General features: G+C 43.1%; 2 protein-coding genes and 1 long non-coding RNA gene across 3 annotated transcripts; all 3 read left to right on the forward strand.

Moving 5' to 3' along the window:
- Positions 1-21,763: 21,763 nt before the first annotated feature.
- LOC147983022 (uncharacterized) lies at positions 21,764-26,389 on the forward strand. Its single transcript, XM_087540623.1, has 7 exons — positions 21,764-22,087; positions 22,216-22,650; positions 23,108-23,233; positions 23,465-24,133; positions 24,770-25,265; positions 25,586-25,671; positions 25,796-26,389. Exons 1-7 carry the CDS (start codon positions 21,764-21,766, stop codon positions 25,841-25,843), a joined length of 2,184 nt encoding a protein of 727 aa, XP_087396749.1. The 3' UTR covers positions 25,844-26,389.
- A 7,347-nt stretch (positions 26,390-33,736) lies between these two features.
- On the forward strand, positions 33,737-35,160 carry LOC147983023 (uncharacterized). The gene is made up of 3 exons (XR_015615562.1): positions 33,737-34,340; positions 34,422-34,616; positions 34,717-35,160. It is a non-coding gene; the product is annotated as an uncharacterized LOC147983023 (long non-coding RNA).
- Positions 35,161-38,610: 3,450 nt separating this feature from the next.
- Positions 38,611-39,271, forward strand: LOC125530879 (calvin cycle protein CP12-2, chloroplastic). The gene has a single exon (XM_048695301.2). The coding sequence runs from the start codon at positions 38,687-38,689 to the stop codon at positions 39,065-39,067; it is 381 nt and encodes a 126-aa protein (XP_048551258.1). The 5' UTR covers positions 38,611-38,686; the 3' UTR covers positions 39,068-39,271.
- The last annotated feature ends 32,818 nt before the right edge of the window (positions 39,272-72,089 follow it).

A 72,089-nucleotide genomic window follows, 5' to 3' on the forward strand; every position in this document is an offset into this window, starting at 1 on the left:
GAACCGTTGGGAAGACTTGGGGAAAGTCTTGTTGAACTTGCTGTAAAAAACAGAAACTTTAGCGCTCACGAGAAATGCTGTCATTTTTATTTGGAAAGTGCTATTTAGTTAATTATTTTTGCAGATGATTAATAGATAAATTCCTCATGTCCAAAAATTTATTTTTGAATTTTTGGGGTTCCAGATCTTGCGCTAGATACAGATTACTACAGACTGTTCTGTTTTTGACAGATTCTGTTTTTCGTGTGTTGTTTGCTTATTTTGATGAATCTATGGCTAGTAAAATAGTTTATAATCCATAGAGAAGTTGGAATACAGTAGGTTTAACACCAATATAAATAAATAATGAGTTCATTACAGTACCTTGAAGTGGTCTTTTGTTTTCTTTCGCTAACGGAGCTCACGAGTTTTCTACTCTAAGTTTTGTGTTGTGAAGTTTTCAAGTTTTGGGTAAAGATTTGATGGATTATGGAACAAGGAGTGGCAAGAGCCTAAGATTGGGGATTCCCATGGCACCCCCAAGATAATCTAAGGACACCTAAAAGCCAAAGCTTGGGGATGCCCCGGAAGGCATCCCCTCTTTTTCGTCTACTTCTATTGGTAACTTTACTTGGAGCTATATTCTTATTCACCACATGATATGTGTTTTGCTTGGAGCGTCTTTTATGATTTGAGTATTTTCTTGTTAGTCTACCACAATCATACTTGCTGTACACACCTTTTGAGAGAGCCATACATGATTTGGAATTTGTTAGAATACTCTATGTGCTTCACTTATATCTTTTGAGCTTTATAGTTTTTGATCTAGTGCTTCACGTATATCTTTTAGAGCACGGTGGTGGATTTGTTTTATAGAAACTATTGATCTCTCATGCTCCACTTAGATTATTTTGAGAGTCTTATTAGCATGGTAATTTGCTTAAAATCCTAATATGCTTGGTATGCAAGATTAATAATAAAACTTTCGTATGAGTGTGTTGAATACTAAGAAAAGTTTGATGCTTGATGAATGTTTTGAGATATGGAGGTAATAATATCAAAGTCATGCTAGTTGAGTAGTTGTGAAATTGAGAAATACTTGTGTTGAAGTTTGCAAGTCCCGTAGCATGCACGTATGGTAAACGTTATGCAACAAATTTGAAACATGAGGTGTTATTTGATTGTCTTCCTTATGAGTGGCGGTCGGGGACGAGCGATGGTCTTTTCCTACCAATCTATCCCCCTAGGAGCATGCGCGTAGTACCGAGTCTTTTGATGACTTGTAGATTTTTGCAATAAGTATGTGAGTTCTTTATGACTAATGTTGAGTCCATGGATTATACGCACTCTCACCCTTCCATCCTTGCTAGCCTCTTCGGTACTGTGCATTGCCCTTTCTCACATTGAGAGTTGGCGCAAACTTCGCCGGTGCATCCAAACCCCGTGATATGATACGCTCTTTCACACATAAATTTCCTTATATCTTCCTCAAAACAGCCACCATACCTACCTATTATGGCATTTCCATAGCCATTCCGAGATATATTGCCATGCAACTTTCCATCATTCCGTTCATCATGACACATTCATCATTGTCATATTGCTTAGCATGATCATGTAGTTGACATAGTATTTGTGGCAAAGCCACCGTTCATAATTCTTTCATACATGTCACTCTTGGTTCATTGCATATCTCGGTACACCGCCGGAGGCATTCATATAGAGTCATCTTTGTTCTAGTATCGAGTTGTAATCATTGAGTTGTAAATAAATAGAAGTGTGATGATCATCATTATTAGAGCATTGTCCCAAGTGAGGAATTCAAAAAAAGGCCATAAAAAAGAGAAGGCCCCAAAAAAGAGAAAGGCCATAAAAAAAGAAAAGGCCCAAAAAAATGAGAGAAAAAGAGAGAAGGGACAATGTTACTATCCTTTTACCACACTTGTGCTTCAAAGTAGCACCATGATCTTCATAGTAGAGAGTCTCTCATATTATCACTTTCATATACTAGTGGGAATTTTTCATTATAAAACTTGGCTTGTATATTCCAACAATGGGCCTCCTCAAGTGCCCTAGGTCTTCGTGAGCAAGCAAGTTGGATGCACACCCACTAGTTTCTTTTGTTGAGCTTTCATATATTTATAGCTCTAGTGCATCCGTTGCATGGCAATCCCTACTCCTTGCATTAACATCAATCGGTGGGCATCTCCATAGCCCATTGATTAGCCTCGTTGATGTGAGACTTTCTCCTTTTTTGTCTTCTCCACATAACCCCTTCATTATATTCTATTCCACCCATAGTGCTATGTCCATGGCTCGCGCTCATATATTGCATGAAAGTTTATAGGTTTGAGATTTCTAAAGTATGAAACAATTGCTTGGCTTGTCATCGGGGTTGTGCATGATGAGAGCATTCTTGTGTGACGAAAATGAAACATGACTAAACTATATGATTTTGTAGGGATGAACTTTCTTTGGCCATGTTATTTTGAGAAGACATAATTGCTTAGTTAGTATGCTTGAAGTATTATCATTTTTATGTCAATATGAACTTTTGTCTTGAATCTTTCAGATCTGAATATTCATACCACAATTAAGAAGAATTACATTAAAGTTATGCCAAGTAGCACTCCGCATCAAAAATTCTGTTTTTATCATTTACCTACTCGAGGACGAGCAGGAATTAAGCTTGGGGATGCTTGATACGTCTCCAATGTATCTATAATTTTTGATTGCTCCATGCTATATTATCTACTATTTTGGACTATATTGGGCTTTATTTTCCACTTTTATATTATTTTTGGGACTAACCTATTAATCGGAGGCCCAGCCCAGAATTGCTGTTTTTGCCTATTTCAGTGTTTCGGAGAAACAGAATATCAAACGGAGTCCAAATGGAATGAAACCTTCGGAAACGTGATTTTCTCATCAGATAAGATCCAGGAGACTTGGACCCTCCGTCAACAAAGCCACGAGGCAGCCACGAGGGTGGAGGGCCCCCCCATAGGGCGCGCCCCCTGCCTCGTGGGCCCCTCGAAGCTCCACCGACGTACTTCTTCCTCCCATATATATCCACGTATCCCCAAACGATCAGAGGAGGAGCCAAAAACCTAATTCCACCACCGCAACTTTCTATATCCACGAGATCCCATCTCGGGGCCTGTTCCGGAGCTCCGCCGGAGGGGGCATCGATCACGGAGGGCTTCTACATCATCATTCAAGCCCCTCCGATGAAGTGTGAGTAGTTTACTTCAGACCTACGGGCACATAGTTAGTATCTAGATGGCTTCTTCTCCCTTTTTGGATCTCAATACAATGTTCTCCCCCTCTCTTGTGGAGATCTATTTGATGTAATCTTCTTTTTGCGGTGTGTTTGTTGAGATCGATGAATTGTGGGTTTATGATCCAGTCTATCTATGAATAATATTTGAATCTTCTCTGAATTCTTTTATGAATGATTGGTTATCTTTGCAAGTCTCTTCGAATTATCAGGTTGGTTTGGCCTACTAGATTGGTTTTTTCTTGCCATGGGAGAAGTGCTTAGCTTTGGGTTCGATCTTGCGGTGTCCTTTCCCAGTGACAGAAGGGGCAGCAAGGCACGTATTGTATCGTTGCCATTGAGTTGATCAAAGCATATAGTTTTATACAGACTTGCGGTGAAGCCTGTATTTACAAGAAAGTGAGTGGGAGCACTACAGCATTTCTGATAAGTATATGTGAATGACATATTGTTGATTAGAAATAATGTAGAATTATTCTGCAAAGCATAAAGGAGAGTTTGAAAGGAATTTTTCAAAGAAAGACCTCGGTAAAGCTGCTTACATATTGAGCATCAAGATCTATAGAGATAGATTAAGACGCTTGATAAGTTTTTTCAATAAATACATACCTTGACAAGATTTTGAAGTAGTTCAAAATGGAACAGACTAAGAAAGAGTTTCTTGCCTATGTTACAAGGTGTGAAATTGAGTAAGACTCAAAGCCCGACCACGGCAGAAGATAGAAAGAGAATGAATGTCATTCCCTATGCCTTGGTCATAGGTTCTATAAAGTATGCCATGCTGTGTACCAGATCTATTGTATACCCTACCACTGAGTTTGGCAAGGGAGTACAATAGTGATCTAGGAGTAGATCACTGGACAACGGTCAAAATTATCCTTAGTGGAATAAGGATATGTTTCTCGATTATGGAAGTGAAAAAAGGTTCGTCGTAAAGGGTTATGCCGATGCAAGTTTTGACACTAATCTAGATGAATCTAAATCTCAATCTAGATACATATTGAAAGTGGAAGCAATTAGCTAGAGTAGCTCCGTGTAGAGCATTGTTGACATAAATATTTGCAAAATACTTACGGATCTGAATGTGACAGACCCGTTGACTAAAATTATCTCACAAGCAAAACATTATCACACCTTACTACTCTTTGGGTGTTAATCACATAGGGATGTGAACTATATTACTGACTCTAGTAAACCCTTTGGGTGTTGATCACATATCGATGTGAACTATGGGTGTTAATCACATGGTGATGTGAACTATTGCTGTTAAATCACATGGCGATGTGAACTAGATTATTGACTCTAGTGCAAGTGGGAGACTGAAGGAAATATGCCCTAGAGGCAATAATAAAGTTATTATTTATTTCCTTATATCATGATAAATGTTTATTATTCATGCTAGAATTGTATTAACCGGAAACATAATACTTGTGTGAATACATAGACAAACAAAGTGTCACTAGTATGCCTCTACTTGACTAGCTCGTTAATCGAAGATGGTTATGTTTCCTAACCATAAACAAAAGAGTTGTTATTCGATTAACGGGATCACATCATTAGGTGAATGATGTGATTGACACGACCCATTCCATTAGCTTAGCACCCGATCGTTTAGTATGTTGCTATTGCTTTCTTCATAACTTATACATGTTCCTATGACTATGAGATTATGCAACTCCCGTTTGCCGGAGGAACACTTTGTGTGCTACCAAACGTCACAACGTAACTGGGTGATTATAAAGGAGCTCTACAGGTGTCTCCAAAGGTACATGTTGGGTTGGCGTATTTCGAGATTAGGATTTGTCACTCCGATTGTCGGAGAGGTATCTCTGGGCCCTCTCGGTAATGCACATCACTTAAGCCTTGCAAGCATTGCAACTAATGAGTTAGTTGCGAGATGATGTATTACAAAACGAGTAAAGAGACTTGCCGGTAACGAGATTGAACTAGGTATTGGATACCGACGATCAAATCTCGGGTAAGTAACATACCGATGACAAAGGGAACAACGTATGTTGTTATGCGGTCTGACCGATAAAGATCTTCGTAGAATATGTAGGAGCCAATATGGGCATCTAGGTCCCGCTATTGGTTATTGACCGGAGACGTGTCTCGGTCATGACTACATTGTTCTCGAACCCGTAGGGTCCGCACGCTTAAGGTTTCGATGACAGTTATATTATGAGTTTATGAGTTTTGATGTACCGAAGGAGTTCGGAGTCCCGGATGAAATCGGGGACATGACGAGGAGTCTCAAAATGGTCGAGACGTAAAGATTGATATATTGGACGACTATATTCGGACATCGGAAAGGTTCCGAGTGAATCGGGTATTTTTCGGAGTACCGGGTAGTTACGGGAGAAGCAATGGGCCTTGATGGGCTTTAGTGGGAAGAGGAGAAAGGGCCAAGGGGCTGCTGCACCCCCCCTCCCCTCTAGTCCGAATTAGACTAGGGAAAGGGGGGGCGGCCACCTCTCCTTATCCTCCACTTCCTTCTCCCTTCCTCCCCTCTTGGTGGACTCCTACTAGGACTTGGAGTCCTAGTAGGACTCCACATCCTGGCCGCACCAATTGCCTTGGCCGGCCTCCTCCTCCTCCATCCTTTATATACTGAGGCAAGGGGCACCCCAAAGACACAAGTTGATCCACGTGATCTTATTCTTACCCGTGTGCGGCGCCCCCTGCCACCATAGTCCTCGATAATATTGTAGCGGTGCTTAGGCGAAGCCCTGCGACAGTAGTACATCAAGATCGTCACCACGCCGTCGTGCTGACAGAACTCTTCCTCGACACTTTGCTGGATCGGAGTCCGGGGATCGTCATCGAGCTGAACGTGTGCTAGAACTTGGAGGTGTCGTAGTTTCGGTGCTTGATCGGTCGGACCGTGGAGACGTACGACTACATCAACCAAACGCTTCCGTTGTCGATCTACAAGGTACGTAGATCACACTCTCCCCTCGTTGCTATGCATCACCATGATCTTGCGTGTGCGTAGGAAAATTTTGAAATTACTACGTTCCCCAACCGTGGCATCCGAGCCTAGGTTTTATGATTTGATGTTATTTGCACGAGTAGAACACAAGTGAGTTGTGGGCGATATAAGTCATACTGCCTACCAGCATGTCATACTTTGGTTCGGCGGTATTGTTGGATGAAGCGGCCCGGACCGACATTACGCGTACGCTTACGCGAGACCGGTTCTCCCGACGTGCTTTGCACATAGGTGGCTTGCGGGTGACTGTTTCTCCAACTTTAGTTGAACTGAGTGTGGCTACGCCCGGTCCTTGCGAAGGTTAAAACGGCATCAACTTGACAAACTATCGTTGTGGTTTTGATGCGTAGGTAAGATTGGTTCTTGCTTAAGCCCGTAGCAGCCACGTAAAACTTGCAACAACAAAGTAGAGGACGTCTAACTTGTTTTTGCAGGGCATGTTGTGATGTGATATGGTCAAAACGTGATGAGATATAAGTTGTTGTATGAGATGATCATGTTTTGTTGAAGTTATCGGCAACTGGCAAAAGATGCAAGCGCCAAATAATTGCTTTACTTTATCGCTATGCGATAGCAATAGTTGCAAGAGCAATAGTTGGCGAGACGACCATGTGACGACATATTGATATAGATCATGATGATGGAGATCATGGTGTCATGCCGGTGACGATGGAAATCATGACGATGCTTTGGAGATGGAAATCAAAGGCGCAAGATGATGATGGCCATATCATGTCACATATTTTGATTGCATATGATGTTTATCTTTTATACATCTTATTTTGATTAGTTTGACGGTAGCATTTTAAGATGATCTCTCACTAATTATCAAGAAGTGTTCTCCCTGAGTATGCACCGTTGCGAAAGTTCTTCGTGCTGAGACACCACGTGATGACCGGGTGTGATAGGCTCTACGTTCAAATACAACGGGTGCAAAACAGTTGCACACGCGGAATACTCAGGTTATACTTGACGAGCCAAGCATATACAGATATGGCCTCGGAACACGGAGACCGAAAGGTCGAGCGTGAATCATATAGTAGATATGATCAACATAGTGATGTTCACCAATGAAACTGCTCCATCTCACGTGATGATCGGACATGGTTTAGTTGATTTGGATCACGTGATCACTTAGAGGATTAGAGGGATGTCTATCTAAGTGGGAGTTCTTAAGTAATATGATTAATTGAACTTAAATTTATCATGAACTTAGTCCTGGTAGTATTTTGCAAATCATGTTGTAGATCAATAGCTCGCGTTGTTGCTTCCCTGTGTTTATGTTGATATGTTCCTAGAGAAAATTGTGTTGAAAGATGTTAGTAGCAATGATGCGGATTAGATCCGTGATCTAAGGTTTATCCTCATTGCTGCACAGAAAAATTATGTCCTTGATGCACCGCTAGGTGACGGACCTATTGCAGGAGCAGATGCAGACGTTATGAACGTTTGGCTAGCTCAATATGATGACTACTTGATAGTTTAGTGCACCATGCTTAATGGCTTAGAATCGGGACTTCAAAGACGTTTTGAACGTCATGGAGCATATGAGATGTTCCAGGAGTTGAAGTTAATATTTCAAGCAAATACCCGAGTTGAGAGATATGAAGTCTCCAACAAGTTCTATAACTAAAAGATGGAGGAGAATCGCTCAACTAGTGAGCATGTGCCCAGATTGTCTGAGTACTACAATCGCTTGAATCAAGTGGGAGTTAATCTTCCAGATAAGATAGTGATTGACAGAATTCTCTAGTCACCATCACCAAGTTAGTAGAACTTCGTGATGAACTATGATATGCAAGGGATAACGGAAACGATTCCCAAGCTCTTCGTAATGCGGAAATTGACGAAGGTAGAAATCAAGAAAAACATCAAGTGTTGATGGTAGACAAGACCACTAGTTTCAAGAAAAGGGCAGAGGGAAGAAGGGGAACTTCAAGAAGAACAGCAAGCAAGTTGCTGCTCAAATGAAGAAGCCTAAGTCTGGTCCTAAGCCTGAGACTAAGTGTTTCTACTGCAAAGGGACTGGTCACTGGAAGCGGAACTACCCCAAGTGATTGGCAGATAAGAAGGATGGCAAAGTGAACATAAGTATATTTGATATACATGTTATTGATGTGCACTTTACTAGTGTTTATAGCAACCCCTCAGTATTTGATACTAGTTCAGTTGCTAAGATTAGTAACTCGAAACAGGAGTTGCAGAATAAACAGAGACTAGTTAAGGGTGAAGTGACGATGTGTGTTGGAAGTGGTTCCAAGATTGATATGATCATCATCGCACACTCCCTATACTTTCGGTATTAGTGTTGAACCTGAATAAGTGTTATTTGGTGTTTGCGTTAAGCATGAATATGATTTGATCATGTTTATTGTAATACGGTTATTCATTTAAGTAAGAGAATAAATTGTTGTTCTGTTTACATGAATAAAACCTTATATGGTTACACACCCAATGAAAATAGTTTGTTGGATCTCGATCGTAGTGATACACATAATCATAATATTGAAACCAAAAAAATGCAAAGTTAATAATGATAGTGCAACTTATTTGTGGCACTGCCGTTTAGGTCATATTGGTGTAAAGCGCATGAAGAAACTCCATGCTGATGGGATTTTGGAATCACTTGATTATGAATCACTTGATGCTTGCGAACCATGCCTCATGGGCAAGATGACTAAGACTCCGTTCTCCGGAGCGAGCAACTGACTTATTGGAAATAATGCATGCTGATGTATGCGGTCCGATGAGTGTTAAGGCTCACGGCAAGTATCATTATTTTCTGAACTTCACAGATGATTTGAGCAGATATGGGTATATCTACTTGATGAAACATAAGTCTGAAACATTTGAAAAGTTTAAAGAATTTCAGAGTGAAGTGGAAAATCATCGTGACAAGAAAATAAAGTTTCTACGATCTGATCGCGGAGACAAATATTTGAGTTACGAGTTTGGTCTTCAATTAAAATAATGTGGAATAGTTTCACAAACTCATGCCACATGGAACACCACAGCATAATGATGTGTCCGAACGTCATAACCGTACTTTATTGGATATAGTGCAATCTATGATGTCTCTTACCGATCTACCACTATCGTTTTGGGGTTATGCATTAGAGACAGCTGCATTCACGTTAAATAGGGCACCATCTAAGTCCGTTGAGACGACACAATCTGAACTGTGGTTTGGCAAGAAACCAAAGTTGTTGTTTCTTAAAGTTTGGGGTTGTGATGCTTATATGAAAAAGTTTCATCCTAATAAGCTCAAACCCAAATCAGAGAAATATGTCTTCATAGGATACCCAAAGGAGACTGTTGGGTACACCTTCTATCACAAATCCGAAGGCAAGACTTTGTTGCTAAATTCGGAGTTTTACTAGAGAAGGAGTTTCTCTCGAAAGAAGTGAGTGGGAGGAAAGTAGAACTTGATGAGGTAACTGTGCCTGCTCCCTTATTGGAAAGTAGTTTATCACAGAAATCTGTTCCTGTGACTACTACACCAATTAGTGAGGAAGCTAATGATGATGATCATGTAACTTCAGATCAAGTTACTACCGAATCTCGTAGGTAAACCAGAGTGAGATCCGCACCAGAGTGGTACGGTAATCCTGTTCTGGAGGTCATGTTACTTGACCATGACGAACCTATGAACTATGAGGAAGCGATGATGAGCCCAGATTCCGCAAAATGGCTTGAAGCCATGAAATCTGAGATGAGATCCATATATGAGAACAAAGTATGGACTTTGATTGACTTGCCCAATGATCGGCAAGCCATTGAGATTAAATGGATCTTCAAGAGGAAGATAGACGCTGATAGTAGTGTTACTATCTACAAAGCAAGAATTGTCGAAAAAGGTTTTCGACAAGTTCAAAGTGTTGACTACGATGAGAGTTTCTCACTCGTATCTATGCTTAAATCTGTCCGAATCATGTTAGCAATTGCCGCATTTTATGAAATATGGCAAATGGATAAACAAAACTGCATTCCTTAATGGATTTATTTAAGAAGAGTTGTATATGATGCAACCAGAAGGTTTTGTCGATCCTAAAGGTGTTAACAAAATGTGCAAGCTCCAGCGATCCATCTATGGACTGGTGCAAGCATCTCGGAATTGGAATATACGCTTTGATGAGTTGATCAAAGCATATAGTTTTATACAGACTTGCGGTGAAGCCTGTATTTACAAGAAAGTGAGTGGGAGCACTACAGCATTTCTGATAAGTATATGTGAATGACATATTGTTGATTAGAAATAATGTAGAATTATTCTGCAAAGCATAAAGGAGAGTTTGAAAGGAATTTTTCAAAGAAAGACCTCGGTAAAGCTGCTTACATATTGAGCATCAAGATCTATAGAGATAGATTAAGACGCTTGATAAGTTTTTTCAATAAATACATACCTTGACAAGATTTTGAAGTAGTTCAAAATGGAACAGACAAAGAAAGAGTTTATTGCTTATGTTACAAGGTGTGAAATTGAGTAAGACTCAAAGCCCGACCACGGCAGAAGATAGAAAGAGAATGAATGTCATTCCCTATGCCTTGGTCATAGGTTCTATAAAGTATGCCATGCTGTGTACCAGATCTATTGTATACCCTACCACTGAGTTTGGCAAGGGAGTACAATAGTGATCTAGGAGTAGATCACTAGACAACGGTCAAAATTATCCTTAGTGGAATAAGGATATGTTTCTCGATTATGGAAGTGAAAAAAGGTTCGTCATAAAGGGTTACGCCGATGCAAGTTTTGACACTAATCTAGATGAATCTAAATCTCAATCTAGATACATATTGAAAGTGGGAGCAATTAGCTAGAGTAGCTCCGTGTAGAGCATTGTTGACATAAATATTTGCAAAATACTTACGGATCTGAATGTGACAGACCCGTTGACTAAAATTATCTCACAAGCAAAACATTATCACACCTTACTACTCTTCGGGTGTTAATCACATAGCGATGTGAACTATATTACTGACTCTAGTAAACCCTTTGGGTGTTGATCACATATCGATGTGAACTATGGGTGTTAATCACATGGTGATGTGAACTATTGCTGTTAAATCACATGGCGATGTGAACTAGATTATTGACTCTAGTGCAAGTGGGAGACTGAAGGAAATATGCCCTAGAGGCAATAATAAAGTTATTATTTATTTCCTTATATCATGATAAATGTTTATTATTCATGCTAGAATTGTATTAACCGGAAACATAATACTTGTGTGAATACATAGACAAACAAAGTGTCACTAGTATGCCTCTACTTGACTAGCTCGTTAACCGAAGATGGTTATGTTTCCTAACCATAAACAAAAGAGTTGTTATTCGATTAACGGGATCACATCATTAGGTGAATGATGTGATTGACATGACCCATTCCATTAGCTTAGCACCCGATCGTTTAGTATGTTGCTATTGCTTTCTTCATAACTTATACATGTTCCTATGACTATGAGATTATGCAACTCCCGTTTGCCGGAGGAACACTTTGTGTGCTACCAAACGTCACAACGTAACTGGGTGATTATAAAGGAGCTCTACAGAACGAGTAAAGAGACTTGCCGGTAACGAGATTGAACTAGGTATTGGATACCGACGATCGAATCTCGGGTAAGTAACATACCGATGACAAAGGGAACAACGTATGTTGTTATGCGGTCTGACCGATAAAGATCTTCGTAGAATATGTAGGAGCCAATATGGGCATCCAGGTCCCGCTATTGGTTATTGACCGGAGACGTGTCTCGGTCATGACTACATTGTTCTCGAACCCGTAGGGTCCGCACGCTTAAGGTTTCGATGACAGTTATATTATGAGTTTATGAGTTTTGATGTACCGAAGGAGTTCGGAGTCCCGGATGAAATCGGGGACATGACGAGGAGTCTCGAAATGGTCGAGACGTAAAGATTGATATATTGGACGACTATATTCGGACATCGGAAAGGTTCCGAGTGAATCGGGTATTTTTCGGAGTACCAGGTAGTTACGGGAGAAGCAATGGGCCTTGATGGGCTTTAGTGGGAAGAGGAGAAAGGGCCAAGGGGCTGCTGCGCCCCCCTCCCCTCTAGTCCGAATTAGACTAGGGAAAGGGGGGGCGGCCACCTCTCCTTATCCTCCACTTCCTTCTCCCTTCCTCCCCTCTTGGTGGACTCCTACTAGGACTTGGAGTCCTAGTAGGACTCCACATCCTGGCCGCACCAATTGCCTTGGCCGGCCTCCTCCTCCTCCATCCTTTATATACTGAGGCAAGGGGCACCCCAAAGACACAAGTTGATCCACGTGATCTTATTCTTACCCGTGTGCGGCGCCCCCTGCCACCATAGTCCTCGATAATATTGTAGCGGTGCTTAGGCGAAGCCCTGCGACAGTAGTACATCAAGATCGTCACCACGCCGTCGTGCTGACGGAACTCTTCCCCGACACTTTGCCGGATCGGAGTCCGGGGATCGTCATCGAGCTGAACGTGTGCTAGAACTTGGAGGTGCCGTAGTTTCGGTGCTTGATCGGTCGGACCGTGGAGACGTACGACTACATTAACCAAACGCTTCCGTTGTCGATCTACAAGGTACGTAGATCACACTCTCCCCTCGTTGCTATGCATCACCATGATCTTGCATGTGCGTAGGAAAATTTTGAAATTTTGAACACTTGGCTGATTATATAGCTAATGTTAAAGGTGAACTTAAACTTATTAGTGAATATGCTTCTATGGTTACCACTCAAGTAGAACAAGTACTTAAAGCTCAAAATAATTTGCTTAATGAATTGAATAATAAGAATAATGATAATGTTGTTAGAGTTATGACTAGAGGTGGTAGAATGACTCAGGAACCTTTGTATCCTGAAGGCCATCCTAAGAGAATTGAGCAAGATTCTCAGAGAAATAATATAGATGCACCTAGTTCATCTAAAAAGAAGAAAAAGAAAAATGATAGGACTTTGCATGCTTCTAGTGAACCTGTTATTGAAACACATGAGAATCCAAATGATGTTTCTATTTCTGATGTTGAAACTCAATCTGGTAATGAACCTGAAACTAGTGGTAATGTTAATGATAATGTTCATAATGATGCTCAACCTAGTAATGATAATGATATAGAAATTGAACCTGCTGTTGATCTTGATAACCCACAATCAAAGAATCAATGTTATGATAAGAAAGACTTTGTTGCTAGGAAACATGCTAAAGAAAGAGAGCCTTGGGTTCAGAAACCCATGCCTTTTCCTCCCAAACCATCCAAGAAAAAGGATGATGAGGATTTTGAGCGCTTTGTTGAAATGATTATACCTATGCTTTTGCGTATGCGATTAATTGATATGCTCAAAACCAATCCTTATGCTAAGTACATGAAAGATATTATTACAAATAAAAGAAAGATACCGGAAGCTGAAATTTCCACCATGCTTGCTAATTATACTTTTAAGGGTGGAATACCAAAGAAACTTGATCCCGGTGTACCAACTATACCATGCTCCATTAAAAGAAACTATGTTAAAACTGCTTTATGTGATCTTGGAGACGGTGTTAGTTTTATGCCTCTCTCTTTATATCGTAGACTTGATTTGAATAAGTTGACACCTACTGAAATATCTTTGCAAATGGTTGATAAATCAACTGCTATACCTGTCGGTATTTGTGAGGATGTGCCTGTTGTAGTTGCAAATGTTACTATTTTAACGAACTTTGTTATTCTTGATATTCCCGAGGACGATAGTATGTCTATTATTCTTGGAAGACCCTTTATGAATACTGCAGGGGCTGTTATTGATTGCACTAAAGACAATGTCACTTTTCATGTTAATGGTAACAAGCATACGATACACTTTCCGAGGAAACAACCTCAAGTTCATAGTATCAACTCTATTGGAAAAATTCCATCGATTATATTTGGAGGTTTTGAATTTCCTCTTCCTACTGTCAAGAAGAAATATGATATTCTTATTATTGGGGATGTGCATATACCCGTTGAGGTAACATAGTGTTATTCCAAATTTCTCCGGTTCCATGTTATTCGGAATGAGTTCGTTAACAAGACTTGATCAACCTTGTTAGTGGATTCCTTTTGATGATCATGAGATGGATGAAACTAGAAGGCACAACCTTCTGTACCCCACTTTTACTTTCTGTTATTTATATTAAATAAAATGAAAATAAATATTTTTCTGTCTGTTATCTGATTATCCGTGCAATATAAAAATGCCTCGAAAATAAAAGTTCTCAAAATGCCCTGAAATTTAAATATGATTTTTTCTAGAACATTTGAGAATATTTCGCACTGAGAACACAGAAGGGGGGTCAACCACCTGCCCACGAGGGTGGAGGGCGCGCCCCCTGCCTCGTGGGCCCACGGTGGCCCTCCTCCACTTATTCCTGCACCCACACACTTCTTCTTCCTCCCACAAACACGAATATCCAGCTCAAGCATGAGTTCTAGCTCATTTTGCTGCCATTTTCGATCTCTTTGCTCAAAGCACCTCTCACAAAACTGCTTGGGGAGATTGTTCCTTGGTATGTGACTCCTCCATTGGTCCAATTAGTTTTTGTTCTAGTGCTTTATTCATTGCAAATTTTTGCTGCTTAGGTGACCCTGTTCTTGAGTTTGCATGTCAAATTTATATGGCCAAAAGTAGTTTTGATGCATGATATAGGCCCTAGGTACTTGTAGGAGTAGTTGCTGTCAATATTATTGAGTTTGGTTTACTTTTATTTTGAAGTTACTAAAAATTTCAGAATTTTCCAGAAAATGATGAGGAGACTTTTGAGGGGCTCATCGAGCCAAAGCTCGAAGGAAAAGGCACCAAAGCCTAAGTATAATCTGCCTCGCACCACGGAGGTTCGGGCGTGTGAATGGCCTTCCGATGATTTCTTGAGAGCTGCCGGTATTTATGAAGATTTTCATGAATTGGCTAAGAACGTAGGCCTCACCGCTTTCCTCCACGACCAATGCGATCAGTATCTCTTACTCACAAATACCTTTGTGCAAAACTTTCATTTCCATTCTAGGAGCTCACCACATACGGTGGAGTTTCATTTATATGATGAGCATAAGGAGATGCCACTCTATGATTTGTGTCGGGTTTGTTTAGTCCCTTTTGAGGGCAAGACAGAAGAACCACATCGCAATGATGTGGAGGGGTTTATTGATACTATCACTGTAGGGGAAACAAGGAAGGTTTCCGATGCACGAATCACTAGCATACATTTTCCTGTTTTACGTTATTTTGCATTATTTGCTAGTCGTTACTTAATTGGTCGCGAAAACTGTGGAAACCTTAGTATCCCTGATATTATTATTTTGCTCCACGGTTTATATGGTGATAACTCTGTTAGTATGGGCGGCATTATTGCTAAAGGTTAAGTCTGAACTGTACCAAGGGCCCCATCTTTGGAGGCATCTATGCTTCACGCCTAGATGCACATTTTAACATACCTATTAGGCATTAGGAGAAGGAAGAAAAGGTGCTGCCTCATGTTTATCTAGATTATAAAAGTTTGGTGGCACATGATTTTATTGTTAAGAACAGGGAAGGAGAGCTTAAATACCAATTGTTATTTAATAAACATCATCTTGAGACTATTACCCTGCCTGCTCCTTCTTTGTTTGATTTATCTGTAGGCCAGTACCTTGTTCCGTTAAAGGCTATTCATGCCTATCGGAACCCTGCACTAGCCATGGAGCCAGAGCCGGAACCACAAGTTGATCCTCCATGACAGTCTAATTATCAGTGGGATCCGGAAATGATTGTCAGCCAGTGGCAATCGAAGTCTTCCTCTTCTTCATCTCAGTACGACCCCAACTACTATTATGGATATCCGCCAGCCCAGCCATGGCCATAGACCAACTTAGGCCAAAAGCCTAATCTTGGGGGAGTACGTATTTCTCACCGACATTACATTTATGTTCACACACTCATTGCTAGATGTCGGTGTTCATACTTTTTCATTGTATCATCCATGCTAGTTTATTTTCCTTTTTATGCTTTCTTCTTGTGTGTTTAATAAACCTTAAGAAAACCAAAAAATTAGTTGTACCTTTTAGCTAGTTTTAATTTCCATGCTTGTAGTAGTAATTAAAAAGAAAACCCAAAAATATTTCTTGTTCTTCTTTTGCTTGTTGGGAGCTTTCCCGTGTAAATAGTTTTATTTCTTTTCTTTTCTTTGGGGGTCGATAGGAGAAGACCATAATAAATTGTTGAAATGGCTCTTATATGCATAATTGTTGATCTGACAAAAGAGCCCATATTGCCTTGTCTTCTCTTGTTTATTGAATGCTTGCAGATTCCAGCTTAGTCCAATGCGCGCGCACTATTATTATTATTCACATCGTTCAGTCGTGTAAGTGAAAGGCAATTATGACGATATATGATGGACTGACTGAGATGAGAAAAGCTGGTATGAACTCGACCTCTTTTGTTTTTGTAAATATGATTAGTTCATCGTTCCTGATTCCGCCTATTATGAATAAACATGTTTGTAATGACAACTAGAGATCATAGTTTCTTGTGCCATGCTTGATTAGCTATGAGTTATAATGGTTTACCTTGCGTGCCAACATGCTATTGAGATAGTTATGATGTGGTATGATAGGCTGGTATCCTCCTCTGAATGATTTAAGTGACTTGACTTGGCGCATGTTCACGCATGTAGTTGAAACAAAATCGACATAGCCTTCACGATATTTATGTTCATGGTGGATTATATCCTACTCATGCTTGCATTCGATGTTGATTAATTTTGATGCATGTTCATGACTGTTGTCGCCCTCTAGCTGGTCGCTTCCTAGTCTTTTGCTAGCCTTCACTTGTACTAAGTGGGAATACTGCTTGTGCATCCAATCCCTTAAACCCCAAAGTTATTCCACATGAGTCCACTATACCTACCTATATACGGTATCTACCTGCCATTCCAAGTAAATTTGTATGTGTCAAACTCTAAACCTTCAAATAAATATCCTGTTTTGTATGCTCGAATAGCTCATATATCAACTAGGGTTGTCTGTATCTTCCATGTTAGGCGGGTTATTCTCAAGAGGAGTGGACTCCGCTCCTCACTCATGAGATAAATGGCTGGTCACCGGGATGCCCAGTCCCATGCTTTATGCAAACTAAATCAAAATAATTGCAAACAAAACCCCCCCTGGGACTCTTGTTAGTTGGAGGCACTCGTTGTTTCGAGCAAGCCATGGATTGATGCTTGTTGGTGGAAGGGGGAGTATAAACTTTACCATTCTGTTTGGGAACCGCCTATAATATGTGTAGCATGGAAGATACTGCCATCTCTTGGTTGTTATGTTGACAATGAAAGTATACCTCTGTTTCAAAACCGAGCTCTGGAACCTCTACAAATCCCTGCTTCCCTCTGCGAAGGGCCTATCTATTTACTTTTATGTTGAGTCATCATGCTCTTATTAAAAAGCACCAGTTGGAGAGCATCGTTGTCATTTGCATTCATTATTGTTAGTTTACATTGAGTATGACTTGATTGGATCTCTTTTACCATGAATTACAATGTCTAGTCAGTCCTTGGTCTTTAAAGCTACTCTGCATTTATGTTTTGCGGTCTCAGAAAGGGCTAGCGAGATACCACCTTGTTATATCATATTATGATTGTTTTGAGAAAGTGTTGTCATCCGAGATTTATTATTATGGCTCGCTAGTTAATTATGCTATTGATATGAGTAAACTTGAGACCTATGTGTTATTGTGAATGTGGTTAATTATAATCTTTGCTGAAAACTTGAATGCTGGCTTTACATATTTACAACAACAAGAGCAAACAGAGTTTGTAAAAGTTTTTCTTTATCACTTTCAGTTTATCAACTGAATTGCTTGAGGATAAGCAAAGGTTTAAGCTTGGGGGAGTTGATACGTCTCCGTCATATCTACTTTTCCAAACACTTTTGCCCTTGTTTTGGACTCTAACTTGCATGATTTGAATGGAACTAACCCGGACTGATGCTGTTTTCAGCAGAATTACCATGGTGTTATTTATGTGCAGAAACAAACGTTCTCGAAATGACCTAAAACTTCACGGAGCAAATTTTCAGAAAATATGAAAAATACCTGCAAAAGATGAAGGCCAGGGGGCCCACCACCTGTCCACGAGGGTGGGGGGCGCGCCCCCCTACCTCGTGGGCCCCCTGTTGCCTCTCCGACTCCAACTCCAACTCCATATATTGTGTTTCAGGGAGAAAAAATCAGAGAGAAGAATTCATCGCGTTTTACGATACGGAGCCGCCGCCAAGCCCTAAAACCTCTCGGGAGGGCTGATCTAGAGTCCGTTCGGGGCTCCGAAGAGGGGAATCCGTCGCCTTCGTCATCATCAACCATCCTCAATCACCAATTTCATGATGCTCACCGCCGTGCGTGAGTAATTCCATCGTAGGCTTGCTAGACGGTGAAAGGTTGGATGGGATCTATCATGTAATCGAGTTAGTTTTGTTACGGTTTGATCCCTAGTATCCACTATGTTCTGAGATTGATGTTGCTATGACTTTGCTATGCTTAATGCTTGTCACTAGGGCCCTAGTGCCATGATTTCAGATCTGAACCTATTATGTTTTCATCAATATATGAGAGTTCTTGATCCTATCTTGCAAGTCTATAGTCACCTATTATGTGTTATGATCCGTTAACCCCGAAGTGGCAATAATCGGGATACTTACCGGTGATGACCGTAGTTTGATGAGTTCATGTATTCACTATGTGTTAATGCTTTGTTCCAGTTCTCTATTAAAAGGAGGCCTTAATATCCCTTAGTTTCCGTAAGGACCCCGCTGCCACGGGAGGGTAGGACAAAAGATGTCAGGCAAGTTCTTTTTCATAAGCACGTATGACTATGTTCGAAATACATGCCTACATTATATCAATGAACTGGAGCTAGTTCTGTGTCACCCTAGGTTATGACTGTTACATGATGAACCGCATCCGGCATAATTCTCTATCACCGATCCATTGCCTACGAGCTTTCCCTATATTGTTCTCCGCTTATTTACTTTTCCGTTGCTATTGCTATCATCACTACAAAATACCAAAAGCATTACTTTTACTACTGTTACCTTTTGTTACCGTTATCACTACTATCATATTACTTTGCTAGTAAACACTTTGCTGCAGATATTAAGTTTCCAGGTGCGGTTGAATTGACAACTCAGCTGCTAATACTTGAGAATATTCTTTGGCTCCCCTTGTGTTGAATCAATAAATTTGGGTTGAATACTCTACCCTCGAAAATTGTTGCGATCCCCTATACTTGTGGGTTATCACCCCCACCGGCGCGCCTCGCCAGCCGCAGCAGGCCACGGCGCCCTGGGCCGCCGCCCAGAACCCTTGGATGGGACTGGTGCATGCATACAACATGCCCATCCCACGTCCCCCGGTCCCCGGCCTTATGGGACCATGCCCCACCGTGCATCAGGAGATCTTCGTTGCGTCGCAAGCCCCGCCACAGGCGCGGTACCCTGCGCTCCCGACGTCGTACGCCACGCCACAGCAGCCCAAACAGCAGTATGGCGCTGCCTACTACAACACCCCGGCGCCCCCACTCCCTCCTGCTCCATGGGATCCGGCGCTGCTTGCAGCCCTTCACTTCGCTCTGTCTCCAACCAACTATATGGGTGGCGGTGATTGGTATATGGACACCGGAGCCACCACTCATATGTCTTCTCATCCCAGTAATCTCCACACCTCCTATCTCATCAATACTTCCACTCATATTACTGTCAGTGATTGATCATCACTTCCCATTACACATATAGGTCATGCTCCCTTTCCATCTACATCTATGCCTTTGTCACTATCTAACATACTTGTCTCTCCCGATCTTGTCAAGAACCTAGTTTCTGTTCGATCGTTTACTCGTGAAAATCCTGTCACCGTCGAGTTTGACATGCGTGGTTTTTCTGTTAAGGATGCCAGTACCCGGATGGTGCTCCACCTATGTGATAGCCCCGAGGAGCTCTATCCGTTCCACCCACCCGCCTCCACCAACACCTCTCCAGTTGCCCTCTTTGCTGGTGTGGACCTCTGGCACGCTCGCTTGGGACATCCCAACCCCGCCACCCTTCGTCACATTCTTCGGAGTTTTTCTCTCACTTGTAATAAGACCGACGGTCACACTTGTCATGCATGTTGTCTAGGAAAACATAGTCGTATTCCCTTTAGCGCATCCTCCTGGTTGCATCGTATCCGTTTGAACTACTTCATAGTGATGTGTGGACTTCTCCAATTGCGAGTAATACATGCTATATTTATTATCTTGTCGTTCCTGATGATTTTTCGCACTATGTGTGGACTTTCCCATTGCGGCGGAAATCCGATGTCATATCCATCCTTACCACCTTCTACTCCTATGTCACCACGTAGTTTGGTTGCTCCATTCATGCTCTATAAACCGACAACGGGAAGGAGTTCGATAATCTTGCGGTTCGCAATCTCCTCGCCACACATGGAACGATCTTTCGTCTCACTTGCCCCTATACCTCGCAACAAAATGGGCACGCCGAACAGGTTTTACACACTCTTAATGATTGCGTCCGTACACTATTATTTCACGCTAATGTGCCACCCCATTTTTGGCCTCACGTCCTCGCCACCGCATCACTTCTCATTAATATACGGCCATGTCGTGTTCGCGGCAAGTTTGCACCGCATCACTTGCTCTTTGGGAGCCCGCCATCCTATGACGATCTTCGCATCTTTGGGTGTCTTTGCTATCCTAGCATCACCTCCACCACCCCTCATAAACTTGCTCCTTGCTCCATTGCGTGCATCTTTCTGGGCTACCCTCCTAACACCAAAGGCTACCACTGCTACGACCCCATCTCACATCGTGTACTCACTTCCCGACATGTTTACTTTGATAAAAGGGTTTTTCTGTTTCATCAGGTTCCACCGGTCATCTCGTCATCATCATCGTCCTCGCCGCCGGCCACCGGCGGCTCATCGTTGGTTTCTCATGGTGTGCGCCCCTCGCGCCACCCTTGGGCCGCCTACTGGCTTTGACCCGCTGCCATGCACTCCAGATGCTTCGGCCGCGACAACCTCTTCACCGACCCGTACGGCTGCCATGGCAGAGGGCTCAACGCCCAGTGTCGTTGCATCGGCTGGCGAGGCAGCATCCCCGGTGCCCTCCTCACCCGCTGCCTCAGCGGCCACATCCGTGCCCGCGGGTTCAGCTGTGACGGGCTCTCCATCGACCTCCGCGGGTTCGGCCACGGCGGCCTCTCCGGCGCCCTTCGCGGGTTCGTTTGCGACATGCCCCTCACCGCCTCCTTCGCCCCTTGTGTCGTCGGCCACCTCGTGTTCGGCCGTGACGGGATCTTCGCCTGTTGCCCCCCTCCGTAGACTCGCTGCCCTGCCGCATGCTGACTCGCGCTCGGGCTGGTGTGCAATGCCCGAGTCACCATACTCCGCCAATGAGTACCTCCTTGTGGCCTCCACCTCGGCGCCGTCACCCCCCCATCGTTCGCTCGAGCCACTCTCCGTGATCCTCACTAGCTCGCTGCGATGCAGGAGAAGTTTGATGCTCTTCAGCGCAACCGCACCTGGCAGTTGGTTCCTCGCCCCCCGCATGCTAATGTCATCAGTGGCAAATGGGTCTTTCGCCATATGACTCTGACCGACGGGACTCTTGAGCGGTACAAGGCTCGTTGGGTAGTCCGCGGTTTTTGCCTGCGTGCCGGTGTTGACTTCACCGACACCTTTCCCCCGACTGTTAAACCAGCCACCACCGCGCTGTTCTGTAGCTTGCGGTCTCTCGCGCTTGGCCCGTCCATTAGATGGATGTCTCCAACGCCTTTCTTCATGGCCACCTTGCCAAACAGGTCTACTGTCAGCAGCCCACTGGCTTCGTCGATGCCACTCAGCCCGATCACGTGTACCTGCTCTCGCGCTCTCTCTATGGGCTCAAGTAGGCTCCTCGTGCGTTGTACCAGCGGATTGCTGCATTTCTTTAGCAGCTTGGGTTTCGAGCTACTCGCTCCGATGCCTCCCTGTTCGTGTACCATCACGACAGCGGGACTGCTTATCTGCTACTCTACGTCGATGACATCATTCTGACAGCTTCTTCGGCCAAGCTCCTTCTCCAGCTCACAGCTCGTCTCGACACCGAGTTCGCTATCAAGGACCTTGGTCCTTTGCACTACTTCCTCGGGATCGAGGTGGTGTGGCACGCAGATGGGTTCTTTCTTCATCAACAGCAGTACGCCCAGGAGCTACTCGAGCGAGCTAGCATGCTTAACTGCAAGCCTGTACCTACGCCTATCGACACAAAGGCCAAGGTCTCTGCACTTGATGGCTCTCCAGCACAGGACGTTGTTTTCTACAGGTCCATTGTTGGTGCTCTTCAGTACTTGACGCTCACCCGGCCAGACTTGCAGTATGACATTCAGCAGGTGTCCCTCACATGCATGCTCCACGCGACTCACACTGGAACTTGGTGAAGCGGATCCTCCATTACATCTGCGGCACCATGACTCTGGGTCTCACGTTGACAGCGTCCTCTTTCGCTGACTTGGTCGCCTACTCGGATGATGATTGGGCTGGTTGTCCCGACACTCGTCGCTCCACCTCTGGTTACTGCGTTTATCTTGGGCCCTCTCTCATATCGTGGTCGTCTAAAGGACAACCCACGGTGTCCAGATCAAGTGTCGAGGTCGAGTAACGGGCAGTGGCTAACGCCGTTACCCAATGTTCCTGGCTACGACAACTTCTTCAGGAGTTGCACCTTGGCGTGGCCAAGGCTACTGTTGTCTATTGTGACAACGTCTCCGCCGTCTACTCTCCGCCAACCCTATTCATCATCATCGCACGAAGCATATCTAGCTCCACAACTACTTCGTGTGTGAGCAGGTGGCTCTTGGGTATGTTCGTGTCTCTCATGTTCCTACTACTCAGCAGTTCGCCGATGTCATGACCAAGGGGTTACCGAAGCCTACATTTGAGGAGTTCCGGTCCAGTCTATGCGTCACGGGTGACGTATCGACTGCGCGCCGGGGGGGGGGGGGGGGGGTGTTGAATATATGTATAGGCTATAAATGGCATGTATGGTTAGGATCTTTTCCTACCAAGCCCCGCCTCCTGTTTCCTTGTACAGTCGAGGCCGTGGGATACGTCCTGTACATATATAGCGTGCGTGTATGCATCCAATCTAATTGAGAGTTGCATTTCCTAACCATACATGTCAATCTCTCGAAATTTTTAAACTAGAATCACTCGGTGAGAGAAATAGCAAAGATTCAAATTTCAGTGGCAGATGAAATAGCAAAGACTCAAACTTTCAGGAAAAAAAACAAAGCTCAGTTCATCCAAGTCGATCTCAAAAGGTACAGAAAAGAAAAACGACTTAGGACATGTCACACAGGTTATCCAAGTCGCAGGCCACAAGAATCAGTTCAGTTCTGGATCAGCGAAATTCCCCTCGGAGCAACGGCCGATGGCATCGACCGTCGGCGCCGCGCCGATGACGGCCTCGCCGCCGCGCTGCGCGCGCGCTACCGCGTCCACAGCCTTTACGACTCGGGCGCTCCGCTCCTGGCGTTCCTCGCCGCGTCCGCGGCCGCCCGGGGGGCCGGTGAGCCCCCGCGGGCCGCCGTCGTCGTCGGCGGAGGCGCCATCCAAGTCGACGCCGCCTTCCTCGACGCGGCCCCGTGCCTCCGCTGCGTCGTGACCACCGCCGCCGGCCTGGACCACGTCGACCTCACCGAGTGCGCGCGCCGGGGCGTCGCCGTGGCCGGCGCCGGTGAGACATTCTCCACTGACGTGGCGGATCACGCCGTCGGGCTCCTCCTCGACGTGCTCCGGCGCGTCTCGGCGGCCGACCGGTTCGTCCGGCGCGGGCTGTGGCCGGCGCGCGGGGACTACCCGCTTGGCTCCAAGGTCCGTCGTTTCCTTCTCTACTGAAATACTACCAAGCAGATAATTTCTGAAGTATTTCCTCTTTTTGATCCGAAAAGCACAGCAAATTTCGGTCCCTGTCAACTAGACTGTTTGGTTAAACTGCCGAGATTTGAATCCACATCTTGCCATAAACTGTAGGATTTAGTTTTGCAAAAATGCTTCTGGTTCATTGCTCAAGGAGAACAACAGTAGGGTGCTAGAATTCAGAGTGTTCTCTGTTTGCAAAACTGAATGTTGACAGAGAAGATCAGGATTAGGGGATAACTCACACCACGCATTCTCATTGATCGAGTAGGGGGTATATATACAGCTTAGTGCTACCTGCCTACTTAGTGGAGATCATGGGGTGGAGAAACTACCCGACGTGCGCCACGATCTGGCTGCACGAGCCGGTGCGCGTCGTGTACACGGTGACTATACAGAGGGCGTACACGACGGCATACTACTGCCTAACACTGAAAATCTCTTACAGTAAAAAAAAAACTGAAAATCTCTAGTCTGGAGTCGGACACTGGGTACTATGTCACATTGATTCCCCCAAGTTCTGTTCTTTGCATACATATGTTTTATCTCAAACAGAAACTGATGTCAATATTTATTCCGATGATGCACCAGCTCAGTGGCAAGCGAGTAGGCATCATCGGTTTGGGGAGCATCGGTACATTGATCGCGAGGCGGCTCGAGGCATTTGGCTGCACCATCTCCTATCACTCCAGAAGGGCCAAGGATTCAGCAACCATCTCGTACAAATATTTCCCCAGTGTCATCAGCCTCGCTCTCGAATCCGACGTGCTGGTCGTCGCCTGCGCTCTCAACGATCAGACACGGCACATTGTCAACAAGGAAGTCCTGGAGGCGCTAGGGAAAGACGGCGTCATCGTGAACATTGCCCGCGGAGGGAACGTCGATGAGGCGGCGCTGATCCGCGCACTCAAGGGAGGGGGGATAGCGGGCGCGGGCCTCGATGTCTTTGAGATGGAGCCTGTGGTGCCGGCAGAGCTACTCTCCATGGAAAATGTGGTGCTCACAGCGCATGAGGCCGTCTTCACTGTGGAGTCGGCCTCTGATATTTCGGACCTCATGATCGGGAACCTTGAGGCGTTCTTCCAAGGTAAGCCATTGCTCACGCCGGTGCTTCCGGAGCAAATGCTGTAGATGATACAACAACAGATCAGACCACGTGAGGTTTCATATGACATTTGTGATTGATGTTACATGCGACAAGTAGATAGTATATATATTGCTCCTCCTCTGAGTAAGCAAGGGCCGCGCCAGCATCATTAGTGGCGGTTCTTAAAATGCAGCAAGGGACATTTATAAGAATAAATGCGCATGGTCTGTAATTAGAAAAGGATGGTGGAGAAAGCCAATATCTTGGTCTATAAGTATGTGAAGTACTTGACTGCTCAATGTTTTACTGATCACTACCAGTCTACCATGCATGCAAATCCGATGTAGCTGAACATGAATATCACGTCCGGTTCGCTCCAGTAGCTGCTGCATCTCTGAAGAACCAGGTGTGTACATGTACGTAGCAGCCCACAGCTATTTTGATTGTCGAGCCATGTACATCATGCATGCCCGTGAAATTTGGCAGAAACTTGTGATGAAATTTAAAGTTGAACTCCATCCATGTGGCAGGATAAAAGCAAGGAACACCTCCCTGGTCAGGTGGTGGTAACTGGCTAAATGCCCAGGTATGCAGTAAATGAGCTCGCTGCCCTTATGGGATTTCCATGTTCCTGTAATCTGATACAAAACTCAACCGACAAAAGAGCGCCATGACTCTCTGAAGGCGAAGATTTCTCGCTCAGAAATATGTACATGCCAATCGGGGATGAATGGTGGACTTATGATCAGGCGAAGGATGAAGGTTAGGTGGTCGCTGCTCAAGCAGCAGATTCTAAACCCTGCCTGGTTCTGCCCCTTCTCAGCAAAACTGTGCCATTTCAGAAATAATTGTAGGGTAAGTTTTGCAAATTGCTTCTGGTTCATTGCTCAAGAAGGTAGAGTGATCTGTAGTCTGGGTACATTGTGCGGGTGGTCATCATTCACTCACTGTTCCCAAGTCCTGGACAAGTTTCCCCCTTGTTAGATGGTTACCAGTCGAAGGCTCTAGGCGCAAGGATAAGGTGGAATTGGAAATTATATGTGGGCTCGTGTTAAGTTTAGTGTACCTAAAGCCATCACAAAATTGTTACTATCACTTGTGGAAGGGAACATAATTTTTTTCAAGTGAAGTATGAAAACGTTCCGTGATTTTGCGAGACAGGCGGGCAAAGCGGACACTCACACCTTGAATGTGGAACAGACGAGCGTGAGACGAAGGACTTCAAATGGTGCCATGGCTTAACGCTGGTCATGAAACATGGTAGGGTTGAGGAGCCGTCTTAAGGGGCAGAGGATTCGATGCTAGAGGTCGTAGTGGGGTTATGATGATGCACGTAGAGGACACGGGCATGGTGAGTTCTTTGATTGGCGATTACACCAGGAGCATACCTTCCCCAAGCAAAACCAGGGTGGTCAGAACAATGGTACAAGGAAACTTAATGGCACAAAAAGCAGCCCATGTGAAGCCTAGGAATGTGCCAAGGCGGATAAGAATCACTAGTAGAAAAAGGGGCTTTCGTTAAACCTGGCTAGCCCATTAGTCTCGGTTCTGCCACGAGCCGGGACCAATGGATGCATTCGTCCCGGTTCGTGAGCCCAGGGGGCCGGCCGGGGCCTCGTGGGCATTGGTCCCGGTTCGTATGGACCCATTTGTCCCGGTTCCAGGCACGAACCGGGACCAATGGGCCTCGCTCCTGGCCCACAAACATAGGTCCCGGTTCTTGGCTCGAACCGGGACAGAAGGCTGGGCTTTAGTCCCGGTTCCAGCCACGAACCGGGACAAATGAGCTTCCTATATATACCCCATCGGCGGTGAGCAGAGCACTCCACAGTGCTCTGTTTTTTGCTGGTCGGCGAGGAAGGGCATTTGGGTGCTCTAGCTCACCTCTTATGCATGTGAGGTGTTTGATGAAATGCCCGAGCCACATTAGTTAAGCTTTCTCCTCTCGAAGCTCTACCTCGGAGCTCCATTTTTTCCGAGATTTGTCTAGGTTTAGCGGTCCATCACGCCTCGTCCTCGTCTTCACCGCCATTGATCTCGTCGCGGCACCACCGTGGTGAGCCTCTTATTCTTATCTTCTTTCTGAAAGAAAAAAAAATCTTACTTTAGATAGATACTTGTCTAATTTTCTTACTTTTGACACACATAATTATATATAATGCACGCAGATGAACCGGCAATGGATGTACGGTGACAGACACACCTCCGAGTACATTAAGGGCGTGCGTAAATTTCTCGAAGTGGCTGAGGCAAACAAGCAGAATGGTTTTATGTGTTGTCCATGCCCTGATTGTGGGAATACGATGTCTTACTCTGACAAGAAAATCCTTCACACCCACCTGCTTTATAAAGGTTTCATGCCCCCCTATAATGTTTGGACGATGCACGGAGAAATATGAGTTATGATGGAAGACAGCGAAGAAGAAGAGGGCGATGACAACTATGTGCCCCCTGAATACAGTGATGCTGCAAGGGGGGAAGTTGAAGATCAAGAGGAAGCTGAAGATCAAAAGGAAGCTGAAGATCAAGAGGAACCAGACGATGTGCCCGATGATGATCTCTGTCGGGTCATTGTTGATGCAAGGGAAAAGTGTGAAAGTGAAAAGGAGAAGCTGAAGTTCGATCGCATGTTAGAGGATCACAAAAAAGGGTTGTACCCCAATTGCGAAGATGGCAACACAAAGCTCGGTACCGTACTGGAATTGCTGAAGTGGAAGGCAGAGAATGTTGTGCCTGACAAAGGATTTGAGAAGCTACTGAAAATATTGAAGAAGAATCTTCCAAATGATAACGAATTGCCCGACAGTACGTACGCAGCAAAGAAGGTCGTATGCCCTCTAGGATTGGAGGTGGAGAAGATACATGCATGCCCTAATGACTGCATCCTGTACCGTGGTGCGTACAAGGATTTGAACGCATGCCTGGTATGCGGTGCATTGCGGTATAAGATCGGACGAGATGACCCTGGTGATGTTGAAGGCGATACCCGCAGGAAGAGGGTTCCTGCGAAGGTGATGTGGTATGCTCCTATAATACCACGGTTGAAACGACTGTTCAGAAACAAAGAGCATGCGAAGTTTATGCGATGGCACAGTGAGGACCATAAGAAAGACGGGAAATTGAGAGCACCCGCTCACGGGTCGCAGTGGAGAAAAATCGAGAGAAAGTACTGGGCTCAGTTTGCAGGTGACCCAAGGACCGTATGGTTTGGTTTAAGCGCGGATGGCATTAATTCTTTCGGGGAGCAGAGCAGCAATCACAGCACCTGGCCCGTGACTCTATGTATGTATAACCTTCCTCCTTGGTTATGCATGAAGCGGAAGTTCATTATGATGCCAATTCTCATCCAAGGCCCTAAGCAACCCGACAACGACATTGATGTATACCTAAGCCCATTAGTTGAAGAACTTTTACAGCTGTGGAATAGAAAGTGTGTGGGATGAGCACAAACAGGTGGAATTTAACCTGCGTGCGTTGCTGTTTGTAACCATCAACGATTGTCCCGCTCTTAGTAACCTTTCAGGACAGACAAATAAGGGATACCACGCATGCACGCACTGTTTAGCTGACACCGAAAGTATATACCTGAACAGATGCAGGAAGAATGTGTATCTGGGCCATCGTCGATTTCTCCCGACCAACCATCAATGTCGAAAGAAAGGCAAACACTTCAAAGGCGAGGTAGATCACCGGAAGAAGCCCGCCATGCGTACCGGTGATCACGTACTTGACAGGTGGAATTTTACCAAAGAAGAGAAGGAAATCTTTTTTGAATGCCTGCTCAGTATGAAGGTCCCGACTGGCTTCTCGTCGAATATAAAGGGAATAATAAATATTCTAGAGAAAAAAATTCCAGAACCTAAAGTCTCATGACTGCCACGTGATTATGACGCAACTGCTTACGGTTGCATTGAGTGGGCTTCTACCGGAAAACGTCCAATTAGCCATTGTGAAGCTATGTGCATTTCTCAATGCAATCTCTCAGAAGGTGATCGATCCAGAAATCATACCAAGGCTAAGGAGTGATGTGGAGCAATGTCTTGTCAGTTTTGAGCTGGTGTTCCCACCATCCTTCTTCAATATCATGACGCACGTCCTAGTTCATCTAGTCGACGAGATTGTCATTCTGGGCCCCGTATTTCTACACAATATGTTCCCCTTTGAGAGGTTCATGGGAGTCCTAAACAAATATGTCCGTAACTGTGCTAGGCCAGAAGGAAGCATCTCCATGGGCCATCAAACAGAGGATGTCATTGGGTTTTGTGTTGACTTCATTCCTGGACTTAAGAAGATATGTCTCCCTAAATCGCGGTATGATGGAAGACTGACTGGAAAAGGCACGCTAGGAGCGGACACAATAATATGCAGGGACAGACATTCTTGGTCTCAAGCACACTACACAGTTCTACAGAACTCTACCTTGGTGACCCCATATGTCGATGAACACAAGAACAGTCTGCGCTTCAAACACCCGGAGCAGTGTGATGACTGGATTACATGTGAACACATCATGACTTTCAGCAGTTGGTTGGAAACACGTCTCAGAGGTGACAACACTGTTTGTGATGAGCTGTACTCGTTGTCCAGGGGACCATCTTCGACTGTATTGACTTACAAAGGATACGAGATAAATGAGAATACATTTTACACGATCGCCAAGATCAAAAGAGCACCAACCAAAACAGTGGTGTCCGCTTTGATGCAGCAACAGAGAGGGGAAAGGACACATATTATGGTTACATAGTGGACATATGGGAACTTGACTACGGACATGATTTTAAGGTCCCTTTGTTTAAGTGCAAATGGTTCAATCTGTCAGGAGGCGGGGTACAGGTAGACCCACAGTACGGAATGACAACAGTGGATCTGAACAATTTTCGGTACACTGACGAACCGTTCGTCCTAGCCAATGATGTGGCATAGGTTATCTATGTGAAGGACATGTCTACCAAACCGAGAAAAAGAAAATATAAGGAAGCGAATACATCATACGATAAGCCAAAGCGCCACATAGTTCTTTCAGGAAAAGGGGACATCGTGGGAGTGGAGGGCAAGACAAACATGTCCGAAGATTATGAAAAGTTTCATGAAATTCCTCCCTTCAAAGTCAAAGCTGACCCAAGCATCCTGATAAACGATGAAGATTATCCATGGTTACGGCGCAATAAGCAAAGCACACAAGCGAAGAAAAAGTGAAGACTTTCTGTCCATAACTATTATGATGATACCATGCCAACTTTCAACATTTTCCTAGTTCATTTGAAATTCATGTTGTAATAGACGAGTTTCCGTATGAAACCCTGATATCTCGAAACAGATTGTCCGTTTTGTTGAAATGCTTTGAATGTTGCATTTTATAAACCTCTAGTATTATTGAAACTAAAATTATATAGAATTTATGCAACTAAAATTATATAAAATTTTCATAAAGAACTTTTTTGTTACAAACTTTAATAGCAAAAAGAATTATCATAAATTAAATTAAATAAGTGATTAGAAACAAAATAATATAAACTTTAATAAAATATATAAGTAGAAACAAAATAAAATAAAATAAACTTTAATAACATAAATAAAATTTATGAAACTAAAATTATCAAAGTATTTTCTGTTCAAAACATTATAAGCAATCTCTAGTATTATTGAAACTAAAATTACATATAAAATTGATGCAACTAAAATTATCAAAGTATTTTCTGTTCAAAATCATTAAAAGCAAAAGGAGTTTTCATAAAGAACTTTTTTTGTTAGAAACTTTAATAGCAAAATAAAATAAAATAAGTTTTTTTGTTGTAAGTAGAAACAAAACAAAATAAATAAAGCAAAAAGAAGACAAAAAAACAGGGAAAAAATAAAAAAATATGCCACCTACTGGGCCTCCACGGCCTGAATACGATTAGAAACCCATCCATGGGCCAGGATTCAGGCCCGCAGAAGGCCCAGTAGGCCCATCGGGCATATCAGTGACAATTAGGCCCGAAAGCCTGCAATGAAGAGGAGCTCGAGAGGGGTGCGGCAGTGGGGCTTATAAACCACTGCGCGCCCCTCTCAGCTAGCGAAGTGGGACTAAACATTTGGGCACGGGCAGAACGAGACATTTGGTCTCGGTTGGTGCCACCAACCGGGACTAAAGGGGGGCATTGGAATCGGTTCGTGGCACCAACCGGTACGAATGCTCCCCTTTGGTACCGGTTGGTGCCACGAACCGGGACCAAAGGCAGCCGCTTTCCGCCTTTTGGGCTGCCGAAAACTGACATTTGGTCCCGGCTGGTGGCACCAACCGGGACTAAAGGGGGCATTGGTCCCGGTTTGTGCCACGAACCGGGACCAATGCCTCGTCTATATAAGCAGGACTTGTAAATTTTTCGTTCAGTTGCTCATTCCCCTGCCGCGACGCCGCTAGGCTGCCCCCTGTCTCCCCGTCGCCGTCATCGCCCTGCCTCTGATGCACCGCCCCGACGCCGTCCCAAGCCGCCCCGACGCCGTGTCGCCCCGGACCAACGTTGTCCCGCCCCGGACCGACACTGTCGCTGCCCCGCGCCACCCTTGCCCCGACGCTGCCGGCCCTGCCTCCTCGTCGCCGTCGCCGCGCACCCTGTGAGCGCTGCCCGCCGATCCCCTCCTCCTCCCTGTAATGGTCGCCACCGCTGCCGCCGTGCCCCCTATATATAGATGTTGTAATTTAGTTGTATTAATTTGGATGTGTAATTTAGATGTGTAGTTAATTTAGTTGTATTAATTTAGATGTGTAGTTTAGATTTTGTTCATAGAATTTTTATGATTTTTTCTGTTGTATTTTTGTTCATAGAATTTTTATGATTTTTTGTTCATAGAAGTTTCTGTGTCAATTTATGCATATGTTCATATTGTGTATGTATAGGAAAATTGTGTATGATCAAAGTCATTTATGTATATGAAATATTTAGAAGAAGAAGGAGAGAAAAAAGGAAAATAAGAAGAAGAAGAAGGAGAAGAAGAAGAATAAGAAGAAGAGGAGAAATAAATAAGAAGATGAAAAAGAAGAAAAAAGAGCAGAAGAAGAAGGAATAGAGGAGAAGAAGAAGAAATAGATTTCTCTCCTCTTCTTCTCCTCTAAAAAGAAAAAAAAGAGGAGAAGAAGAAGAAGAAGAAATAGATTTATATTTCTTCTTCTTCTCCTCTATTCCTTCTTCTTCTCCTCTTTTTTTTTTCTTTTTTTTTCTTCGATCTCCTCCTCTATTCCTTTCTTCTTCTCCTCTTTTTTTTCTTCTTCTTCCTCTTCTTATTTTTTTATCGGGTATGTCGTTGTAGATATACCCCCCTCCCCGATAACTTTTAGTAAGTACTACTTAGAAAGTGCTTAATTAATTAGTAGTTGAACTATTTGATTTAATAAAACTACTTTATTTTACTATATATAGAAGTAGTTTATTTTTAGCAAGTACTACTTTATTTTATTTATAGTAAGTGCTTAGTAGTTGAACTACTTGATTTAATAAAACTAGTTTATTTTACTATAGAAGTAGTTTATTTTTAGCAAGAAAATTAATAGAACTAGTTTATTTTTTTAGTTAAAGCAATTATTCCCGCATCGACGTCGACGATGCCTATCCCGCATCCTCGTCGTCGACTTGGCGAAGGAGGCCGGCTTGATCCTGTGATGGTTCCTTCTCTTTGGGTGTCCACCGCCCGTGCCGATACCCGTCGGGCGCTATGGTTCTAGCTGTACTAGCGATGTTATATGTATGATAGTATTCGAGGTGTATTAGTGATAATATTCGACGATGTACGGACGCAAGAGATGATGTAGTTTTTGCCTCTAATTGAATGCATCCTAATTTGAATACTACTTTATTTTGCGATTTGATTTTGCTTATTGAATGCTCAAATTGGCAAACTACTCCTACTTTGAATGCTAAAATTGGAGAGCACTATGCAAGGCGTATGCATATGATTAGTTGATAGCTTATATGGTTTTTGTTTTCGCATAAATCTAGGAGCCCCCCTCCATCATCACCGCCATTGTCCCCGTCATCGACCCCCTCCGACCTCGAGGTGAGACCAGCCAAATCCTTTTTTAGAAAGATAATTAAACGATATTTCGGGTTTTCTTTAAGTCTGTCGAGTCTCCACCATATATGAGAGGACGAAGAAGCCCGACTATTGTCGTGGGGTCGTTTCTCCTTCTTCTACGGGTGCTAGACCTTTGTTATGCACTAGGGGAAGGAGTAACGACCATCACCGATGGTCGCAAATGTCAGAGAGGAATCAGTGAGGGAGAGTTCCACCATATATATATATATATATGAGAGGATGAAGAATCCCGACTGTTGTCGTGGGGGTCGCTTCTCCTTCGTTCCCGTGTGCTAGACATTTTGGTGTAATGCACTCGGGGACAAAGTGAGGAGCGACCATCACCGAGAGTCGAATATATACACCATGTGAGTTGAGAGTTTTCAAGAAAAGACTCGACAGACCGATAGTCAACCCGTGATGAATAATAATGACCTAATTTAGTTTTTGTAGTACATATATTTAATTGTACAAGTTTAATCTTTGAATTATGAACGTAGAAAATGTTGTCATCAGACGACAAAAGTCTCTCGGGGGAGTGCAGCTGGTGCCACGACGATCGAGGTCTGTGCGACATGCCTCACCTGGACGATGATCGGCGCTTCAACATTAAGCTCGAGGAGACCTTCGATGTTGAAACGGTAAGCAACGACGACAAGTGTTTTTCGTAATTAAGCATGACTACAGCTATTTCAACGTATAATTTTCATCTTTTACAATTCGAGTAGCTTATCCCATGCCATGCAAGGCGCTATGTCTTGGAGAGGATGGGTTTTGAAGACCATGAAAGTTTCGAAACAAAGAAAATTCACCTAAGGACTCATCATGATGTGGATTTTAAAGTAAAGTTGTACAATTCTGAGAGTGTAACCCATTTTGCTTGCAAAAAATGGGAAGCACTTTGCAATATGTATGGTTTTGATGAGGGTATGCTTGTCACCATGGATCTTGGTGATCCTGAAATCGAGCAAGACAATATGGACATTTGGGTCCTTGTTGATACGCCTCCAATTCTACTGCTATGTGAGTTTCTCAAACATAGTTATTATCTAATTTATATTGTTTATTTCAAAATAGTTGACAGCTTATTTTCATTGTTCAAAGAATGTGCGGGAGATGGTAGACAAAACCCACTGCACCGATGGCTCCGAATTAACTTACAAGGAGAAAAATCATCTGGTCGGATTTTGTACTGACATTGAGAATTACAATATCTACAATCAAACTCCTCAACATTATGGTCAATACGTGCCACTAGTGCATGTGTTCAACTACAGTAACTACCATGGAGATACCCTGGTAAGATTTTTTACTATTGCGACATCCGTGCATCTTTTGCATACTTCTAAAACTAGTACATTATTGCTAACTATGACGTTATTACTATGTTTTTCAACAGATAATCCCAGAGAATTGTGTGCCTCATTTGATGTATCAGAAAGGTAGCCTTAATGTTTTGAACATACAGCCAGGCCATCCTACGAATCTCAACTGTCCATACCAGATTTCTAAAAGAAGTGGAGACATGCAGATATAAGGAGGGAAAAAATGTATGGACAGTCATAAGGAGGTTCTTGGAAGCAAAAGGAAGCGAAGCGCAAGAATTGGAGACAGGATGATCTCCATTCTCCATAATGGAGAGTCAGGATCTATTTTGTTTTATGCTATTTTACCTTAAAGAGGGTATTTAGGTCCTACCTAATACCGATGATCATGTGCTAAGAACAATTAAGTAGGGTTGGTTCGATGACTATGAGGATGATGATCGTATGACTTGTTATTAATAACGAGTAGAAGTTGTATGATGATGATTAGTAGGACTTGTTATTATGATGATGCATGATGCGAGCATGAAGAGTTATTATATATCTGTGGGTGAAATGAACATGGATTGGATTGAAGTGAAGGCAACATGCATGTGGTGCATGTCGAAAGTAGTGCAATCCAAACTTGATCAAGTTAGGATTAGAATTACTTTCGACATGCACCACATGTTGCCTCACTTCAATCTAAGTCATGTTTAGGCATAGCAGTAGCAGTAGCACGGAGATAAGAGAGGACACATCTCTCTATTAGCTACCTATACGAACCTAAATTAACCCCCAAAACCCCTAAACCACCTCCTTTCAAAAAAAAACAGCCGCTGAAATGCTGACGCGTGGAAGCTTATTGGTCCCGGTTGGTGCCACCAACCGGGACTAAAGGCCCTCCTGCCTGGGCTCGCCACAGCGGCCACGTGGAGGCCCATCTGTCCTGGTTCGTATAAGAATCGGGACTAAAGTCCTAGGGCATTAGTAACGACCCTTTAGTCCCGGTTCCGCAACCGGGACAGATGTGCCTTATGAACCGGGACAAATGGGCCTTTTATACTAGTGATTGACAAGAAGCGACCGGCTCTAGAGGAGGTTGATGACACTGACCCAACTATGAGGGACCTGACTCCCACCGTCCCGATGCTCATAGACTTGATGCATGTAATGAGGATGATATGAGGAAGAATAGTGAGGCATCAAGGAGGCATAAGACAGAAAGTGGTAACTCAATTTTAACTACACACTCAGAATTGCTGGGCTCCTTCGACGAGTTGTGCCGGGAACAATGAGAGCCCTAGCCTAATAGTTGGGTACTAGGGAACGCCTCGGCAGTTCAAGCTATATGTTGGATGTCCAGTGGAGACACAATCCCAATGTATTGTTTTTCTCGGAGACTCACTTGGATGGCAATCTGCCATATTGTTTGTGACGTCATCTCAAAATAGATTTTGTGACAGTTAACCCTAATAATGGAAGGAAAAGAGGAGTTGCTTTATTTGGGAGAAAGGAAATGAAGTTATCTCTCTTGTTCTCTGACAGAAACTATATTGATGTTCGAGTGGAAGGCGGTGATGGTGTATGGAGCTTTACTAGCATCTATGAAGAATTTTGTTTGGAAGAGAAATAGAAAATGCGGGGCCAAACAAGGGACTTGTGATGTGAGTATTTAAACTTCCAAAAGGAATTTGCAAGGACATCATGAAAATTATTGTTGGGTTCTGGTGCGGAATAATGAGGAGAAAGTAAAATGCATTGGAGTGAGTGGTGGAAATTATCTATACCAAAAAAGTTGGGAGGAATGAGGTTCAACCTTGACGGTTTCAACTTAGCTATGTTAGCCAAGCAAGTATCATGCGTTGTTACAATACTAGTCCCTGTGTGCCAAGGTTCTTCATGCAAAGTACTATACGGATGGAGATATCCTTGGGGATGGTCCCAAGAAGGTCTCCTCACTTATTTGGCAGAGTTTGGTGGTTGGGATTCAAACTTTTAAGCAGAGTTATATTTGGAGATTAGGGAATGGACACAACATAAACATCTAGACGGGTCCTTGGACCCCTTCAAGCCCAAGCAGAATGAACAACACGTTGCACCGGCAAGTTCCTATCTCCAAGGTTGAGGGCCTTGTTGATCTTTCGAGTGGCCTATGGGATGAGGCCTTGGCCTGCTTCATCTTTTTCTTGGTGGCTGCATTAAGGATCAAGCAAATTCCATCGAGTTATGATGCCTTCTATGACTTTATCTCGTGTCACTTTTCCATGTTGGGTGTTTTCGTACGATGTATCACCTGGAATGGAAACACCAGCATGTTGGTGCCATCATTATGCATGCACCATACGCATCTATGAACAACCCACTCTAGAGTGCTCTATGGAAGATGAAAATACCACGCAAAGTGCAAAGCTTTTGTTGGAGAGATCTCCACAACACCCTCCCACATAAAGGATCCATGTTGATAGGCACGTAGGTATGGATGACCAATGTTTGTTTGCCAACAAGGGCATGATGGCATTCAGCACCTTCTGTTCATCCGTGGTCGAGCATCAGATCTATGGTGCAGACTGGGGATTTTAGAGACTATAAAATTTAGTGTTTGTGGCTGATCAATCGGGATCAGCCATGTTGGAATCTTTCCTCAAGGGACCGACGGAACCGATGTCATGGTGCCCATTTGGCGTATGCAAGAATGGAAGCTCTAGCGATGAAGGAGGGAGTCCATTTTGGCATATGCACTTTGTTTAGAAAGATTAAAGGCGGAATCCGGCTCGACAAAGGTTATTAACATGTGCATGGGGCAGGCAAGCTGGTGGAATGCCGCAGTGGCCATTTATGTGGATTGTGTGGAGACGTCAACGACGATCGACAGTGAAGTTCATGCACTGTTGAAGGGAAACAAATGTGGTGGCTCATGAGCTAGCTAAGTTCAGTTATCATATTAAAAACTTCTTGTACTTGGGGATGATCACCATTGTTTCATGGTAGGGAAGTTAGTGGAAGAACTCGTGGAGGATGTAACTATTTATCATCAATAATAAAGCCCACGATGGCCATTTCCGAAAATAATTGACTCACTAGCAACCGGCCGGGTTAATAGTTGTATATCTCAGATATTTTCTAGACCATATCCAATTCGCATATGTGGAAACCATTATTCTGCGGCGCAATATGAACCTCGTATACATTTGTATCCAACACGGAATTTCCCATCAACATGCACCCAAGAACGTGCGCTAAAGACAATTTTTGGGGGTAAAATGAAAACCACTCACTTCCTCTATCTTGCCAGGCGGAAACAGAAAGTAGAAAAATATCTTGTTGGTCTGGTTGATACTACTATATGGTAAGCTGATACGGGGACTAGCTCTTCCCAACGCCAAAATGCTTTGGGCATTCAAAATTCCACTTAGATAGAAGGTTTTCTTTGGCGCTCGCTTGGAAATAGGCTACCAACTGACTTGAAATTTCTCCAGTGACATGGTCCTACATCTTGGGACCTCTGCTCCACAGCATATTTTCCAAGTATATATCATTCGAGGGCTTACTGATGCCAGATGTATAGGAGATACACCAGACATATCTCAAATATTTTTCAAACCACATCCAATTCGCATCTGTACAAACCATTGTTCTCTGGAACAACATGAACCTCGTATACATTTCGTATCCAACACGGGTTTTCTCACCAACATACACCCAAGAACGCGTTCACAAAGACAGATTTTTCGTGTCAAAAAGAAAATCACACACTTCGTCCTCCTCCTGCCAATCGTGGACAAGTAGAAAAGATCTTCCTCCCACGCTCCAGTTGCTTGCCTGAAAAATATCTGTGACGAGACGACGTGGCCCGGAACCATTGGCCGAGACGTGATAGGAAACGAGTGCACGTAAAACCTTCCCCCTCCCAAACGCCCAAACTTGATAGGAAACGAGTGCACCTAAAAGCTTCCCTGCCCAAGCATCCAACCAGAGCTATAAATACAAACCTTACCGCATCAAACGCAGCAACTTGTTACAGCCTACCCACATAAAATTTCGGTCGATCCACCACACCCAGCAATGGCGTCCGCGCTCACCAACGTGAGCCTGTCTACCTTCGCGCCCACGGCCAGGGGCGACGTCCTCGCGAGGCCGCAGGTGGCCGCCGCGCGCGTCACCTTCCCGACGGCGTACCGCGGCAGCGGTGCCCTCTCCTGCAGGGCGGGCGGGCCGGCCACGCCGCCGGGCATCTCTGACAAGATGTCGGACAGCATCAAGGAGGCCCAGGAGACGTGCTCAGAGGACGCCGCCAGCGGGGAGTGCGCGGCGGCGTGGGACGAGGTGGAGGAGCTCAGCGCCGCGGCCAGCCACGCCAGGGACAAGCTCAAGGACTCCGACCCGCTCGAGAACTACTGCAAGGAGAACCCCGAGACCGACGAGTGCCGCACCTACGACAGCTGAGCGTACGTGCTAATCTGTTCTGGACGGCGGATAGTGAAGGTGGACGTGGTGTTCTTGGCTCATGGGAGCCCGAGAAACCTGCTATGTCTCAACCTACCGTTACTTACACGATCGGGATGTATGTAGTAAAAACGCTCCAAATATTTTCCCAGGGACATACGTGGTTGATACAATTGATAATACAGACGTTTATTTAAAGTTGTACTATGGAAGTGTGCATCGGTATGGTGTAGAGGCGAGAGTCTGATCCTCCTTTTCCACAAAAAAAGGAAAGGCTAACAATCTGACATCCGAATTTTAGCCACGTCTCTAGCCCCACTTCTCGCCCCCCCCCCCCCCCCCCCACACACACACACACACCTCCCGATTCCTCCAAACTGATTTCAGTGAACTCGGCAGCCAGCCCGAGGATTCGACCAGTTCCCAGCGAACTGGCTTGAGGTCACCCGCGAATTTGCAATTTGTGCTCCCGACGCCGCCCCACCGATCCACCTGTCGGCTGTTCCGCGTAGGGCTGAAAAAAAGCTCGAAGCTCGCGAGCTAAATGAGTAGCTCGTGACTCGGCTCGAATTGACTCGAACTCGAAGAAGAATGAGTCGAGCCGAGCTTTAGTTTAAGATCGTTTATTGACCGAGTTTAACGAGCCAATCTCATGAGTACTCATGTAACTCGTTAGGCTCGGTACAAAAAATCAGCCATTCCCAATCCAAAAAAAAGATCAGCCACTCAGCACCCTGCGTCCCAGGCGCACAACACAAGGCCTAGCCATTGAAGCCCAGCCGCCCAAGAGACTCGTCCGTTACAAGGAAATTATAATTGTTTGGTGATGTATATGTTTAATATATACATAATCATTTTTATCATATTTGAGCTTTTATGTTCATATCTTTAACGAGTTTAACAAGCTAAACGAGCTAGCTCGCGACTTATATGAGTCGAGCCAATCTTGGGTTTGAGCTCGTTATGGTAACGAGTCGAGTCGAGGTAGCTTGTTAACGAAACGAGCTCTAGCGAGTCGAACCGAGCTAGCTCAACTTGGCTCGAATTCCAGCCCTAGTTCCGCGACGAGGGTGTGTATTCTGTGGCGTCCTTCTCCGTCTCCACACCACGTGTCGTCCCTCTGTCTTGCAGAATGATGAGAAATTCTAGGCAGCGGGGTAGTTTCCTCGCCATGTCCTGCGGGCTGGTGTCGTGCCTCCATACCCACCACTGCCTCGGATCTGCTGGGGAGGCCCCCGTTGAGACGCAACCCAAGCGGACGTTGGACGCCGTCGTCGACTCGGACGTCGTCATATATGATGGTTTAGTTTCTGCTCGATTCCTCCCCCATAACGGTTTCATTCAGCTGAAAATGCAGGGGACAGTGGATTTTGCAGCCATGGCAATTTATGTAGTCGATTTGCCATGAAAATCCAGTGGACAGTGGCTAGTGAAAATCCAGTGGACAGTGAAGGGCTGTTATACACAACATGGGAATTTGTTGATTTTTCTGAATTTTTTGGTCCGTGACAATTTTAATGCAAAAATAGATCCATATCATGGCCATTTTGCCAGGTAGCATGGTTGCATCACATAAGTATTCGGAAATCATTATATTGAAATGATGGCAGTTTCTTACAAATTGAAACATTGTCTCATGATCATGACACATTTGTTTTCGGGTGACATTTTTTAGAGTAAAAAATCATGGCAACTTTAATAGAACCTGGAACCTTTTTTTCTACCTTGATGGCAAATCTAAAGAAACTAGCGTGTCACCAAGATGTAGTTTTTCAACATCACAACAAGTAGTGTCTTTGCATCAAAGAATAATTATGTTGTTCTTTTGCCTATAGCTATGTTTATGCCATGAAAATTTTAAGTTTGCTTCTCCTTAGATATAAAATATTCACATGGCAAATTTGTTTTCATGTACACAAAATTCATGGCATTTTTTTATGTTCTTGCCATATGCACTTATAAGTTCATTCTTTAAGTACCATTCACATGGAAATTACTATTCAATTCTCAATCAGAGCATGGCAATTTTTATTAATTAGACCATGATGGTTTTATTGTAGGTACTATGTCATTTTTTTATTTAGACCGTGTCAATTTTATTAATAAGACCTTGGCGGTTTAAACTTAGGTAGCATGCCAAAAAACAATAGACCATGGCATTTTGTTAATTAGAATATGGCAACTTCCCCCCTTATCCGTGTTGCCCTGTCCTGCAACTGCAAGTGTATAATATTGCAATTTGCCATGATTTTAAATTTTGTTTTCATAAGTCAGCAAATCTAATTTATGCATTGTGGCAAGTTTCATTTTTGCATAACATGGTATTTGTTATTATCTTTTTTTGTACCATGCTAATTCTGTCACGTGTCTATGGAAAATGCAGTCTATACAACTATGTCAGTTTTAGCCTTTTAGGTTTATCAAATATAACATGGCAAATTCCTAATTTTGCCATCCTTCTTTACAAGCACAAATTTTGCATGTGCCATTACTTTTTTTTTCAAAAGTTGCCATCTTTTTAGAGAACTAAAACCTAATTTTCCCGTGTGTCCCTGACAATTTTTTATAAACTTTTGCCATCATTTTTGTTTAAAGAAAGAATCTCATAAATTTGTGATGTGCCCATTTAACAATTTTCCAAAACATGACATTATTTTTTTAGAGAACAAAATTCTTTCAAACTTGCCATGTCACGATGGCAAATTCCTATATTTGACGTCTTTCTAAAAGAAACACAATCCCTATTTTTTCCCATGTGGCCTTTAAAACTTACCCAAAAAAGTTGTTGTGGCAAAACTTGATGGACCATGGAAAATTTACTATACGGACCATGGCAATTTTTGGATCAAATAAAAATTACCGGACAATCCATTGTATATTATATACCATGGCAAATTTACATCTTTCAACCATGGCAAAAAACTTAACCAAGGAAAAATTATTTTTCACCATGGCAAATTGTATATTTGGACCATGGAAAATTTATAGTTGGAACATGATAAATTTATTCTTTGTACTATGGCAAATTAATTAATTGGACCATGGTTAATATATTTTTTTATTTTACACCATGACAACATTTATTGGGTAAACCATGGTAGTTTTGTTTGTAGGTAACATGGCACTTATATCATCTATACCATGGAATTTTTTTTATTTTATATCATAGTAGTTCATTTGTAGGTACCATGCAATTTTTCATTATGTATATCATGGCATTTTTTGTTATTTAGACCATGTAGTATTGTTTGTATGTAGCATTGGTAATATTTCTTATATTTTTAGATCAATGCAAAATTGTAGGTATTTTTGTTTTTTTCATAAGTAATCGAAATGAAAAAATTGTTTTGTAATTTTTCTAGGTGCTTTTGTTCACTTTTTTTAATGTAGATCATGAAAAAAATTGCTAGTTTGTACTCTGTCATTGCATTTTTCTTTCTGTAGGTGCCTTTTGTGTTCGGTAGTTTTAACAAGTATAACCTCACAATTATATTGGCTAATCCGTGGCATTTTTATATAATTTTGGTTATCTATTTTTTAATACATATGAATTTCTAGATTTTTTGTGGAATGTAACGGTTATTGTCTATTCTTTAAGTTGGTTTCTGCATTTTTACATGTTTAGCACCTAGATGGCCCATTGCTTTGTTGGTCGTGCTAGCATGCCCAATTTCCTTTTTTATTATGTTTGTCATTTTGATTAGCCCAAAGACTAGTTTATTAAGGGGTGTTTCGCGATGGGATGTTTCCCATTTCGACGAAGACGTTCGGTCGACCTTCCTACCTAGATCGAATGTCAACACAATATCCGGGTACAAAAAAACTATACTCATGATACAAATCAGAACAAGTTTTTGTGTTTATCACATGAGGTCCCGTGGTCCCTTCTGAGGCACTGATTACAAGTGGAACATGTTGTAGTATGTGATTCGTATTGGCCACACCATGCTTATCTCTCTTTACTCTCATTCTCCCCCAACCTCCCATCCCCAGCCTCCTCTATATCGCTCTATCTCCTAGCTAGACTCGTCGATGGGCTACTGTTGCTACCATGATGATGGGGAGGATCGATGATGCCTTACTGTTGTCGTAGCACCCAAGACCCTCGTTGGCTACGTCAAGGAGAGTTCTTCCCGGGGATCGGTGATAGGACGAGGGATGATCCTGTCCAACAACTTAGGGATCGAGCCAAGCGGCAGCAGGTTGCCTTCAGATTTAGCGAAATGTGTTCACCTCTAAGCCCGTAGTTCAGGATTTCTTCATTGATGGCAAGGGAGCAGGAAACATGTGGTCGCATCCTCCACCCGCAAAACCTGATATTTGTGTGAAGGTAGCTGGTGTAGCTTTTGTCCACCTAATCACTCCGATGTAGCCAATGGATTCCTTGTCATCGGTGCCATCCCACCCTAGATCGAGGTTTCTCTTTTGTCCATGCGCTTGAGAATGATCTAGCACGATCACCACATGATCGGGCGGGTGAGGACCCATCGCAAGTAGATTCTGGGTTCAATTTTTTCATGCATAGAGGTTCCATTTTTCAACTTTTGTGGTTAATACTGATGTCTTGTAGCAACCAGTGACCTTTTTCTGATACATTAGTTCTAGTTGTCTTAGTCTACTCGAATTAGTATCATGAAATTCTCACTTTTTTTACAGAGAAAATATCATGAGATTATTATCGCGTAGTTCTCATTTATTTTCATTTAAAACAAAAACATGAAATATGATGAAAATGCAAACAATTTTTGTCATCCTAGAAAGGCGTCATTTTGGTTGAATCTGTATGTTTTTAGGTATTGGCATCTTTGAATTCTTGGCTTTTCTTCAACTTAATATTTAAAAAAAAATCCTCTATTAATTTTAATCATCGCGGGGTGCCGTTTTATGTTTTATTATAACACACATAACTTTCTAGAATAAATTTGGTTTTGTATATGCTAATTCTTGGAAAGATAACATATTGTTAAAGTTGAAATAATATTTGTTTCTTATACTTGGCTAGAAAATAATTATTGTTTAAAAACTCATACAAAAACTCATGAAAGACATTATTTGGTATAAATCATTGCTCTTAATTAGCCGATGACCTGATTATTAGATGAGTTGTATGAGTGAACGGGTGACTCAAAAGCGTCCGATAGTGATTGGTGATGTTTCTACAAAGAAAAGTCATTAGTAACTTCGTCAGAGAAGAGGCAGCTACAAAGCTCAAATCCTATTTAGCGCCTTAAGCACAAAGGGCCCCCCCCACCCCACCCCCCCCCCCCACCCCCGCCCTCTCCATTGGGTTCGGCCCAACTTTTTTTCACAAGTGTAAAAATGTGAACATTCAGCAGGGTTTTTTCTGGATGATTTGTATTTCGGTTTTTCCATAACGTGGATTCTGCCTGGTTTTTTCTTTTTGCTCGTGTTATGTTTTCTTTCTTTTATATTTTCACAAATTCTTGAAAAAGAATCAATTTTGAGATATTTTTAAAATTTATGATTTTCATTCAATTTTTGTGAAATTTTTTAAAATTACAAACTTAATTAAAAATGTACCAACTTTTCCCAAATCCGCAAATTATATCGAATCTAAGAATGTTTTGCAAATTTACGAAATTATTTCAACTTTTGGAACTCTTTTTAAAATCCGTGAACTTTTTTTGTAATAAAGTAACTTTTTTTGAATCAACAAACTTTTTCAACTACCTGATCACATCAAGTCTGTGAACCTTTTCATATACACGATTTTTTGAATTTATGAACTGTTTTAAAATCCATGATTTTATTTTATTTATTTATATTTAACAAAGCCATTTTTAAAATTCAACTGCTCAACGTCAACTGAGCCACCTGGCAACCCATGAAAGGTCCACGTGAAATAATGGACCAGCCCAGCACGCGCACATGGGTACTTGTTCGGTTAACTGGCGCTTGAGGCGCTGGCTACAAAGTGTATTTCTTTTCAAGCAGGTAGCATAGGAAGGTTTTTTTTAGCAAATATCACAGAGGAAGGTGACGAAAAGGCTATATCTCGATCATAGCAAGCCTTCCTTCGGTCTTGCCTAAAGCGTCTATAGTTGTGGGTTGTCCCGTTCATGCATACTGGCATCAACAGGTTGCAGCGCAGCGCTGCTAGCCACCGGGCCACCGTCCGATTCATGTTAAAATACTAGGTCGCGACCTTGTTAAAGATACAAAGCCCGTTCCACTGTTTTTTTATTAAAAAAATTCACCAGCTTTTCTTTGTTTATTTCTCTTCTTACTATGTTTTTCCTTTGGTTTTCATTGCTTCCTTTTCTATTTTCACAAGCTTTTTTATTTTCTCACCTTTTTCTTAGTTTCTTCGGTTTTCTTTTTCTTGTTTTCCATTGTTTTTTGTTTTCCCTCGAGTATTCACTTTTTCGCAAACATTTAATTTTTCCAAATACTTGATTAACATTTTGAATACATGGTAAACATTCCATCTATACACATTTTTAATTTTTTATCAAACACTAGATTAATATATTTTTCAATACACATTTAACCTCCTTTTCAAATGCTTGATTAATTTTTTTTCAATACATGGTCAAATTATTTTATACATGTTTAATTTTTGTTTCAAATGATTGATTAATTTAAATACTTGTTAACATTTTTTCATGCATTATATAGTTTTCTTATACATTAGAAACATTTTCACTATGTATGTTTATTATTTTTTAAATGCTTAGTTAACATTTATTTCGAATGGTTTATGTAAAAAAATTGTAATATAATTACTTAGGAGTATAAAAAATTTGAAAATAAAATTTAAAATTTAAGGTATTTTATTTGGGTAAATGATTGAGAAATCATAACATGTTCGTGGTTAAAACAATATTCATGATTTCGACAAAAAATATTCATCAATTCAAGAAAATTATCATGAATCTCAGAAAAATGTTCTCTATTTAAATAGGTGATGATATTTTACTAAACTTGATTAAAAATTTTATTAAAGAACATTATCTTTTTAAAAAATGGATGAATATTTTTTGCATTCAATGAGCACATTTTTTAAAATCAATGAACAAATTTTGAATTTGATGAACAGTTTTTGAAAAAAAGATGAGCAATTTTAGAATTTGATGAACATTTTTTTCTGTTTCGTTGAAAAAAGTAATAGGAAAAGAAACAGGAAAGAAAGGCGAAAAAAAGGAAGGAACGATAAAGGAAAACGAAAAATCGGTTCAGGGAATGTTCCAGAACATTCCCAAAACCGGGCTGGCTGAAATTAGAAAGAATGGGCCGGCCCATGTCCACTAACGGCGCATGAGGGCCGCCGGGGTTTATACGCGAATGGCTAGAAATCAGTCAGGCCTCCTTTGGTTTATAGGAATTTTGTAGAAATTTCATAGGGTAGGATTTTTGTAGGAAAATTTCCTATGGAACCCTTTGATTTGTAGGAATGGAATCCTATTCCTATGGAGGAATTCTTCCTATCCTTCACATTTAATAGAAAAATAAATATTAGCCTAGACTCAATGGAGAAAATCCTATGATGTGAAACAAATGACATCTTCTTTCCTATTTCTACTCATAGGATTTGAGATGCATGTCATCTCATTTTCTATGACTTTTCTATTCCTATAATTTTTCTATCCTATGAACCAAAGGAGGGATGAATTTTTTGTCTGAGGTCAATCAATTCTTGAACCATTGTCTTTATTCAACCTCTCGACATATCTCCTTCCTTGAGCTGCCGGCCACCACCAGCCCCCACCGCCTATGGCCGGCGGCCGCACTGAGCTATTTCTCCGGCGAATCCCCACAACACCCCCCCCCCCCACCATCATCGTCGTCCACCACCGCCTCACTCTGAATCCTAAGATAGACATTGGGGTGATGACGGCGGACCCTTCCTTCTCTCCAGTGAGGCCCCCCCTTCTCCTTCCTTCTTCTTCCTTCATTCAAAGATGGACGGACGCCGAATTCAAATCAGCTGACTGATGTATGGCTAAACTGGTTCTAGTCTCCGGTGCAGCAGACTTCATCGTCCCTATGCACGTGCGTACGTACGTACGGTCTAGATTCACTCCGTTCCATTTGATCCGATCATTTTGACGGGCCGGATGGACATTCGAATATTTGAAATTCGTATATACTTCAATGATGATCAAGTGGATATGATCCAATCGGATTGTAGTAGCTCGACGCCTCGACCGACCACTCGACGACCAGCCTCGTTAGCTACTGGATCGGTGATGTGAGGTCCCTACGTGCTTTCTCCTCCGTCGTTCTCGCTAGCTTGTCGCCAGCCAACGACACAGGAGCAGGCGAGCCATTGCGCTTGTCAGGTGCACGTACACTGAGGTAGTACTGGCCTCCCGGACGTGCATGCATGCTAATGCCATGCATCTACTCCACACAGGCGCACACCCACTCTTCTAAATGCGTCAGTCTACTGTGCTCCTAAGGACAAATCATGTAGTACAACACAGGTTGTACATGAGTGACCGGCCAGGTTCATTAACTCCACGCGCATCTTTGATGATGTAAATGCATCCAACGTGTGGGCCCCACGGACACCACCGTGACATGTGTTAGATCAGTTTCGCACTATCTGTCAATCTGTGTGATGTTGGGTTTTTGGGACCGCCTATGGATCAGGCATTTGAACATTTTTTTCTTTTTGCATCAATCGCTTTCATTCAAGGTCGCCCGATCTTTACCTCCACCCCCCCCCCCCTCCCACCGCCATGCTGGCAGTCGCCCTGGCCATCCCTCTACGGCCCGCCACACAACTTCGGCGATCCCTTGCACTCCAACCCCAAAAGATATATAATGGGCCATGGCTTCCCACTATGATACATAGTGAGGTTACTTCTTCTCTGGCGAGGCCTCTAAGGGAGTCTTGGATTAGGGGGTCTTCGGACAGCCGGACTATCTCTATTGGCCGGACTGTTGAACTATGAAGATACAAGATTAAAGATTTCGTCTCGTGTCCGGATGGGACTTTACTTGGCGTGGAAGGCAAGCTAGGCAATACGGATATGAATATCTCCTCCTTTGTAACCGACCTTGTGTAACCCTAACCCTCTCCAGTGTCTATATAAACCGAAGGGTTTTAGTCCGTAGGACAACAACCACAACATACAATCATACCATAGGCTAGCTTCTACGGTTTAGCTTCTCTGATCTCGTGGTAGATCTACTTTTGTACTACCCATATCATCAATATCAATCAAGCAGGACGTAGGGTTTTACCTCCATCAAGAGGGCCCGAACCTGGGTAAAACATTGTGTCCCCTGCCTCCTGTTACCATCCGGTCTAGACGCACAGTTCGGGACCCCCTACCCGAGATCTGCCGGTTTTAACACCGACATTGGTGCTTTCATTGAGAGTTCCTCTGTGTCGTCGCCGTTAGGCTTGATGGCTCCTACTATTATCGATAGCGATGCGGTCCAGGGTGAGACTTTTCTCCCCGAACAGATTTTCGTATTCGGCGGCTTTGCACTGCGGGCTAATTCGCTTGGCCATCTGGAGCAGATTGAAAGCTACGCCCCTGGCCATCAGGTCAGATTTGGAAGTTTGAACTACACGGCCGACATCCGCGGAGACTTGATCTTCGACGGATTCGAGCCACAGTCGGGCGCGCCGCACTGTCACGATGGGTATGACCTAGCTCTGCCGCCGAACAGTAACCCAGAGGCCGCGCCCGCATCAGCTCCGACCCTTAGCTCGGAGCCAACTGCGCCAATCGAGGACGGGTGGTTAGACACCGCCTCAGGGGCTGCAGTCTCAACGGCGATCGAGCCGAACACCAGCCTAATCCTCTGCGCAGCCCGTGACTCCAAGGTGCCGGACTCTTTTTCGGACTCCGAACCGCCCGCGCCCCTGCCAATCAAATCCGATTGGGCGCCGATCATGGAATTCACCGCCGCGGATATCTTTCAGCACTCGCCCTTCGGCGACATTCTGAATTCACTAAGGTCTCTCTCTTTGTCAGGAGAGCCCTGGCGAGATTATGGCCAACAGGATTGGAATGCGGACGACGAAGAAATTCGACGCCCACCCACCACCCACTTCGTAGCCACTGTCGATGATTTAACCGACATGCTCGACTTCGACTCCGAAGACATCGACGGTATGGACGACGATGTAGGAGACGAACATGAACCAGTGCCTATAGGGCACTGGAAAGCCACCTCGTCATATGACATATACATGGTGGATACACCCAAAGAAGGCAATGGCGACGAGATAGCGGAGGATGACCCCTCCGAGAAACAACCCAAGCGCCGACGTCAGTGGCGCCGCTCTAAGTCCCGCCAAAGCAAAAGTGGTGATACCGGCACAGGAGATAATAACACTCCGAATAGTGCCGAAGACAACAACAACCCCCTCCAGCATGATTTAGAGCAGGAGGATGGAGGAGCCAGCTCTCCTGGGAGAGCGGCAGACGGAGAGGAGGAGGATGACAATTACATGCCCCCCTCCGAAGACGAGGCAAGCCTCGGCGATGATGAATTCGCCGTACTAGAGGATCCCGTCGAACAAGAGCGCTTCAAGCGCCGGCTTATGGCCACGGCAAATAGCCTAGAGAAAAAGCAGCAGCAGCTTCAAGCTGATCAAGATCTGCTAGCTGACAGATGGACTGAAGTCCTCGCGGCCGAGGAATATAAACTCGAGCGCCCCTCCAAGAATTACCCAAAGTGCAGGTTACTACCCCGACTGGAGGAAGAAGCGTATGATACGGCTGATCAGCCACCTCGTGGCCGCGATAGAGAGGCATTCCAGCCAAAAGCTCAGCCTCCACCCTGACGCCATTCAAATAAAAAGGCATGGGAAGATACGCCAGACCTGCGAGACATATTGGAGGACAAAGCAAAGCATGTAAGATCGATCTACGGATCACGACGGCGCACCACTCTGCGAGACGATAAACGTCACGCCAGATACAGTAAAAGCAAATCCGGCCGGGCCGAACACAGCGGGCAAGACCCATTCGAGCTGCGTCGCGATATAGCCCAATACAAAGGCGCCGCACACCCCTTATGCTTCACAGACAAAGTAATGGAATATCAATTCCCAGAAGGTTTCAAACCTGTAAATATTGAATCATGCGACGGCACAACAGATCCCGCAGTATGGATTGAGGATTTCCTCCTCCACATCCACATGGCCCGTGGTGATGACTTACACGCCGTCAAATACCTCCCACTAAAGCTCAAAGGACCAGCGCGGCATTGGCTTAACAGCTTGCCAGCGGACTCCATTAGCTGTTAGGAAGATCTGGAAGCCGCATTCCTCGACAACTTTCAGGGCACTTATGTGCGACCACCAGACGCCGATGACTTGAGCCACATAATTCAGCAGCCAGAAGAGTCGGCCAGGCAATTCTGGACTCATTCTCTTACAAAGAAAAATCAAATCATCGAATGAACGGATGCGGAGGCCTTAGCGGCTTTCAAACACAACATCCGAGACGAGTGGCTAGCCCGGCACCTTGGTCAGGAAAAGCCGAAAGCTATGGCAGCTCTCACGACGCTCATGACCCGCTTTTGTGCGGGAGAAGACAGCTGGCTGGCTCGCAGTAATAACATATCAAAGAACCATGGTACCTCAGATACCAAGGACGGCAATAGCAGGTCACGTCGCAACAAACATAAGCACCGCATTAACAGCGAAAATACTGAGGATACGGCAGTCAATGCCGGATTCAAAGGCTCTAAACCCGGTCAGCGGAAAAAGCCATTCAAATAAAGTACGCCGGGTCCGTCCAGCTTGGACCGTATACTCGATCGCTCGTGTCAAATACACGGCACTCCAGACAAGCCAGCCAATCGCACCAACAGGGATTGTTGGGTGTTCAAGCAGGCCGGCAAGTTAATTGCCGAAAATAAGGACAAGGGGCCGCATAGCGATGACGAGGAGGAGCCCTGGCAGCCGCACACTGGAGGACAGAAGAGGTTTCCCCCGCAAGTGCGGACGGTGAACATGATATACGCAACCCACATCCCCAAGAGGGAGCGGAAGCGTGCGCTCAGGGACGTATATGCGTTGGAGCCAGTCGTCCCAAAGTTCAACCCTTGGTCCTTCTGTCCGATCACCTTCGATCGCAGGGACCACCCCACTAGTATCCGTCATGCCGGATTCGCCGCACTGGTCCTAGACACAATCATTGACGGATTTCACCTCACTCGAGTCCTTATGGATGGCGGCAGCAGTCTGAACCTGCATTATCAGGACATAGTGCGCAAAATGGGTATAGACCCCCCAAGGATCAAATCCACAAAAACGACCTTTCACTACAAGAAATTTGTTAATACGTGACGGTACTTGTCCGTCACAAAGGAGTGGAAAACTGTCATGGGTGCCCATGCATGACGGACATGATGTCCGTCATGTATATCGCGTCATAATTTGACATTGTGCCGTCTTTGACGGTTCTTGGCCATCATGGATCTACCCCAAGCCCGCCCAGGCCCAAACCATTATGACGGAACAAGCCATCATAGCCTGACGCCACGTTGGATTTTTGATTCGCCAATTGGTATGATGTGGCTGCCTACGTGGATACTAATTTTCGTCACAGAAATTGTCACGAATGTAGGCACAATTTAAATATGGTTCATCCAATTTTTTTTCGGCCCAATTTTGACACGGTATATTTTTTAGCCAATTTTGGCCCGAAGAGGAAGTAATTTCAAACAGTTGCCATCCATAGCATATATTTTCTCAAAAAAATTATGTGTATATATACAACATAGCAGTTTACAAATCCTTCATGTAATGATAATTTACAACATAGATTCACTAAGAAGCACTACAATCCAGTTTACATCAACAGAACATATAAACTTTCGAGGCTGATGTTCAGGTTCTTCGTCGACTCTCCTGATGGCAACTATCATGTCATGGCGAGGATTATGGTGGGTAGCACTATGTAGCCCACTACCCAATCATACCTAGCATATTTAAAAGAACATTAGATTTTTGCAGATTTATATATAGTAGAGACAAGAGTATTATAACAAGTGTAAAAATGTATTACATGTCCACTTGGCCAGTATTGAGAGTACTATTACTTATAACAAGAAAAATAATGAAATGAAACAAACCAGTATATTTGTATAGAAGGTGACAAGAACTACAAATATAATTTATTACATGGCTTACACATTACTTCATGGTTATTAAGGTACAAGCTAAATCATAAAACATGAACACCAACGGCAAGTGTTATTATGAACTGGATCACCTTGCAACACCCAAATGCTCTCATCTACCCACTTGACCAACATAGTACTGTTATTTATAACAGGAAACAATAATGAAAGGAACCAGTATACATGTATACAAGACAACAATAGGAACAAGAAATCAGAGAAAGAGAGTAAGTCATAGTGAAATCAAGGACATAAGAGAGAAGATAAATTGGACTGTTTTTATATAAAATCAAGGTTCAGAAATGTGCAGATATATTCAGTGGTGGACGTTGCGAGGACCATAATTATTTTTTGTATACACTAGTTAATTTCTAGTTCTTCATACATCTTCCAGTTGTTCAACACCTATCTTGTCTAACATATATTTTTAGGATACTGATGCACATTAGGTGGAATTGTCAAAAAATAAATCTTCCTCTGCACACACTATCTCAGCCATACAGATCCATGTTCGCAGCTCCTTTCCACGCCTATTCACACACACTTTGAATTTAAAACACATAACAATCCAGCTGGCATATTTCACAATGTGCATATATTGACAAGGCATGTCTACCATTTTCGATTGCGTCACGTAAACTTCCCCCACTCCCACTCTCCTTTCCTCCCTTCAACCCTCAATTACTCAACAGATTCAGACATTTTGATGTGCAGGAACATATTTGATTAATTTTATGGTACCATAAACTCCACTACAAGAAATATGTCAACTTATGACCTTCTGTTAGTGACCCTCGAAGAATTGGTCATAAATTTATGACCATTTTAGACCAATTGGTCAAAAGCTCTTCAGGGGGCTCCAAACCCTAAACCATTGCGACCATTTTGGTCAGAAAGGTCGTAATTTCCTTACACGAGATGGTCACAAAGCAAACAGTGCTAGTCCGCTGCCTTATTTCTAGTTGTTAATGACCAATATAGATGGTCATAGCCTTGTAGATTGTGGTGGGTTGTGATGACTAGGCGCCATCTCATCAGTTTTGCCTATGTGTCATGTCCATGTGGCAGTTTTTGCCCTAGGTTGTGAAGCAACCTATATTTCTATCATTCCCAAAATTCCCAAAAAAATCTCATAAATTCTTTGGGGCATATCTTCATCAAATATGTAAAAAATCCTTCCTTGCCTAGTTCAAAACTAATTCAACAATATTCATTTTCCTATTCTTTTCACAACAACACTTTATGAAGGAAGTGCTATTTATATATTCTTGATTGCCCTTGGAATTTTTGGGCACTCTTTCCTATCCAAATCATTACCGCATGACAAAATTCAGCTCCATTTGCCTAGCAAATCTTCCTCGGCAAATTTTCAAAGTTTTTGTCCACCTAGAAGCATTGTGAAGGAAGTACCTTTTTTATATCTCTAAATGACATGAAATGTATACAGTTCCTTCATATGCCCAAATTATCACCCTCCTCCAAATTGCAGCTCAGTCAAATCATCTATGTGAGCCCAGGTTCAATTTATATTTTATGGCCAAATTGGCACGTTGCAAAGCAAGTGTTATATAGACCCCTCCTATTACCCTCAAACTTTTCGGGCACTCTTCCATACCCAAATCATTGCCACATGGTAATATTCAGCTCAATTTTCCTAGTAAATCTTTCTCGGGAAATTTCCAAAGTTTCTACCTCGAGAGAAGCTTTGTGAAGTAAGTACTAGCTAGGATTACCCAAATGATCTGAAAATTGACCAGCGTGTGACCATACCAAAGTAACTTACCTACACCAATTTTGAGCTCATTTCATTCATCCAATCTCTCTCACTAGTTTTCCCAAGTTGCTGTCCATAGAAGAGCATTGTGAAGGAACTACTACTTTGGCATGTCCAAATGGTACCAATTTTCTACAATGCTTTCCTATGACCAAATAACCATCCTCCACAAAATTTCAGCTCACTCCATTCATTATTTTGAGCCCAGCTTCAACATTCATATTTTTGTCCAGCGTGGTACTTTGCAAAGCAAGTACCACCTAGGATCCTCCTTTTGAGCTAAAAATTTGTGAAGACATTCTCCTTAGTAGATGATCATCCTCAGCCAAAACTCACGCCCATTGGCCATGTGCATTTCCCGTACCGCAAATCAAACACTTGGCTGCTAATTCATGTTTGAGCATCGATCGGTCTCCTCGTGAGAATCTTATGTTGTAATTTTCTTGCTAGCACCAACCTGGGGAGTGCCCAACCCACTAGACATGCCTAGGCCGCCCGAACACATGGCAACATTACGGTCACGCGGTGACCACGCGACGGGCATGCGAGTTTACGCGCTCTAGAGTTGGGGCCCTCGGCCACCACCCAAACCTCGACGTATCGCCACCAAACCATGTATTTATGATTAAATAGGTCCTTATGTAACTAGAAATGATTTTTGGAAAAAATAAATAGCAAACTATGAGGCAGGTGCAGTTCAAATTTGACCCGCTTTCAACTGAATCGGCGGAAATTTGTCTTTTTCACGAGAGGTGGATCAAAAAAATTTACACCCAACCATTTTTTCAATTGTGCATTAAATATGGCCTAGTATTTTATAAAAATAATTTGGTCCAATTTTGCAACAATTATTTGGTAGTTCCTTCACAAAAAAACCTCCTTTCAGGCACTCGAAAAATGGAAAATGGTTTTTTCGTCCAACGAAAATGAAAACTTCCTTAGGCAACATTGTTTGCCATTCCAATATGCACCCTTGTGCACAATACGAGATCATTTGAACAAACTATGCCATGAATGTGGCCATAAGATTGATCATTTGGCTTGAAAGCCATTGATCTCCACACGTGATAGCTCGTTTCTGAGAACAGTTTTTAAAATAATTGCCATATTACAAGTTTGTTATTTTTCCTAGGAACTTGGCCACAAATAATGACACAATGCGAAGGTTTCCCAATTTTTTGATTTTTTTGAATTTTTTATGCAAGTTTCAAAATGCGGTCAAATCGGCGAGAATGATCGTTCCTAGCTAGTGGTTGAATCTTGGGATTTTTTTTGATGTTTCTCTGATTAAATAGGTACTTATGTAACTAGAAATGATTTTTGGAAAAAATAAATAGCAAACTATGAGGCAGCTGCAGTTCAAATTTGACCCGCTTCCAGCTGAATCGACGGAAATTTGTCTTTTTCACGAGAGGAGGACCAAAACTTTTTACACCCAACCATTTTGTCAATTGTGCATTAAATATGTCCTAATATTTTATAAAAATGATTTGGTCCAATTTTGCAACAAATATATGGTAGGTCCTTCACAAAAAACCTCATTTCGGGCACTCGGAAAATGGAAAATGTATTTTCCGTGCAAAGAAAATGAAAACTCCCTTAGGCAACATTGTTTGGAATTCAAAGATGCACGATTGTGCACAATATGAGATCATTTGAACAAACTATCCCATGAATGTGACCATGAGATTGAGCGTTTGGGTTGAAATCCATGAATCTTTACACATGATAGCTCATTTATGAGAACACTTTTCTAAAATAATTACCGTATTACAAGTTTATTATTTTTCCTGGTAACTTGGTCACATATAATGACGCAATGCGTAGGTTTTCCAATTTTTTGATTTTTTTTTGAATTTTTTATGCCCGTTTCAAAATGCGGTCAAAACAGCGGCTTGACCGTTCCTAGCTAGTGGTTGAATCTTGAATTTTTTTTGATGTTTCTCTGATTAAATATATACTTATGTACCTAGAAATGATTTTTGGAAAAATAAAGAGCAAACTACGAGGCAGTTACAGTTCAAATTTGACCCGCTTCCAACTGAATCGGCGGGAATTTGTCTTTTTCACCAGAGGTGGATCAAAACTTTTGGCACCCAACCATTTGGTCAATTGTGCATTAAATATGTCCTAATATTTTATAAAAATGATTTGGTACAATTTTGCAACAAATATATGGTAGGTCCTTCACAAAAAAACCTCATTTCGGGCACTCGAAAAATGGAAAATGAATTTTCTGTCCAAAGAAAATGAAAACTTCCTTAGGCAACATTGTCTGCCATTCCAATATGCACCCTTGCGCACAATATGAGATCATTTGAACAAACTATGCCACGAATGTGGCCATGAGATTGAGCGTTTGGCTTGAAAGCCATTGATCTCCATACGTGATAGCTCGTTTCTGAGAACACTTTTTTTAAAATAATTGCCGTATTACAAGTTTGTTATTTTTCCTGGGAACTTGGCCACATATAATGACACAATGTGAAGGTTTCCCAATTTTTTGATTTTTTTGAATTTTTTATGCCCGTTTCAAAATGCGGTCAAAACGGCGGGAATGACCGTTCCTAGCTAGTGGTTGAATCTTGGAATTTTTTTGGTGTTTCTCTGATTAACTAGGTACTTCTGTAACTATAAATGATTTTTGGAAAAAATAAATAGCAAACTATGAGGCAGCTGCAGTTCAAATTTGACCCGCTTCCAGCTGAATCGGCGAAAATTTGTCTTTTTCACGAGAGGTGGATCAAAACTTTTTACACCCAACCATTTGGTCAATTGTGCATGAAATATGGCCTAGTATTTTAGAAAAATGATTCGGTCCAATTTTCCAACAAATATATTATAGGTTCTTCACAAAAAAACCTCCTTTTGGGCACTCGAAAAATGGAAAATGGTTTTTTCATCCAAAGAAAATGAAAACTCCCTTTGTCAATATTGTTTGCCATTCCAAGATGCAAACTTGTGCGAAATATGGAATCATTTGAACAAATATTTGATAGGACTTTCACAAAAATACTCATTTTGAGCATTGAAAAATGGAATGAATTTTTTTATCTTGAATCGATCACGACCAATTTATATTGGTCATAAGGTCATCAAACGGTTTGCTGCGTTCTGATTGGACCATGAGCATATCACGCGGATCACGCATCAACCACCGTCGGATGCTTCCGGATCCAACGGCCCAAACCCACCCGAGCCGAAACCCTAGGTCTGTCCTCATGGGCATTTTCCACCCACCCCCCCGCCTCCATTCTTTCTTTCTTTCTCTCCCCCCCCCCCCTCAGATCCTCTCCCCTCTCCCCCGTGCAGCGAACCCTAGCCCCTCTCTCCCCCGCACACCACTCCTCCTCCCTTCCAGATCACAGCCGCCACCTCCTCCTTTCTAGATCGCCACCTCCACCCCTCTCCGGACGAGCTCCCCGCCGTCCATGGCCTCCCCCACGCCCTTCTCCCCCGCGAGCCCTCTCTCTCCCTCGCGCGACTCCTCTCCTCGCAGCCGCCGCCACCTCCTCCCTCGATCCAGTCCTCTCCCCGGCCTCCTTTCCCCGATCCAGTCCTTTACCCGCCGCTCCCACCCACCGCCGACCTCGCAGCCCTCCTCACCACCGCCGCCGACCTCGTCCCTCCCTTCCCTCACCATCCTCGACAGGGGCGACTACATCCGCCAGGTCGCCCGCCAGGGCGGCGCGGGCGGCGCGGCGGCGGTGTTGGCCAAGACGGGGGCGGCGCCGGTGGAGCGCGTCAAGCTGCTGCTGCAGAACCAGGCCGAGATGCTGCGCTGGGGCGCCCTCACGCGGCCCTACCGCGTGATCACCGACGCCTTCGCTCGCGTCCTCCCGCTCGCCGTCGCCAAGATCCTTCGCGCCCTCGCGCTCCAGGAGACCCCGACATCCTCATCCTCGGCAAGCAAGTTCTCAAATCGGCCTCGGTTCAGTCAGTTTTTTGCCTCATCTTTCATGGTGTCTGACTTGCTTAAATTCCTGCCTGCGCGTGCAGAGTGCTCCCTCCAGGTGAAGTTGCCCACCGCAGCGCCAAGGGATTCGTCTCCGAGGACGAGCCTCTCCATCCCGGAGTTCTCCACCAACCCGCTCTCCCAGGTCTGCCTCCCCTCGTCCTCTCGTCGCCGAGGCGGCGAATTTTGTTCCCCTGCTCGCTTTGTCCCTGTTGTTCCAGCTCCATATGACTGATTGACTATAGTACTCGCGCTGTCCTTGGATTACACACACTACTTGCCTGTACTACTATTTTCCTAGTAGTATTGTATACAACTCTGTCACAACTCAATTTGGATAATAGTTGGGATTCCTCAAAAGGAAGTATAATGGGGAACAAACTAATCAGGGTTCCTCACTCAATTAAGGAGCTAGATGCATCTGAAAATGTTATTCCAATTGCCTCACAGAACCTGTACGCAATCGATCGGCATAGGGAGTTTTACCACGGTTGAACACATGTGGAACACATCAATCCATCCACCAATTTTTTTTCACTTTATACCTGTGTTGCTCTTTTTCTATTTATGTATGTATCTATCTATTCCTACCAAGCAAATGGGAACAAACAGTGGAACACTACCTAATCTAGTCTTGTATAGTTTCAGGTGTATAAATTACAAACAGACTTGTATAGTTTCAGGTGTCCCCTCTTCATTCATTTCCTAATCTAGTGTATACAGACTTGTGTAGCTTGTATGCTCTATTCTTTGCCAATACTCTATTTTTTCAGCAGAACATTATCTCTTGCTTGCTTGCTTGCACACGCTCTTATTTTTACTACTTGTATAGTTTGATTGATATATGCTTTCTATGTCTGTATGGAACCTAAACAAACATGCCATACAAGGAAATGGAAGGCTTGTGTAGTTTCAACTGTTCGTTGCCAATGATTAATCATCTTGTTTGTTTTTTGGCTGCATCTGACATACATTCGTATGCCTGTTTACTTTAGGTCAGGCTCACATTTCCCCTCCTGCCCGCTGACGCACTGCTTGCAAACAGAAATGAAGCGTCAATGATATGAACCGCAACAACAATTGACATAGCGCCATGGACCCCAGAAGGGACGCAACTGCTGGCTCTGCGCCCCAGAGAGCCATGCATGTGCCATTGGTTTTGTCGTCCACCGCTCCTCCCAGTGTTCCAGAGTACCTTGCTCATTGCTTCATTGAATTGCTTGGCTGGTGCTCACAATTGCGTGGTTTGGTTTCGTTTGACTTAGCACTGAATCCCTCAATTTACCATTCAGTGAACAATCCTATCATGGTATTTGTCTACACTAGATTACTCCTACTATGATGATGATGTGTGATGATGATGTGTCTGATGGTAGACACCTTGCAACTAGCCACACATGTACTGATAGTTTATTGTGACTATTACTGTACCATGAGTCATTCAACACTTCAAGGCACTGCACTACTATTCTGTATTTTATAATATGTTCCTGTTATGCTTGACATAGGCTTGATGAAATCTTACTGTTTTAATCACAATAGCATGGCAGTAACATGTTATCATGCTGGATGAAGAAAAGCATATGTAATGAGTTCTTTAATGTTTAATTACCTCAATTGTCAAGCAGTGTTTGTTTTTGTATACATTTACTGCTATCAATCGACTACAGTAGTCATCTGGATGCTTGGGACTTGCATATATTCTGCTGCACTTGAAACATCAAGAAGTATTTTTCCTTGTTTTTTCGAACAATTGTTGAACTTCACATTCCTAAATATATGCATTACTATTCGGTATAGGTCTAGGCGGCTCTTCGTATTTTACAACTCCTTATCATGCCCCTCTAATATTTCTGTAGGTGGCCATGAACTCAATAAATCATCAGGAAATGCCTTTGCTGCAGCTCACCTATGGCCTTGTTTGTCCTGCAGGTTAGTGAGCAGCATTAGGAGGAGGAGCTCAAGTAGGCCAGCACGACGCACCACTGCAACAGTAGGTAGCACGTCCATCTCCCTCTCCCTATGCTGCCAATCCTTTTTGTTTCTTTAAAACTAGGTCCAATCAGCACACAAATTAACTGTCTATTCTCTCAAAAATCAGTTTACAACCCTACAGAATTGTGTTGATGGTCATCAGTAGAGAGAGGGAGAGAACGTTTCTTGCAAATGAGTGAGAGAGAGGCATAGTCTAATTGTGAATCCATGTGTGTGCATTTCTGTCTTATTGGAATATGTTGAGTACATATTGGAATACAACTAAGACCAATGATTCATGCTCAATTCTGTATATGTATGTATGACCAGTAAAGTTGGAAGGCCCAAATCTTAACCGAATAGTAACATCACATGTTGGCTCCGTCATATATATGAGAATGCAATTAGGAGAAAGTTATATCAGCAAGTTGTTGTACGTGTTAGACAAGTCAGTGTTGATTTATTTGTTGTTCTTTTTTTCTTTCTAATTTTTGCATGAGAGCAAACTGGTGTAGCTAGCTGGACTATGCAACCAAGAATCAGGAAGTAGCATATTCAGTTTTGCTAATAGAAAATAAATGTATAAAAAACTTTAAAAACTGCATAATAAGGGCTTGTTCGTGTTTGGTTTTCTCTAAACTTTGTTTGTATGATTGAGGGCAAATTTACTTGGTTCTTTTCTCTAAACTGTGCTTGGAACATTCGTTTTTATGATCTAAAATTGCCTTCCTGTGATGATGCAGGTGCCCAGTTTGTGCTCGCTACCGAAGGAGCTCCATGTTGAAGAAGATTGAAGACACTTGTAGAGCTACAGGGTTAACACCAGGGCAGCTTGTAGAGCTTGTAGATGTATAGAGCTTGTAAATGTATCACGTGTAGAGCTTGTATATGTTAGAGCTTGTAAAGTATATGTTATTTGTACAATAGGAGCTCTGTACTGAATCTGGCTGATAATATTTGGAGTATTATGTGTGTGTTTTGTTTGTGCCAATTTAAATACTGGTTATTTATTTACTGTTAAATTGAAATATGAAGAATATGAACTTGCTAGCTGGGACCCACATACCTGAACCTGACATTTGGGACCCATTTGACTAGTGGACCTTTTTTATATTACAAAAAAACTAAAACTTTCTAGCGAAAAAGGCCACGGCCCAAAAATGAGAAGGCTTAATTGTTGGGCTTGGCCCATCTACCTAGCCAAAATTAATATGAGAAAAAAACACAAATAGGCCGAATTGTTGGGCTAGGCCCGTGTAGAAAACTGAATTGGACCGGGCTGAATCTTGTGCCACATCAGCTTGCCACGCTGGATGGCTACGTGGCCTGGAGAGGTTGCTAGTGACCAAAACGCCACAGTGGACATATTTTGGTCATAAACATTTGTGACCATTCTAGAAGAAAGGTCGCTATAGTTAGTTTACGACGCCCAGCTTTTGACCTTATGTTTTTGGTCACAAAAAGGTCATAAATGGAAATTTGTGACCATTCAGTGACCAATAGTGGTGGTCATAAGTTGACATATTTCTTATAGTGCTCATATAATTGTTGAATTGACACACACTTGTTCCTTTTTATTTGATAATTGCTTACAGATCTTAGCGACACGAGACTGATTAACATCACAAGTCTAAAAAACAATATTGATACCAAATATACTTTCAAGTGGTAGTTGAGATATCATAATCCACAAAGGATCAAACAATAATGCTAAATAAGATACTTATTCTCAATGTTCACTTACATGACGTGGGGCGACCTTCATACTGTAATTTTTCTACTACGTTTGTCCTGATAATTTGTCTAAGTTCATAAAAAAATATCTGGGTGTATTAATAAATGAGGCAAATATGTGTAGAAAGCACATCGGAACTGCTATTCTAGACGCACAACAAAAATCCAAAAGCATGCCTTTAACTGAAATCATGATGTGCAAGTTGTAGAATCAATGGTTTCCCAAAGCAGACAAGGTTGCCATCCGCTACTCTTATCTCCAAATACACAAGGAGCGAACATGCATGCCATGATAAAAAAAACATGATTTTTTGTGCGTCGTCGAGGGTCTCTGTTCAGCAACATCAACATCAGAGTAGAGAAATGGAGTTTCATCTAGGAACATGTTAGCATTTAAGAAATATACATACATAACTAGTATCTGTGATTGCTATAAATGTAAAAAAAATTGTAATCTTGCACTGGTCGCTATGAAATTGTTGGTGCTAGAATTGGGACATAATTGGGCATGACCTACTGCTAGTGGTGCTGCTAGAGTTGGGTTTAGGTATGAGCTGTAGAAGAACAGATGTGTGACCCACGTAAAAAAACATACTACTATTGTACAGTAAGAACAAAAAATGATGCTCATAATCAGACAAGAAGCTCATCCCATAACTAGCTGAATCAAGCTCATCAGACTAGATTTACTGTCATCCTTTCTAAGGATGGATTCATATGCATAATCACCATGAGATTTCCACAATTGTTCTACTCACTCTAATCACAGAAATATCACGAATTTGTACAACCGTAACTAGAATATGGGATCTATCTTCACCAAAAGAGAGATGCATGTTGCAGGGAGGAGAAGAAAGACCTTTTCACTCTATAGGGGAGGAGTTGCGGCTGATGTGGGCTAGAGGTTGATGGCGTCTTGGAGGTCTTGACTTGGTTCAAGTTAGCCCATGGCGCCGGTGGGCCTCCTTCTCCACTTCGGCAGGTCCTTTGAGGCAGCAACATCACCAAGTTGACAAAATTGAATCACAGCTGCAAAACGAATCAAATCAAATCAGTGAGAGAAGGAGGGGAGGGAGGTGCGGGGAGAAGAGGGGACCTAGTGGATGAGCTCCATGGCATGGCCACTGGAAGGGCCGCTGCGGATCTGGCTACCGGCTACTCGATCTGTTCTGGGAGAGAACATGAGGAAAGGATGGGGGAGAGGGCCGAGCCCATGAGCAAGGTGGCTGATGGGTGCGGGCGGCGGCGATGTGCCAATGTCGGGCGATTGAGGTGGAGGCGGAGGGGAGGGGCAAGATGGATGGGATGGGCATGGCACTAGCAGAGGAGGGGGGAGGGGTGGGTGGCGGCCATGGGGAATCAGGAGGGGCTGTGGAGGACCGAGAGAGGAGGGGGGTTAGGGTAAGGTTTTTATACGGGTAAATGTTCGGCGGGCTTTAGTGGGCTTCGGCGGGCTTGCGGGGCTATACGAGGCCGCCCATGACAGTTTTGAAAACGTCAACAAAAATCTGTCATGGATTAACAGGTTTCTTGTAGTGTTTAAGGGCGTCATTCCAGGTGTAGAGGCCCATTGCACATGCTCAATTACACTGGAAGTGGTCTTCGGATCCCCGGATAATTTCCGAAGCGAAGAGTTAATCTTCGATATAGTCCCGTTCCGCAGTGGTTATCACGCGCTGCTCGGGCGAACCGCATTTGCTAGATTCAATGTGGTACCGCATTATGCATACCTCAAGCTCAAGATGCCAGGACCTCGCGGAGTTATTACAGTCAATGGAAACACAGAGCGCTCTCTCCGAACAGAGGAGCACACCGCGGCCCTCGCAGCAGAAGCGCAAAGCAGCCTCTCAAGGCAATCAACCAGTTCGGCGCTTCAAAATTCGGACACCTTCAAGCGCGCTCGGGGCAATCGGCAAATAGACCGCCTGGCGCGATCTGAGCTCGCGTAGCAATACGGCGGCCACCCCAATACCAGCCCAACGGCGAAACTCGTGCCGCGCGTACATAATTATGCATTAAAAATACCACGGGCACAGGTGGGGAGGGGGGCACAACTGCGGCACGCCCCAAGACGCGGCTTAAACCGCACTAGGGGCTTCCCGTTTGGTTATTTTTCTTTTTTTTTCAGGACCATAATCTCTGGAAACACTGTCCGGCAGCACTATTGCCGAACACATGATGCAGCAACCAAGGAGGCAGACAGCTATGTCATACCACTGAATTCCCAGGTTGATTACAGTAACGAGAGAAATATTCAATTTAATATCATTCCTCAGCTGCCCTTGGAAGGGACATAGTCCTACTCTTTGCTTATCGCACTATCTGTATCATTCTGCTTTAACGCAACTTTTTGAATAAACAATGCATGACATTACGACTATTATTGCATTCTTGTTATATATATATATATATATATATATATATCTATGTGTTCATTAATGACGCCTTGCAACCGTACACTCTGATACGGCCAATACACCAGGGGCTTACGTACCCCACAATGCGGTGTGAAAAGTCCGAACACTTTCACAAGTGTGGCACTCCGAACTTATAGCATTATATGCATCAGCTCCGAATCATGTCTTTGGTCAAATGTTGGGTTTGCCCGGCTCCTATGTTTTGGTACCTTACATTCCGCTCTATCGGCTAAGGTAGCGCTAGGAGAACTACTGCGATTGTGCCCCGGTTCTGCTGGGTTCAGCACCTCAGTACAGAAAGCTAAAACTGACTGTCATGATAAGGCGAGAGACTGGTCGCTGTTCGGCAAGGTTTTCGAGTCCCGAAAGACTTATGACGCTTAGAGCGAGGGGCCGGCCCTGTCCGGCTTAAAGGCGTTTATCGCGCCCCAAATTCGGCCTTCCGAATACCAGGGGCTTCGCCGAAATTTAAAATTATAGAGTTCTATGGCTAAGTGAGAGTGATAAAGCATTATTAGTCCGGTTGCCTTGTTCGCTGTGCTGAGCACCTCCCTCGAAGGACCCAAACATGGGAACAAGAGTGCTCAGGTTTACCCCGAACACCCCAGCACTCGTGGCATGGGGGCATAAGCCGAGGACTAGCCATCTCTCAGATTGGATAAACAGCCAAACAGAAGGTAATATTTTAAATTCAAACAAGCGTTACATGGCGCATATGAAACAAGTTTTCATAAATACAGGATAAAACGAGCAAGTCTCATTCAAATATTACATCTTTTGAACACTCGTCCGTAATGAGACGGGCACCCGGTAGAACACCCTCGTAGTACATCTCAGGATGGCGGTGCTCCTTGCCCTCCGGCCGCCCCTCCTTGATCAGCTTCACGACGTCTAGCTTGACCCACTGCAATTTCACATGGGCGAAAACCCGGCGTGCACCTTCAATGCAGACAGATCGCTTGACGACCTCCAGCCGCGGGCAGGCATCCACAAGCCGCCTCACCAGGCCGAAGAAGCTGTTCGGAAGGGCGTCGCCAGGCCACAGCCGGACTATAAACCTATTCATGGCCCGATCGACCGCCTTATGTAGCTCGACCATCTGCTTCAGCTGGTCGCTCATTGGCACCGGGTGTTCGGCCTCAGCATACTGAGACCAGAACAACTTCTCCGTTGAGCTTCCATCCTCGGCCTGGTAAAATTGTGCGGCATCGAACACACTGCGGGGCAAATCTGCGAATGCTCCTGGAGAGCTCCGGATTCGTGTAAGTAATCGGTAATTTACTTTTACATGCTTGCTTTGCATATAGAAAGCCTTACCCGCTGTTATCATCTTCATCGCGTCGATCTCTTGGAGGGCCTTTTGGGCTTCGGCCTTGGCACTTTTTGCACTCTCGAGGGCCGCGGCAAGCTCAGACTCACGCGTCTTTGAGTCAAGCTCCAACGCCTCGTACTTCGCCACGAGAGCCTGGAGCTCTTGCTGCACCTCGTCCACCCACTACAACAAAACATGTCAGTAGGTACGCTTTTTCTAAGACGCTTTTATATTCGTCTCTAAATTAGGAAGTATCTATTATGTAGAGACGCTTTTTAGGACGATGTGCATAGCCTTACAAATTTCACCTTTAGAGGTGCATCGCATTCATTATTATTTTCATGTGTAGATATGTAGCCACGATTTTTGAGACGTTTGAAAAGACGACGCTATGGCTTAGAGAAGAATTTAACACTAATCTATAATCTTTTCTAAGAGTAATAACATGTAATCTTGTAATGGTAGGCTGTAAATAAAATCAAACTAATAAAATTGACAAAACTCTAATCGGAAACGACCTGCCCATCTTTGCCAACAAATGAAACCGAAGTCTCTTGACGAAACTCAGTTTTTTTTTGGTTGAAACACGGAACAGAAATCTCTTCGTGCGCACCTCCCAGACCTGGGAGCCCCTATTTGACGCCCTTTGCGTCAAATTGTCAGCGTGACGCACAGAGAGGGAGCCTGACTGGGCAAGTCCATCGAGTTCTAGCGCGTGACAAAAGAGAGCAGAAAAAGGAAACGTGCGCGACCCAGGATTCGAACGGGAGACCAACTATGTACTATAACGCGCTCCAAGCCAATCTAGCTAACCAATTTTTTTTGAGGGAATCCAGCTAACCAATATTATTGTCAATAAGGCAGTGCATATTTTAAAGAACTAAACATCGATGTAGAACCGGAATGGTGTACAGTAGCGAACCGGAACTACTACTGTAGCGAACCGAAAGTAGCTATTGTAGCGAATCTGAATTAGTCTCTGGGGTGAACTTTTCTTAATGTATATTTTGAAAAAGTACCAACATGTCTTCAATTCATGAAAAAAAACCGGAGATAAGAACATTTTTTGAATATGTGAACAACTTTTTTTGAAAAGGCAGAAAAAATTGAACGGAAAAATATTGCTTTAAAAACATAAACCATTTTTTTGAATTTGTGAACAAATTATGAAATTTTGAACAGCTGTTGAAACAACGATTTTTTTTGAATTTTTTAAGAAATATTTGAAAAGTGGGACATTTCATGATATTTGGAGCAAAAATTTGAAACTGCAATTTTGTTTTTGAATTTGTGAACAAAAACTTTAAAATGGAACATTTCATGAAATTCCAAATGATTTGAAATCGAGAACATTTTCTAAAGTTCCTCAACATTTTCTGAAACGCGGAAATTTTTCAATTTCTGACAAAAATTCGTAATCCCGGAAAATGGAACAGTTCATGAAATTGGAACAGAAATTTAAAATCATGAACATTTTTTGATATTCTTGAATATTTTCTGAAATGCAGACATTTTTTTAGTTTTCGACCAAATTTGAATTCACCTTTTGAACAATAAAAATAAAAATAGAGAAACATATTTTAGAGATCCTGAACATTTTTTCAACTTGTGGACAAAGTTTAAAGATAGGAACATATTTTAAAATTCCTGTGCATTTTTTGATAACAGAATATTTTTTGAAAAACCTGAACAAAATTTTAACAAAATTTGAACCTTTCGAAAGAAATATTAAAAAGAAACTCAACTTGAAAAAGAAAAAGGAAAAAGGAAAGTAAAAAATGGAACAAAAAAGTGAAAATAAAAAATAAACATAATAGAAAAGAGAAACAAATAAACGAAAAATCTAAAAAGGAAAAATACGAAAAATCAAACAAAAAGAGAAAACCAGACAAAATTGTTCAGGAACCTTAAAACCGGAGCTTGAACCTTCTCAAAGCCAGGATCTATAGTCTTAAAACGCACATGGTTAAGACTACTGGGCCGCCCACCAGGAGCAATGCGATTTTGTTTAACGCGCGACCTATAAATCCCAAAAAAGGAGTGACCTAGCGAACTTGAACTCAAAACCTAGCGCAGCTGGACATCGCTGCTTGCTAATGGAACAAATAACTCTTGGTGAATGTTACCAAGTGCTAAATATTTAATAACACACTGCAGCGTCGAGATTCAGAAACATTTCTGATTATTTTCGAAAACTGCCAAAAAATTGAAATCTCAAATATTAAAAAAAGCAAATTTCATTTAAAATTCTAGTTTTTAAAAAATGTGAACTGAAAATCCGACATTTTGTGAAAAACATAAATAAATTTGGAAATCCCCCCCAAAACATTAAAATGCAAGCACTTTTTGAATATTCTATTCCTTAAAAACAAGAGCAACTTTTGAAATGTCGAATTTTAAAAAAGTGAACATTTAATTTTAAAGGGCACAAGTTTTGAAAACATGAACAAAATTTTAAAAATGCCAATCATTTTTTATATTTTCGAACATTTATTGAATATTGTGAAGAAAATATGAAATTCTGATTTTTTTTTTGAAAATGTGAGCATTTAAAAATATTTTTTTTGGAAAACGTAAATGAAATTTTGAATTCCAGGAACAGTTTGGAAAGAGTTATAGAAAAAACAAATTCTAAATATTGTTGAATTAATGAAAAAGAAGTGGAAAATGAAATAGAAAAAAGTAAAATAAAAATAAAAATAAGAAGAAGACACAATTTTTTTTCAAAATTTTAGGTAGTTGCTACGTGTGCAAACCCACACACCACGCATGGGTACCCGTGGGATGGATGTGCTCTCTTCTAGCACAAGAAGAAACAAAACTTTATTCCATGTAGCCGATTGTCTTGTGTTCATCACCGCGCTCACACCAAGTCGCCCCAATTTTAGTGAGCTCACTGTGCCACCATGCCCTTCCTCCTTATGGTCGACATTGTACATCAGAACATTATAATTATATTTTGATATAATTATTCTTTTTCTTTAGAAAACAATCACTGACAATATGTGAGCAATAAATAATTTTTTTCTTGAAACGATAGGATTCCCGCATTCATTAAAAAAAGTTACTCGGTTAATTGGAGAAAACCAAGCGAGAACAAAATAGTCCGATTAATTATGAAGAACCGGGAAAAGCAAACACAATCGTTGAGCGACACACAAAAGATACCCCACCGCACACTACTCCAAAGAGAGACTCGTTGAGTCAACACGTATGTGTCATCATCATCACTAATCTTCTAGAGGCGTCCTCGCCATTCATGAACTCTAAGCAAATTTTCAAATCCGCCGTAGGTGATCGTCTACCCAATCCACACTGTACAAGTTGTGTGAAGATGTATGAAGATCTGCACCAGAACTTAGTTGCCTATGACTAGACATCGCAACTCCGACGCTCACGGAGAATCGTGAAGAAGAACTAGGCACAACTAGTGCCACATAAGACCATTGAGCGAACCACCTGATTTCGTCATCGTATGCCATCGAGACCCCACCATCACAACTTTGACTTCACAGGAACAAAAAAGCCGTCGGAGAAGAGCCGACTATGCCCCAACCATTGCCACGTCTTCGATATTGCTCCCCTCATCATCGTTGCCAGAGAAAGTCTCGACGCCAACACCGGCGTCTTCCACTGACCCCGCTCGCCAATATCCAACTCCAAACAAAAAGCCCCATGGGAGGGGGATGTGACACCAAGACGCCGCCATCGTCTGATAAATCCAAACTAAACTAGGGGCTAATGTTGGGGTTATTCCCCATGATGAGACCCGGCACTAGTGTGACCCGGTTTTCGAGCTTCCAGGTTTGAAGAGTCACACCGCTTCCGGGGACGCCCGCTCCCTCAAGAAGAAGCCCGCCGCTGCCGCTGCCACACAGGCTTTTTCCGGCGGCGCACCACGGCAGCGGTGAGGGGGGAAGACGATGGAGGAGGCGGTTATTTGTGGTGGCTAGGTTCAACGCTGTGTGGAGCGAGCGGGCCCTGATGTGTGCTTCTTAATGGCATATGTGCAAAAAATAATAACAGAGCAAGTGTATGACCACCGGCCCATTCGTTCCTTTATTTGAGATGTATTTGTTTTTTCAAAAGTCAAACAAATGTATGTTTGACCATGTTTTAGAAAAATATATCAATATCCACAACACGAAAATTATATCAATACGTAATGGAAATAAATTGTCATTTTCCTAAATGATTAAAATTAAGTTTTCCTGCATTTCGTTTGGAGGAAATTATTTTGGCCCTTGGCGCTCCTACTTTTCTTTTGCCGCCAGAAAATATCTCCCCGTGTATATTCTCTGTCTCCCACACCGCCATCTCCCCACTTATCTCCTTCAACCACCAAATCCATCTAATGGGATCCCTCCCTGGCCGGTGATGTGCATCGCCTCCACATAGGAGCGGCGATCGATTCGCTTGGTGGCGGACTGAGGGAGACTCGGTGGGCGGCGAGCGATTGGATGCGGCGGAGGTTGGGGGACAGAGACCGGCCGGCGGTTGCCCCGGGGGCGGCGGCGGCGATTGGGCGGCAGATCGGAGGAAGCATCTGCTGCGACGTATAACTTCGTCTTCAACCTATAGGTGGAATATGCAGAGCAAGCATAGAAGTACATCTGTGCCGCCTAGGATAGCCACCCCAGATTCGTCGTTCCCCTGCCCATTGTGATCTGATCGCTCAAGCTATGGTACAGAAAATCTTCAAATTCTTCTAGTATCTCATACTTATATAGTAAATTGATTTCCTGCTTAATCGCTGTAAATTTTAGTTGTTCAACTCTGCAAACTGAAGGTGCTCTGGTCCGTGGTAGCCTGGTAGGAGTCACATCAATAGAAAAATCTTCTGAACATTGGGCATACATATAGTTTGCATGTTCGCTCGGTTTGATTGCTTCTCGGTTGGGTTGCTTGTTGTTTACAGATCGTGGGGAGAGATGAAAAACTACCAGCCTGGACGACGCTCGTCGTGTCTGGCGTACAACCTGTTGCGTGTCAATGACGGCTTTGTAAGGCGGTAGTGTTGGCGCCGGGCGCCGGCAACCACCTTTGGCTCCGCTCCTTGTCACCATTTTGCCATCCGTCCTCGCACGTGGCCCTCGCGGCAAAACTCTAGACATCAGATGGGGATTGGTGACCATCGGCGTTGTTGCCTTGGAGCTACCAGTGCACGATTCCACCTCTGACGTTTCATGCCCGGGTGCTATTTAGTGGACTCACTCCACTTGATCTCAAGTGATGCGATCATACAGGTCTGTCTAGCCGCCTCCCTTGTCTGTTTGTAGTCTGCTTTCTGGCAAGTAGTACAAATTGGTCTAGCCACAGCCCACAGCCGCACCTGTGCCCCTGCATTCAAACAAATGGAATTAAGATTCGAAGTTAGTAGAAAACTGATAACATGTTCAGAGTTTTCACATCACACAACCAAGTAAACTCCCATACACAGGGGACACGAAAATGGCGCATCCATGTTTTGATTGCATCCGTGTATTCAACAATCACATAGCATGTTACGTTTCACCTGGAAAAAAAAAGATCACAGAACATATTTTACTTGAAGTTTCTTTATTACCTTAGTGAATTAGAGAATAGAACAATAATGTATCTTTTGTTATGAGAATGATTGCATGAATAGTACATCTAGTTCAGGAAAAAAAGGACCGGGAGAAAATATTTGATAGTTGGAAACCAACTATATCAGTTATAATATTCTAATATGCTAATTATTTCCTTAGGGAAATGCTCACTATATATATTCAGAAGTATAACAGATTTACATAGGTGTTACTCTACTAATTTGGCTCTGCTTCTCCTGTTTGCAAAGAGGATTTTCTTATTTCTGCTATCTGGCAGTTCTTATCTAATAATGGTTATCATTTGCCATTGATAATATTATCTCATAGTTTAATTCTGCCTATAGCGCAGGATTTGATTTCATTCACCGTCCATTATTTAGCTACTTCAACGTCCTACTAGCCTTGCTATCTCTAAGGAGAAACATAAATGTCGAATGATGTTGCCATTCCTGACACTGAAAAATGGTCATGTTTTTCAGGCCCAACAGGTGTTACCTTTGATAAAGAATGCAGATCATTTACTATCTCTTTGTCCATTTCAAGGGAGAGCATTTCAAAGGAATCATGGACTGGAGGTGTAAGGTTACATGACAAGCTATTTTGCTCACGCAGTTTGATGAAAAAATTCATGAAGTCCACTTGTTTATTTGGCTCATGATTAATGTTTTTTTAACTTCCAAATGTTGGCTAGCAATTGATATTCTATGATTAAACATGTCATAATCCATTGATTTACGGTCACTGTTACATTTGATAATTTATAATCACATAAATGAACTTAAATTGTTCCGGGCCTGTCATGTTTAGCATTTATTTACATTATAGTACAATGAATATATGATGGAAACAACGTCGCAAGATCAGTCAGCACTATTGGCTGGCACAGCAAAACATGGATACGCTTCTAGTTTACATGATGAGTACTTCATTTGTTTGCATCATGCATGCATGTTTAGCTTTCAAAATAAATTATTATGTTGTAACAAAACCTTAATCTAATCAGACCAAAAGTATGTGTAGAATAAGGCTACTTAGTGCATTCCTAGTACATGATATCGGAACTCCTGGAAATTATCATTCTTGAGTTGATTATGTGTCTCGATTCACACCTCTTCTTATTTAATTGCAGAATGCTCATACTGAAAATAGCAATGCAGCCAAGTTAGG

This window comes from Triticum urartu, chromosome 2A, assembly GCF_056163025.1.
Source record: "Triticum urartu cultivar PI428250 chromosome 2A, HENAU_Tu73, whole genome shotgun sequence".
Lineage (NCBI taxonomy): Eukaryota > Viridiplantae > Streptophyta > Magnoliopsida > Poales > Poaceae > Triticum > Triticum urartu.

Bases quoted from the DNA above. Each gene is read 5' to 3' on its own strand.
- LOC147983022 (XM_087540623.1), top strand. From the start codon at position 21,764: ATGCAGGAGAAGTTTGATGCTCTTCAGCGCAACCGCACCTGGCAGTTG. The intron at 23,234-23,464 runs GTATCGACTGCG...TTTTTAAACTAG, and splicing joins GTCTATGCGTCACGGGTGAC to AATCACTCGGTGAGAGAAAT. The intron at 25,672-25,795 runs GTGTGTACATGT...TCCATGTGGCAG, and splicing joins CTGCATCTCTGAAGAACCAG to GATAAAAGCAAGGAACACCT.
- LOC125530879 (XM_048695301.2), top strand. From the start codon at position 38,687: ATGGCGTCCGCGCTCACCAACGTGAGCCTGTCTACCTTCGCGCCCACG.